This window comes from Silene latifolia, chromosome 1 (genome assembly GCF_048544455.1).
Source record: "Silene latifolia isolate original U9 population chromosome 1, ASM4854445v1, whole genome shotgun sequence".
NCBI lineage: Eukaryota > Viridiplantae > Streptophyta > Magnoliopsida > Caryophyllales > Caryophyllaceae > Silene > Silene latifolia.
The window spans coordinates 94,204,894-94,276,982 of NC_133526.1; the positions used below are offsets into that span (position 1 = coordinate 94,204,894).

Genomic DNA, 72,089 nt, shown 5'->3' on the forward strand with positions numbered 1-72,089 from the left:
AGAAGAGGATCTCAATACTTAGGATTAAGGAGGATCATCCATTACATTTAAGCTCAAGAAAAAATAAGGAAGGTGTCCTTATTTGTGCCCTTATTTTCGAGCCATACAACAATGTAAGGAACATTGTTTTTCTTATTTAATCTCTTAATTAGTTATGCATGCACTAGATTTTAATGAACTAGAGTTAATTTGTTAATTAGTTCACTATTAGAAGAGTCTAATAATAGGTATATGAACCTAACAGCCACAACCCCAGACAGAGAAAGAAGTTAGAGGATTCCTGGGCAAAGTGCAGTACATAAGTCGATTCATATCGAAACTCACTATGATATGCGAACCTATCTTCAAAAAGCTCAAGAAAATGGACCATACCATATGGGACGATGACTGCCAGAAGGCATTTGACAGAATAAAGGAGATATTGGCCAAGCCACCAGTGCTAATGCCTCCCCAACAAGATCAACCTCTTGGTTTATATCTGTGAGTTACCGAAATAGCCATGGGGGCTATGCTCGCACAGACTGTTGGAAAAGAAGAAAGAGTTATCTACTACCTTATTAAGAAGTTCTTAGATTACGAGAGTATGTATACACCTATCGAGAAGACATGCCTCGCTCTTGTGTGGGCAACAAAAAAGCTACGCCATTACATGCTTAGCTACTCGGTCAAAGTGTATTCTAAATTGGATCCTGTCAAATACCTCTTCGAGAAACCCGTCCTCAATGGACGCATGGCAAGATGGACCTTAATGCTCTCAGAGTTCGATCTAATATATGTACCTTTGAAAGTCATAAAGGGACGTGCCGTGGCTGAATTCTTCGCAGATAATCCTATCAACGATACGCAAGCAATAGACATGTGGTCATTCCCAGATGAGGACATTTTACAAACCAGTATGGATTCTTGGGATCTTTACTTTGATGGGGCATCCAATTTGAGAGGATTTGGAATAGGAGTGTTGCTCATTTCTCCTGAAGGCGAGCATACACCACTTTCTGTCAAACTCGATTTCGAGGTGACAAATAATGCCGCAGAATATGAAGCTTGTCTCATTGGTTTACAAGCAACAGTGAGTTTAGGCATCAAGAAGCTCCGAGTCCACGGGGACTCGTCCTTGATCATTAACCAAATCACTGGATCCTGGAAAATCCGAAGTGAAAGTCTAGGACCCTATCAGGCCAGGATAGATCATATTGCTCAATTCTTCAATCAGGTTACTTATTTATACCTGCCCCGCAAAGAAAATCAGTTTGCGGACGCTCTTGCAAAACTCGCATCCTTGATTAATATGAAAGACAACATGGCTGAAATGCCTTTGTGCATCGAACGGCGATCAGAGCCAGCCTATGTACACTTCCTTATAGATGAAGAGGAAAACCCAAGAGAACCTTGGTTCCAGGCCATTTTAAATTTCAAGCTTAATGGTACATAGCCACCAGATATGGATAAGAGGGGACAACGCGCCATGCACCTACTTGCCTCTCAATACCTCCTCGTGCAGGGAGAGTTATACAAAAGAACACCACTTGGTGTCACCTTGCGTTGCCTTGATCATTCACCAGGCACAGAAAGTGATGGAAGAAGTTCACGATGGAGTATGCGGTCCTCACATGAGTGGACCTATGATGGCAAAGAAAATCACGCGTCTAGGGTATTAATGGACGACAATGGAGTCAGATTGCATCAAATACGTCAGGCATTGTCACAATTGCCAGATATTCAGGAATGTGCAACATGTTCCTTCCCCAATGCTATATACCATGACATCTCCTTGGCCATTTTTTGCTTGGGGAATAGACATCATCGGGGAAATCACTCCAGCTGGGACAGGAGGCCATTGTTGCATTCTATTAGCGATCGACTATTTTACTAAATGGGTCGAGGCAGCATCTTACACTAGCCTTACAACCAAACATGTGGCAAAGTTCATACAAACCAATATCATCTGTCGATACGGTTGCCCCACTACTACAGATACAGGCTATAACAACGGTAAAAAACCGTTGTTATATAAAAAAGCAGACGTTGTTAAAGCGTCCGTTGTAGAAGGTTTTAACAACGGGTTGGTTTACTTAACGAAACCGTTGTTAAAACTATTAACAACGGTTTTATGTATAAAAACCCGTTGTGGAAAGTGTGACTCAATTTTGGGGGGAAAGTTATAACAACGGGTTGTAATATACAAAACCGTTGTTATAACTAAAGACAACGGGTTGTTTCGCAATAACCGTTGTTGTTTGTTCTTAAAAAATAAAAAAAAAATTAAATTAAATATTACTAGATGCATGCATAATTACGGCCTGTTAGAATTCCGATGCATGCTGTAATACCCGCCCTTTTAGGGATCCCTTTGACCAGCGTTGACTGTCCTTTGGGGGCGGGAGTAGCCTTAGGGAAGTATGCCAAAACCTGTTTGGGCTGCGTGTAAGAGTGGTACTCGATAGAGTAGAGGCTACTCGATCGAGTAGCTAGGGTACTCGATCGAGTAGGGGGTTACTCGATCGAGTAGGTTGGGTACTCGATCGAGTGCCCAGTTTCCAGCGAGGGTTATATATCGCGTTTTGTTAAATCCGCAAATCACTTTCGCCACTTTCCTCCTATCCTTCAGCCGCCTCTTTCCCTTCCCTTCACCTCAAAACCTCCACGGAAGCCTATGTGGAGATCCTTGTGCCTTAGAAGAGCGCCCTTTGAGTCGGGTAGCGGTCTTTTGCCTTGTCTCTCCCTAGTAGGTATGTCATAATCATCATCCGTGCCTTTGTCTCTATAGTTAGGATTGCTTGTTAGTAATAGATGTTTGTGTGATGGTAATAGGCTTTGCTTGTGCGCTGGATACTTTGTTTGTCAGCGTGGATTGGTTGCGGTCGCTTAAAGGTAGGTTCGCCTACTCAGTTGCTGTAGATTGTCTAGTGTGTCGGTCGTGGTGATATGATAGTATTGTGATTACTTGACATAGTGATTGTATGGTGCCATGGTTGTGGTTGTGATCGTGTTGATGGTTCTCGAGATGCGTTCTCGGCTGAGTGGGGTCACTTGCGGGAGTGATCTCACGCCCTAGTTTCGCCCTTCGTGGAACCCGCCACGGAAGGGGATGTGCACATTAATGAGCAGGGTTATCGCTCGTACGATGAGCGGGGCTTAGGTGGGAACGGCTGCGGTCCCCCACTGGCAGGACTGGTCCAGTGGACAGTCGATGATAGATTTGGTTGGATTGTTATAACGGTGGTTGAGTCTGATGTCGTTGTTTGTGTTGTTGTTGTAGTTGCCGTTGCCTTATCTTGTCTCAGTACTGACCTTGTGTGGTTGTTTGTTTGTTATGTGTCTGCCGTGATCCCTTATGGTGAGCAGTCGGTCTTAGCAGGTGTTGGTGTTGATGATAGCTGGAGTCCGGGCAGGGATGAGTCTTCACGATATACGATGGTCATAGCGAGTAGTCTTGAGTTGTAACATTGTATTGTATTGTATTTTGGGTTTAATTCACTTGTAACACAATTTAATAGTTCTTTTATTGACGTTTGATAATTACTTACCTCGGGCAACCGAGATGGTAACGCCCTTATATGCTAAGGAAGGCCTAGTTAAGGCTCCTCTGAATATCGGGGTGTTACAAAGTGGTATCAGAGCGACGATTTTGGAACCTGTAACAAATGAACATAATGAATGTAGAGAGTCTAATAAAATGAACCTGGTGTATGTGTAATGGGAGCCCCGGCTGATGCTAGATTTTGGGTGAGTAGGCGCCCTCACTTCAAAATCTTGGCCCCATGGCACTTAAGCCAGTCACACGGGATGGGAATGTGGAGTCCGTGTCTCAATGTGTACTAGGAATGTTAATTGTGCCGGAGCTACCTCCGGTTAAGTTTTGTTAGAATTAGTGGCGGTATGATAGTAATGTTGGATTGAATAGGGTAATTGTTAATAGAGTTATGAGCTCTTTGAATGATTTGTGAGCCTACATAATAGCTATGTGATGCGTGACGAGATTCCTCGTCATGGAAATGCGTGAAGGTGTGCATTTGCGTGTGTAATATGAGTAGCAAACATGTAAGGGTTTGTCGTAAAACTAATGACAATTATAGTATGGATGAGTAATAATTCGAATCACGGCATATGGTAATGTGTATATGCTTTATTAGCTAGTTAGAATTTTTCCGCTGCGAAATATTTGAATTATGCAAAATAGATTGCTTAGATTAACATGTAAGGCATAATTGATTAAGTGATTGGCAAAGTATATAATTATGTGATAAGTAAATATGGGGAATTAATGTGAACTATACGTTTCAAGTTGATGTAAACACGAGTTTGGTAATGGCATGAAAAGTGAGTTCAAATGTAATAAAATGACACGGCTAAATTTGTACATAACTCGGTGACAGGTAGACCGAGTTGGGTAATTTGTATAACGTAACGTGATGTGTCTCTTAGTTGCTGGAGAGTTGTATTTTGTGTGACGATGGTCATAAAACGTGATTGAATGTGATGATTTGTGTCGAATTCCGAACTTAGTTGGAATCGACACGCGATGTTGTTTTTGCAGGAATCTTCAAGTTACTTCGTTCTTTCGATCGAGCACGTAGCTATACTTGACCGAGTGCGGGTGCGTACTAGACCGAGTAGACCTCACTCGATCTAGTTAGGAAGCTATAACGTCGAATGTGGGAAAATTCCGCAGCCACTCGACGATTTAGCTCCTACTCGATCGAGTAGGGTGGTACTCGATCGAGTACCCCAGGCACTCGATCGAGTAGGTTACTGTGCAGCATTCCTGCGGGTTTTCTTAAAACCCTTTACCTTTCTATTTCCCCTTCTATTTTCCCCTATATCTCGACACTTTTACACATAAACCACTCTCAATCTCCTTTTTCCTCTCAAATCCTCTCTTTCTCTTGGGTTGGTAGTGATTGTTAGGGGTGATTTTCTTGTTTAATTCGTTTCTTTATCTTACTAATCAATCAAGGTATGTAGTTCTTCTCAATTTAGGTGATTTGTTATTTTGAATATGTCAAAATAGTGTAGTAATCTGAAGTTTTCGATTATAATGATCAAATTGGTGCTTTTAATTGTTGAACTATGATTCATATGTCTTCTTTTCATGGTTGTTGGTGATTATATGCTGTAAATTAGATTGGAAATTGCAATAGTGGAACCCGAAATTTCTAGGGTTACAAATTTGAAATTGATTTTTGATTGTTTTACTTTGATTAGATGATGAAATTAAGTACTATACATTGTGTACATCATGTGGAAGTATGAATTTTGATGGTTATCACCTTAGAAAGTTGCCTTAAAACTCCGTCTTAAAAAGTGTCTCATGAGAAATTCGTGACTGAGAATGAGAAAATTGATGTTGTAATTGGCAATGTAAGCATAAATAGGATTCCAATATGATAAAAGAAACAATGATTGATGAATACATGCCACAATTTTCACAGCTGTAAAGACCGTCTGAAAATTTTGATTGAGTTGTTTTACATAATAGTGAAGGTGATATTGGTTTGTCATATATTATTCTTTCTTTTGCATTAGTGACATGTAGTTTGCAATGTAAATGGAACAACCTTTAGAAGCATGCTAGGATAGTCAAATTGCTGAGTATATGTGTCCACAGGCCAAACTTTCGCAATTATGGTTTATAAGAGGCTACAAAATGAGATCATAGGATAAAAATTGAGGCAACTATAGATGATATATATGAATACCTAGCGAAACATCTAAGTTTAATGATATGAACTATGTGCCTCGAATATGGAATTGGTTAATGAGTTAGTGAAGTTGCCAATTATATGAAACTCGAATTGTATGAAGTGTATGCCTACATGTTTTATACAAATTGCTTGAACTTGTATGTCAAATTGGAAACTGTTGATAAACATGTGCACTTACCTTAATGTTCAAGTTTAATAACATGAATTATGTGCTTCACATGTCAAAATTGTCGAGAAATCGTGTGCTTAGCTGGGCATGTGCATTCAAATTACATGAAGTAGGTGCTTGTATGTTTATATAAATTGTTTGAACTTATGCCTAAAGCAGATGCCGAGACTAAACCTTGGAACCCGTCAGAGTAAACGGGGAAGGGTTGATCCACTTGAGAGGGGGGAGGCTAGTGGACCGGTAGTACCCGCAGTCGCTGAGTACCCTTCTGTGGTCTTTGTTGACTTTAAGCAAAGAGAGCGTTTTGTAGCTTTACAAAAACGCAAGATGAGACCTACAAAGTGTATTGACACCGGTGTGCTAGAGGAGTTGGAAATAGAGACGGATGTCCGTCATATTTTCGAGACCTTGGGGTTTACGGGTTTGTACAGGCTAAGGAAGCACACTTACCCTTTTCTTACCCTAGAATTCATGAGTTCCTTTAACTATGACCCAGCGGGTCAGACGGTCGAGTTTAGATTGATGAATACTAGCTTCTTGTTGACCATGGATTTGTTTGCCTCTCACCTTGGGTTGGCTAAGCCTCCCAAGGATTCCATCACCGACATTCCAGCTGAGTGCGGCGTCTGCCGCCTAATGCCTTGCTTGACCGGGAAGCAAGCTCCCACCGCGAGCAATATGCTGATTAATGACGTTCAGCACATCACCTTGAGAATCTTTCTCCGTTCTCTTTCAAACCTCCTCTATGACCGGAAGGATATTAGTAAGTTGAACAACCATGAGGTTTTACTTTTGATGTCGTACCTCAATCCGGAGCGGGCCAAGAAAGTGGTCTTCAATGCTCCTTCCATAGTTTGTGCTGCTCTCGCCTTGATGGCTTCTTCTAATTCCCGATACCTGAGCTGTGGTGCCATTGCCACTCGGTTAGCTGAAAAGCTAACCTCCTTTGAGGCTTCTTCAGCGTACGTACCTCTAGTTACCCCTGTGCCTACCATGGATCGTGAGTACTACCTCGACCTGAAATGGTTGAGAACCTTGACAGATGGTAGCCTAGCATGGAGGGTGCATGGGATGAGTTGGATGAAGATTCCAGCTCCCGAGCACCTCCCACCCACGGAGCCCTTGGAGCCGATTGTAGTAGCAGTGGACTCCGACGATGAGGAGGAGGAGGACGAGGACACACCCCGCCAGCTTCAGACCTATCTCATCGACGGCACCATCCTCACGGAGATGCCAGAGCCGACGAAGGGTGAGAACGCGGGAGTTCAGGTGGCGGAGAGGCCTAGGGTGGTGAGGGGACCCCGTCGAGTGAGAGAGAGGGCCCCGGAGGCTAGGACGCAGCCGGAGGCACAGCAGCAGCAGCAGCCTTTCCCGTTCTACCCCTATCTTGATACACCGGAGACACGGTCCAGCTACTTGTCAGAGAGAGTGTCATCTACTTTGACACTCCGGAACATGCATGAGATGGCGTACACTCAGGGGATAGGGACAGAGGGACCGCATCCAGTTTGGTGGAGTGGAGTTGGGAGCTACTCGGGGGTTTTCCATGCCTACGGGGTGGATCGGTCGACGTGGGGACACCCCAGTCCTTCCCTTACGGCGGCTTGACTCCATGGTACGCAGCCCGGGAGCGGAGGAGCGGGAGCGGGGAGTAGATGCGGGGATTGGGACATCAGGAGCTGGTACTTCGGGTGGTGGTGATGATGAGGTGATGTTGGAGCAGCAGCAGCAGGAGGAGTGATACTCCTTGTTCTTACCCTTGTTGATAGTAGTTGATGTTAGATGATGGTACTGTTGTTAGACGTTGGTAGATGTTTCCTTTTGTTATTAAGACTTAGTTGGATTTGTATGGTTGACCATAAGGCCAGATTTCATATTCTAACTTTTGCAGGATATTGGAGTCGGGGAGTAGTCCCGACTCAATCTTATATGATAAATATGCTCATGGGGGTTAACTCATAATAGGTGGTCTGAGGAATTGGCCTGTAGGTACTCGACAGAGTACCCCGTACTCTATCGAGTAACTGCAGGATGGAATGAGGAAAAGTTTCTGATCGGTAGGCCACTCGATCGAGTAACCAACACACTCGATCGAGTAGCATGGCACTCGATCGAGTACCGATACTTACTCGATCGAGTGTCACTGTTACAGGGGGTTTTTGAAAATTCAATATGTCCGATTGTTTTATAATCACGATTTTAATGTTTAAAGTAGTTGTGAGTGCGTAGTAACACATTTGAACCGTTAATTTCATATGTTACAAGTTATGATTGAAGTTTTATAAGCGTATTTGTCACAAGTAGTGAAGCGGTGATAGTTTCTTGTTGCTTTTAGTTTGTATGCGCCTTTTTACGATCTATTTATCGGAGTGGTAGCTTCTCGTACTTTTGTGCTTACCATATTAATATATGTTATCAATCGGTGGCTTGTTATTCCGGTGGCATGTGTATGATTTTAACTTCACGAGTGTATAATTAGCGAGTAATGTCCATAATAAATAATATGGTTATCTTTAATGATTCGGATACAAGTAGTAAATTATATACGTGATAATTTGGGGTGGTGAACTTCGGGGACGAAGTTCCTTTTTAGAGGGGAAGAGTAATGTCGCGGAGTAAAAAGGTTGTTTTGAATAAATGTTTTGCGTTTATAACGTTGTCGGTAGTTGTTTAAAATGTTTAGTTGTTTAAAATGTGGTTGTAGGTTTCATTAACGAGTTATCTTAGTCCTTTAATATGAAAGTGAGTATGGTTGTATGTTTCATTATGATGGAATCACGTTGCCAAATAACAAGGCGGTAGTAGTTACACCACATGAAACGTTGATATGAGACATGTTCTAGATCGACAATTTGATAATTGTTATGGTATGTTGGGAGATCACGAGTGACGTTTCGCATTGCAAGTTGGACGTTTTATATATATATGTAAAATAACGGTTGACTGCGATAAAGCTTGCGTGGTAGTGTCAAGAGTCGATAGGTATAATTGTGGTCGGTGATGATGATGACATGGGGGGGGATGGTATTTTCAGGAGGTATTGGTTTGGCCGGGAAGGTTGGTAAGGTCGTGTTGTTTCCATGTCGTGCGGGAGATAGGTGAGGTGAACTTCGGGGACGAAGTTCTTTTTAAGGGGGGAAGACTGTAATACCCGCCCTTTTAGGGATCCCTTTGACCAGCGTTGACTGTCCTTTGGGGGCGGGAGTAGCCTTAGGGAAGTATGCCAAAACCTGTTTGGGCTGCGTGTAAGAGTGGTACTCGATAGAGTAGAGGCTACTCGATCGAGTAGCTAGGGTACTCGATCGAGTAGGGGGTTACTCGATCGAGTAGGTTGGGTACTCGATCGAGTGCCCAGTTTCCAGCGAGGGTTATATATCGCGTTTTGTTAAATCCGCAAATCACTTTCGCCACTTTCCTCCTATCCTTCAGCCGCCTCTTTCCCTTCCCTTCACCTCAAAACCTCCACGGAAGCCTATGTGGAGATCCTTGTGCCTTAGAAGAGCGCCCTTTGAGTCGGGTAGCGGTCTTTTGCCTTGTCTCTCCCTAGTAGGTATGTCATAATCATCATCCGTGCCTTTGTCTCTATAGTTAGGATTGCTTGTTAGTAATAGATGTTTGTGTGATGGTAATAGGCTTTGCTTGTGCGCTGGATACTTTGTTTGTCAGCGTGGATTGGTTGCGGTCGCTTAAAGGTAGGTTCGCCTACTCAGTTGGCTGTAGATTGTCTAGTGTGTCGGTCGTGGTGATATGATAGTATTGTGATTACTTGACATAGTGATTGTATGGTGCCATGGTTGTGGTTGTGATCGTGTTGATGGTTCTCGAGATGCGTTCTCGGCTGAGTGGGGTCACTTGCGGGAGTGATCTCACGCCCTAGTTTCGCCCTTCGTGGAACCCGCCACGGAAGGGGATGTGCACATTAATGAGCAGGGTTATCGCTCGTACGATGAGCGGGGCTTAGGTGGGAACGGCTGCGGTCCCCCACTGGCAGGACTGGTCCAGTGGACAGTCGATGATAGATTTGGTTGGATTGTTATAACGGTGGTTGAGTCTGATGTCGTTGTTTGTGTTGTTGTTGTAGTTGCCGTTGCCTTATCTTGTCTCAGTACTGACCTTGTGTGGTTGTTTGTTTGTTATGTGTCTGCCGTGATCCCTTATGGTGAGCAGTCGGTTTTAGCAGGTGTTGGTGTTGATGATAGCTGGAGTCCGGGCAGGGATGAGTCTTCACGATATACGATGGTCATAGCGAGTAGTCTTGAGTTGTAACATTGTATTGTATTGTATTTTGGGTTTAATTCACTTGTAACACAATTTAATAGTTCTTTTATTGACGTTTGATAATTACTTACCTCGGGCAACCGAGATGGTAACGCCCTTATATGCTAAGGAAGGCCTAGTTAAGGCTCCTCTGAATATCGGGGTGTTACACATGCATTATTACTGACATCACTGTACATATGAACGGATAATATGGAATGAGAAGGGTTAGTAATAGGATTTGAAGCAGCATTATTGAGAGATATGATGATGATTATTATGGCACAACTTCCTAACATATATATTAATTAAAAAGCAATTAACTCAACCCACACATTGCTTAGTATAAATACATTGCATATCTCAACTAACATTTCCATTATCTCATATATTCATCTCCAAACTCTAACTGTTAAAACAAACTCTACTTAATCTTTCAAATCAAACTCAAAAAACTCTAACAAAATGAATGATTTCATCCTAAAGACTCTTACCATGATCGAGAACAACAACAACTTCATCCGCCGGTTCCTCCATATTGAGGAAAGTTTCAGAGCTACCTTGCGGAAGCTCGATCCGCACCAAGCACGCCAAAGAAAATGGCTTGACGGAGCGAGCAGCGATTGCGGCTATATGACGATATAGCAACTGCTGAACGGAACCTCCAAATAGCCAAGGAGGAGAGGACGGATACGATAGAGCACAATAAGATCCTCCATGAAAATATAAGAATTGCATTTTTACATATGTAATTTTTTTTTTAATTTATGTATTTATAAATATATATATATATATTAATTATGTTTATCTTCTTCATCTTGCTTCTTCATTGTTTTAGTAACTAATTATGCGAACAATACTTAAACAAATAACATAATGGTCGATAAAAACACATACATGCAAAAGAAATAAATAGAAAAAGAAAATAATGACGATGAAACTAACAGTGACGGCGAGATTTACCTGATAAATACAGAACGTAATAGACGATGAAATCACGGTGACGGAGAAAGATAAAGCGGCGATGAGAAAGAGAGAAATAGAGAAAGAGAGTGTGTATGTGTTTTGTGTTTGTTTGTCTGCTGTGTTTGTGTTTGTGTTTGTGTATTAAGGGTTGTGTTTTGTGGCTGCAGCAGACTTCTGTTTGTGTGGTTTATAGTATGGAAGGTATTGACAACGGTTATTAAACAACAACCGTTGTGAAAAAAGTTTTAACAACGGTTGTAAAAAACACCCGTTGTTAAATAAGTTTTAACAACGGGTTTCAAAAATAACCGTTGTGATTACTTTTCACTAACTTTGCGCCAATTTTGCGCCAAATTATTAACAACGGTTGTGCATGTGTGACCCGTTGTTAAAACTAATAACAACGGTTTTTATAACCATACCCGTTGTAATTGATTTTAGTAAAATTCGCGCCATACATTCTACAACGTCTATTGTGATTTTCGTGAATAATCGTTGTTAAAGGGGCGTTGTATTTGCCTGGATTTGTAGTAGTGCCCACATGAAATCATCAGTGAAACGGGTCACATTTTCAGGCCAAAGCTGCACAATTTCTTCCAACGTCCTGCTGACCTTCATGTGTTCCACTTTTAGACAGCTTTCAGGATGATCTTTCAGACAGCTTTTAGGATAACCCTTCATATAATCCTTTCAGGAATCCCTGTAACCTCTATTGGCTTCAGACACCAAGTTATCTTCAGACCAAAGAGTTTTGCCGAAGTGCCTTCAGTCTCGTTTCACGCAGGGGTGTCTCAGGTATGGTTTCTTCTTATGGCTGGCGAGCGTCCTTATGTAGTCTAATGGACTTTAAACGACCCTCCCAGATAGTTGACAGACTCTAAAATATTCCCGACGACAGGTCCTTGGTTCAGACCCCTTGAGCCGCCTCGCGTCGCCATAGTCGTCAGGTTATAATCTTCGATTGATCTGATCGCTATACTTTGACTTTTGCCTTGTCCAAGCCTCAGTCAAAGTGGGGGCTTTGTAGATACCTCATTTCTACACCTTCCGCCACCCAGTGATGATTGGGCCGCATGTTTAATACGCGGAACGATTTTAGGACAATCCATAAATTCATCGACAAGTGATAGCTCAAACACTAGAGTCAGCCCCTTGGTCGTCATCTACGCACAGATACGGTCATTTTGACAGTAATTAGAGTTCATTTGGAGTTCGGGTCAAAAACCGCTTCATTTTCTAAAACCGTTTAAATACCGAGTCGGAATATTCCGGAATGTTCTAGAATTCTCTGGATATTTAGTCCTAATTTTAAATTAATATTTTTAAGTAAATATCTTCCGTATTTTGTGTTTTATGGAATAAGGAAGTATAGATCTACCGAAATTCCATAATAAAACGCGGAAATATTTCTTACTGAGGAGGAAACCTCTACGGAAAGGACGCAGCAGGTGCTGCGCCTCTTCGAAGGATCGCAGTAACTGCTGCGCCTCTTCTCCAGCCCTCTTTTCACGCTTTTCAGAATATTTCAGTGATTTGTTTCCATATTCGTGTCATTCCTAAACTCTTTCATGTATTTAGTATAAATAGAGACCTTCGGCCTCCATATTTGGCACGCGAGTGTTCCGCCCCTTCTTTCTCTCTCTTTGCATTCTAGACTACGCTATTGCTTTCAACGCCTACGTGCTTGATCAATCGATCACGTAAGCTCAGATCATTCTGAGTCTCAGTCACGTTGCATAGACCGACCAATTTGACCAACTGCACTTTCAATCAACTTAATCAATCTTTTAAATCCTCTAACGAGGGCACTTTCCACGCAAATTCGAGTCGAGCAATCACTAACGTTAACTTTAGTCAATCTCGTTTCGTCAAACATGTAAGTCTGAGGGTGTAAATCCCATTTTATTATTGTATTTTTATTTTGTATCAATTAATGTAGATTTATATCAAAAGCACGTTCAAAAACCAATTTAAAATCCATCTTTTAAAACCGTATTTACAAAACAGTGGAAATCAGACGTTGAGAAGAAACGCAGCAGCTGCTGCGCCTCTTCCTGAGGTTGCCGCTGCTCTTGCTCTTCTTCTTCTTCCTCGATTTCCTCGATTTCCCTTTTCTCTTATTTTCTTTCGTCTTTCGTTCCTTTTGTAATTTTCAATATATAAATTATATTTTAACTAATCTTTTAATTATAATTCTTAAATCATCTTTAATCTCGAGTAATTCAATACTTGCGGGTTTTCGTCGTTTTAATTCAAATCGATTCTTCGGGGTTTTGACTTGTTCATGTCGAGGTTCTGGAATCCTAATTTGATACATGAGTTTTCTTATTTGTCCAGCTTCGTTAATCTAACCTCAAGTTTCGTTCTTTTTGTATTTTCGACACGAGTTCATCAATAATTATGTAAACCGCTGTAAATTCTCGTTTTTAATTCGTTTTATGACGGTCTCAGATGCATGTAATCAATTAAAGCACTTCAATTCGAGTCTAACTGATAATCCGTCCTAAATCTAACAATGAACGATAACAATCCACGATTCTGACTTCACAGGCAGAACCAAACTCAAGAATAGACACAAGAAGTGTTTTGCCTCTTCCAAAGGACGCAGCAGATGCTACGCCTGTTCTGTGTTGGCTTCTGTCCCTGGACTCCTTCTCGTTTTGACGTAGCTTCTAATTACGGTTTAAATCAACTATTATCCGTATTATCACCTCTAATCTGACGTATTTCCATATTTTATTTCTAATTTTACTTTCTTTTATTTTCTTCTTCGAAATCCGTCTTTGAGCGTGCTTCTGACGTAGATCAAATAATTCTTGTAATTTTAATTCATTTATCATTATTATTATGTATGATTTATTTATTTGGCATTCACATGTAATTAATCTAATTTCAAACTTCGACCAAATTGTTTGCTAAAACACGTGTTAACCGACATAGTTTAATTCACATGCTAGGAATAATCTGTGTTTCTTGCATTGCATGCATTACATTGACGACATATCAAATATGAACAATTTCCCTAATCATTAATAGAGGCCGCTATCGAGGCGGGCGGAATTTGGTGTTCGAATTAAAGAGCTTCTTAATACGTACCCTCACCCCTTACTCCAGCTATCTCTGGACATCCGTGTCCATTGGCATCTCAAGAATCATTCTAGACGTAGAATGCTAAGGGTAACGAGTTCTTAGCGTTCATGTCATTACTTTGTGTCTTGACATGACACGAGGTATTCAAACGTTTCAAATTTTTCCACAATAAATTGGTGGCGACTCCACAAATGCAGGCTTATTCAACCTTTCACTGGTTTCAATGCCTCACAAATCGGTAACGGCCCATGACATGCTTTGGCAAACCAAGGTTCCGTGGGAGAAGTGTCGCCACCTTGAAACCAACGCGCGGGTGGCCCATGTCCACAAAAGGGTTATAACGTCACTAGGTTAGCTCGTAAGGTTTCCGAAGATCTAGATAGGTAGGTGTCTAAGGCAGTCAATGACGGTCAACGGGTCTCTAATAGGACGGGTATTACACTTATGTTCTTCTCATTTCAATAAAATACTACTCATATATGTTAGAGATATGAAAAGAACACTTTTGTGTAAAGGGAGTACATGATTTTTTTAGTAAGAAATCACCCCTAGTAAACAAAAAGTCTTTAATTAGGATATACTCCCTCCGTCCCGGTCAATTGTTGTCCTTTCGTTTTGGCACAAAGACTAAGAAATGAGGAAAAGACCAATAACTAAATGACAAGTGGAACAAATTGAATGAGAATGATCAAATTACTCATCAAGTTCATTCTTAAAATAGAAAGGACAATAAATGACTGAGACACCCAAAAATGGAAAAGGACAACAAATGACCGGGACAGATGGAGTATAAGATTAAATAACAACTAAAAATAAGTAGATTTTGTAATTATTAGTTTTACTAAAAGGTGATCCTCTTTCTCCTTTATTATTCTTCTTCATTATAATCTCCTTTATTAATTTTATGTTCTAATTTGGCTATTGTTCCTTCCTCTAGACCAAAACTAATCTCCTTTATTAGTTTTGTAATCCTTCTTGATATTGGCTTGATCATTTGTGTTATATTTTTTTTTATAATTTATTTGGTAAATTTCATTATATGTAAAATAAAAGTTTTGTTGAGAGACAATGTGACTAAGATTGTCGAACTTTTCACGAATTTGTTTTTTTTTAAAAAATTCCCTACATCATACTCAAATAGTTAATTTTGTCAATGATATTTTTATGATCAATTAAAATTTCATGACTAATCGTTTTTTTTTCCCATGTAGATGGCACAAAGACAGTGCATACTTTATTACATTATTGTCGTCCTCGACATCCTAGTTCTTTTTGGTGTTATTGGCGACAGTAGACTATTTACTAAAGATGAAGAATTACCCCCTCATAAAGATGCTATTAAGACAATCAAGGTACGAGTATAGTTTAAATCGTGTTTCCACCACTGTCGTCCATCAAAATACTAAAATTATTATGACTTATGAGTAATTCGTAATACTTATTTATATGTTTAAGCATATCATATGATGTTTAATTGCAGACAGAATATGGCGACATGTATGATTGCGTGGATTTCTACAAACAACCTTCACTCGATCACCCTTTATTGAAAAATCACAACTTTCATCCAGAGGTATATAAATCATATCTCGATATAAAATTTAATTCCCCGATTCCATTTTTGTTTCGTTTATAAACCTTATAAATGTTTTGTCATGAATGATGGAATAGATGAGGCCAACAACCGTTCCGAAAGCACAAAGAGGAAAAGAGGTGTCACAAAAAGAGAGGGAATTGATTTTAGATGGCATGCGATTGAAGGATGGTGGATGTCCTAAAGGAAGTGTTCCTATAAGAAGAATGCCCAAACATGGTGCTGTTCGTCCGCCAATAACGTCTCTTCATCACTTGCATCATACAAACTCCTCCAACTATATTAGGCCTGGAACTTTCGTATGTTCAACTCCTATACCTATAGTTATTTAATGTTGCTTTACAAATGATTATCGTCCGATTTAGACCAAATTTTGCAAGCCGGCTAGAAATGGAAGTGGCACGCGAGCTGTTGGACCGGCACGCCTAAACACGGCCCATGGCCCATTTTAGCACGACACGAGATTGGCATGGTCTAGCATGACACAGCACCCCATGGGCTGTGAGCCGTGGACCATGCCTTGGTCGAAGTTTGAGAAAAAAGATCGTGCCTTAGCCCACGCGCGGCACGCTTGCGCACGCCCAAAATACAAAGAAATAAGGTTTAAGTGGAGGAATTGCTTGGGTACTTTCAAGCACAACACGTCATGCTGTGGGCTGTGCCTAGGCCGCCATTTCATTTCACCGGCACGACACGTCCCCACACGAAGCTCACATTAGTCGGTTGTGCCATTTTTTCTTTCAGGCACGGCCCATAACTAACCGTTGCTTACCAGACACACCCGACCAAGATTCGTCGGGTGTCCAAATGTTTCAAAAAAATATTTCAATAATACATCCAATCTAATCGTACCATTCAAACGAGTTCCGATTAATAAATAATTACTTTGTTCCAATCATCTGTTTATACTTTTAATTTCTTACTACAAGATATATTTTAAATATTTGTAAATCTTAAGGTATAGGGTCGTTTGTTTTCCATGACGGAATTAAATTCCCATCAATTTCAAGTCTAATTCATGTGAATGGCTTAAAAGTAATTGACGCGGGAGTTTTCAATTACCTAGGGGCGGCTAGGTAATCAAATTTCTCAATGACGGTGGGTTTGACTAGGGGTGTTAATGAGACGAGAAAGCTCGCGGGCAACTCGAGATGGGCTCGGTCAAAGATCGGCCAAAGCTCGGATCGTGTGAGATCGACTCGAGCTCGGGCTCGACTCGAGCTCGGGCTCGGCTCGAGAGCTTAACTAGTCAAGCCGAGCAAACGCTGGCTCGGCTCGAAAAGCTCGTGAGCGGCTCAAACTTGTGTGATTATATAAGATATTGCTCATATTTTATGAAAATATTTTATCATGATTATATCTTTGTATCACATATATCAAATGTCTCACCGATTTGCCAAATATTTTACATTTAACCTTCGAGCCTTGTTATTCAGAATATCGGAAGGAAAAAAAATAAAAAAAAACTAACCATTATGTAGGCTCGATTTGAGTTCGAGTTTGGTTCGAGCTCGCGTTAAAGCTCGCAAGCTTGATAGCGAGCACATTTTTTACAAGCTCGGGTAAGCTCGAGATCGAGTTTTGGTTCTTGAGCACAAGCCGAGCAAGGCCAAGCTCGGGCTCGGCTTGGCTCGTTAGCACCCCTAGGTTTGACAATGCTTAGGAAAAAAACAAATTATGGGATTTTGGACAGTCAAACAAATTCATGGAATTTTTTAATTTCACCCGTTTATAATGGCAATCAAACGACCTCAGTCCTCATTAATAAATAAATAAGAAGCTAAAATACTAATAAAATGGAAGGGAGTATGTATGACGTATATATTGTATGTGGAAGTCAGCCTCTCCCTAAAAGCTCCCAATTAAAAACCCCCAAATTTAACCTAATCTGCTCCACCACTTCCAGCCGCCTCCTCCTGACGCCTGAGCTCCTCTTTTGATCGGCCGTCCGCCGGAGATGAGGTGGGTCCTTAGCTCATCTCCGACGGAATGATTCCCCCGCAACCGTTTTTTCCCTCACCGTGGATTAATTTTCCCGAGTTTTCATCTATGGCGGATGTGGAATGCGATCGTCTCGCCATTTTTGTCTTTGGCCGTGTTTACATTTATCACACACACTCTTGTATGGGGTTTTTAGTTGCAGCCTTGTTTGAAGCACATCCTGTGTCGGATTCCGTCGGGTACCCGTCCCTCCGTTCCTCGTCTTGTCACCGAAAACCTTGCGCGCAATCCAGGGGTGATTCCCCCACTCCCCCCACCTCTGGTATGGCCTCTTAGTTGTGTTTTTCTGGTCGGTTCGGTTGAGGTGAGCTTCTCCGTTGGCTATGAAGTTGCGTTTTAACAATAGTTTCTTTGGAGTTAGTTTTTGTGACTTTGGTATGGGACGGTTGGTGTTTCCCCCTTTCCCCCCACCTTTCTGACCCATTTCCTTGGTCTATAGTGTATGTGTCGTCTTTTAGTTGGCCTTGTTGCATATATGGCGGTGGTCCTGGGAGGTATTGTTTGGCGAAATTGGGTTTCCTGTTCTTTCCTTTACTCTTGGTTTTTGCCTTAAAAATGGTAAGGGGCTGGTTGATCCATGTTGATGGTTGCTGTCACACTATACATGCAATGGACAGTAGCTTTTTTTGGATTTAAAGTATTTGGGTTTAAGTTTAGTTCGTTTTGGTTTGTTATAAAATGGATATATGGTCAGGAGTGCGTGGCTGTTTGTGTCTTTTGGGTCGTTTTTGGTGATCCCCCTTTCTCCCCACCATTTGGACCTGGTTTGTTTGTGTCGGTTGTGTGTGATGTATGAGCGGTTTTTGTTGTTTCCTCCGGTTCTTGGTGAGTGTTTGTCTATGGTGAGTCTTTGATAACTTGGGTTCTTGCTTGGGGTGAATCATTGGGTCGTGTCGAAATGAGCCTAGTGTGGAGTTGGTGGTCTTACAATGGTGGTTTTCTTCCTCGTGAAAGGACTTTGTTGGAATGTAAGGGGTTTAAATAACCCTCTTGCTCCTACGATTGCGAAGACTAGAGCGATTCTTTCTAGTTCTTATTTTGATTTTTTGTTCTTAGCTGAAACAAAGTGTAATGTAGAATTAGTTGATCCTATCTTTCGTTCTTTTGGGTTCTCTCAGAGTTTTGGTGTAGATGCTCACGAAACCAAAGGAGGCCTCTGGTTTGGTTTTAGATCTGATGCTCAGTTTGAGTGTATTTTTGCTTGTCAAAATTTCATTATCATCAAAGTCAAGCAATGCAATGATAACTTTTGGTACTTGTGCCTTATTTATGGTGAACCAGTCACTCATAAGCGAGAAGCTGTGTGGAATAATCTGAGTCAATGGATCCGCTCTTTTGAAAATCTTTTCCTTCTTATAGGGGACTTTAACCAAGTTGACTATCAAGAAGATAAATGGGGAGGTAGTAAAGGTAGGATCCCTGGAGCCTCATGTTTTAATAAATGGAAGGCTGGGCATTTTTTTATGGATATTCCGTATAAGGGGCCAAGATTTACATGGTGTAACAAGAGGGAAGATCACAGTATAGTGTTGGAACGGCTTGATAAGGGCTATGGATCGTGGGATTGGAATGATATTTTTCCGAATTCTGGTATTACTCATCTCCCTATTCAAGTTTCAGATCATGCGCCTATTATCATTGAAACAGATTTAATTACTTGTAATGGTAGAAGACCTTATCGTATGGAGGCTTGGAACCTGGATTATGAGGAATGCATTCGCTTGGTACATAACGAATGGACTGAGCCTGTCTTAGGCTTTGCCACCGTCAGAATGATACGTAAGTTATCAAGAGCTAGAAATTGTATGCGTCTTTGGTCTATTTCCAAGAGGAAAGAATGGAATAAGAAATGGAGTGATTTTGATGACAATTTGGTTGAAGGGCTCCATGAAATTGAGACGAAGGGAGTTACTCGAACTTTCACCACTGCATTTTCTAGTCAAGCGGAGTATGCTAAAGTCTCGGCTAAATATTGGAAACAGAGGGCCAAGATGAAATGGAACACCGAGGGAGATACATGCTCCAAGTACTTCTTTAATTGGGTTAGGGGTAGGGCAGGCAGGAACTACGTTGCTGGGATTAAAATGGATAATGGGGAGTGGAATTTTGACAGTGAGGGAATTAAGGGATTATTTGTCCAATTCTACTCTAGACTCTTTCAGGAAGGAGCGAATCAGATCACTTTTGATGAGTACCGCCCTACTGTGAAAAATTTGTTCAGTATTAATAAAGAGTTCCTTTCTCCTGATGACAGAGATGCACTTTGCATTCGTTTTTACCCCTAAGGAGGTTAAATGCGGTTTACTGTGTTTCAACTTGGTCCATTAAAATCTCCGGGACCTGATGGTATTCCTGCTATCTTCTTCCATAAGTGTTGGCATTTTATTAAGCATGATGTTGTTGGGACTGTCTTGGCTATCCTCAATGGTAATAGCTCACCGGAATTTCTAAATAAGACTTTATTAGTTCTTATCCCGAAATCTAGTGCCCCTGAAACAGTTGATAACTTCCGACCGATTAGCTTATGCAATGTTATAATGAAAGTCATTACTAGATGTATCACTAACCAATTGAAAAAGTACATGGGAAAGCTAGTGGGTGACTTTCAAAATGTTTTTGTTCCTGGGAGGAATATTGGTGATAATATTTTAATTACAAATGAAATATTACACAAAATTTCTTCATCTAGAAGTGGTAAGATGGGTAGGATGGCCTTTAAAGCTGACATGAGTAAAGCCTATGATCGGTTGGACTGGAACTTTATCAGAGGCACCCTTCTCTTGATGGGATTCCCTCCTAATTTCATTCAGCTGATTATGAAGTGTATCACGACGGTGTCTTATGAAATTCTGGTAAATGGAGTTTCTTCAAGACGTATCCACCCGAGTTGCGGCCTTCGTCAGGGCAATCCTCTTTCCCTTTATATTTTTGTTATGTGCACGGAAATTCTCTCGTTAAACATTCTACGTATGGAGAAGGAGGGGATTTTACGAGGAATAAAGATCAGCAGAAATAGTATCCCTATCTCACATATGCTTTTTGCGGATGATTTTATGTTTTTTATTGAAGGTAATTCTAAGAGTTGCGAAAGCCTTGACAAAGTTATTAAGGATTATTGTCATGCCTCCGGCCAGGTTATTAATGATAATAAGTCCTCTATGATGTTAAGTTCAAGCTCTATAGTCTGTCCTTTGCTCGAAAATGCTTGAAAACCTTCAACATTCCGTGTGGCACTAATTTGGATCTTACTTGGGTATTCCTACTGACGTGGGACTCTCATGTGGGAATAAAAGTAAAAGGGAAATTTTTGATTTTATCATTGATAAGGTTAGGAAGCGTTTATCTTCATGGAATTGCATTCTTCTATTGCCGACGGGTAGATTAGCTTTGATTTCTTCTGTCTTGTCCTCCCTCTCAGTTTACTTTCTATCGGTATTCAAAATACCGGTAAGTGTGACAAAAAGATTAGATGCTATTTTGTCACATTTTTTGTGGGTATTAGATGTATGAAGGAGTTCAATCAAGCACTTCTAGCAAAGATAGGATGGAGAATGATCACTCACCCAGATTCTATTCTCTGTAAGTCTATTGGTGCTAAGTATGGCCTAAAGTGGCGGGATGGTGATCTGCTTTTTAACGATGGCAAGAGTAATTCTTCGTGGGGATGGAAAGGTATTGTTTGGGACCTTCAACTCATCAAACCTCATTTAGCGTGGAGCTTCTCCCCATTTTCTGACCTTGGTGTTTGGAATACTAAATGGGTTCATGGAACGGTGCCGAGACCTTCTTACTAATTCACCCAACTTGTGTAATTTGAGAATCAAAGATCTTATTTGTAACAGCAACAGTTGGGACTATAGACTTGTGTCTATGTCTTTTGATGAAACTTCGACTAAGGACATTCTTGCTATAACAATTCGATGCTCTGATGGCAGCGACAACTTCTATTGGTCTGCCTCGTCATCTGGGAATTACTCAGTTAAGATTGACTATCACATTGCTTTTCAAAATTTCTGGAACACTTCAGCTTCCCCGAAGGACCGATCAAGAGTTCCTGCTGCATGTATGGGTGTTTTTCAAAAAATCCTTTGGAACCTGCCAGGGCCGAAAAGTTGGATCATTCTCTTATGGAACTTCTCACGGAATCGTTGCCCACTGGGGAAGGATTCCTAAGGAGGGGCTTTGATGGTCATTTTACTTGTGTGCTTTGTGATTCACAAGAAACAGAATCACCGGACCACCTGTTCCGGGACTGTTCTTTTGCTAACAGAGTTTGGGCTGGAAGTCTCCTGGGGATTAGGGCACAATCAGGGGACAATTTGAGTCTCCGGTCTTGGGTTTGTAATTGGCTCTCTGTTCTTTTTAAGACTGATAATAAGCATGAGGCTTGTCTCTCCTTTTTGTGTACCTTTTGGACTATTTGGGTGGTAAGGTGCAGAAAGATTTTTGATAGTACCGAGTGCTCCCCTATTGGTGCTATCTTACTTTATCAAGACTCACTTAACTTAGCTCTTTCTGCTGAAGATGGGAAATCGGGGTTCATAGCTTTCCAAACACCGATCGATGAGGACTTGACTAATCTTAGGAATGGAGTACCCTTTCCTCTGATTCAGAGTTTTGTGAGTTGCTCTCGGTCTCATATTTATGTGGATGCGGCGTGGTCTAAGGATTTTGCTGTTGGGTTTGGCGAATGCATCCTTTTTGATAAATGATATTGTTTCTGAATTGTGTATCAAAGGAATGGCTGAGAATGCTGAACAAGCGGAAGCTTTGGCAATTAGGGAAGCCCTAAAATGGGCGCTCTCGCGCAACATCCTCCATATTAACATTTTCTCTGATTGTCTACAGGTTCTTGCCCAAGTCCTACGATTCTCTCAACTCAAACATTGGACAAGGAACACTATTGACGATATAACCGATCTAGCGGCAAACTTTCATTGTATTTCTTTTGCTTATGTTCCTAGAATTTGTAATAAAGCCGCTCATAGGATAGCTAAGCGTGCTATTAATATGTAGGTCTCGTTAACCCGATTGTCAAAATAAATAAATAAATAAATAAATATTGTATGTGCACAGTTTGCCATAGCTCAAACAAAAAATGACATAATGAAGGGTCATTATGGAGTTGGAGCATCTATTTCGAGTTACCACCCTCAGCTCCTTTCACCCGTTCAATACAGCTCTGCTGAAGTTATTATCAAAGCGGCTCGCGACAGTATTACAGTTGGTACCACGGTAACCCGGCCCCTTTTTCATCTTCTTGCTTGTTTTATTTCATTTGAATTTTACTTGTATTACTAACATGCAATGCACACTTGTGTATATATTATTGTAGGTCAATCCCTCTGTGTACAAAGACAATTTAACTCGATTCTTCGTATACACAGTTGTAAGTCAAACAATTATGTTAATAGTACATACATAGTGTCGATAATAAACATATAGAAATCATAACATGTCTCAACCTAGTTGTTAATTAATTAAGATCACAGTTTGAATCCCCTTCCCGTTATTGTAATGTCAGTTATGCCCCTAGGATTCATAATGACTTGAGTATTTGTGTTATTATTGATGGTGCATAACGATGATGAATATTGAATTTATAAGGTGAATGGCAAACCTTGTTTCGATGGTGAATGTGGATTTATAAGCGTACGAACAGATATTCCACCCAGCTTCCCTATCAAGGATTTGACAACCAGAGGAGGTCCAATTTTCTCCCAAAACATGCTAGTTTCCCATGTGTGTGCTTCCGCTTGATTACTATCTCCGTTCTTTTATATTAACACGATCAAATGAACCTTGATATTGTTAACTCAGCAGTTGTAAAAATGTAGGATCCCCGCAACAAGAACTGGTGGCTGGAGGTGAACGGGGAGGTGATCGGGTTTTGGTCATCACAACTATTCTACGGGTTAGCAAATTCAGGGACATACATTGCATGTGGAGGAGAAGTGTATTACCCAGGACAGAAGAATGCACCTGAAATGGGGTGTGGTTTCAAACCACAGAGGAGAAGAAGATTGAAATACGTTTCGTATTGTAACCAGTTTGTGAGGTGAATGTTGAGGGAACCCAATTAGTAAATGTTGAAAATACTGAAGAATATGCTAATAATCCAGATAATTATGGGGTTTGGGACAAGGGTTATACTGGTAAAGAGTATGGTCATGTTGTTCTATATGGGGGCCAAACTCCGAATAAATAATAATCATACTGAACTATATTGCTGTAGACCTTGACATTGTTTCTTCACTAGGAAAACAGAGGAGAATATCAGATCAAAACTTGTACAATCTTCCACTTTGCATTGCTTAATTCGTCATTACGCATAAAACACAAGGAAATTGATAGTTCGTTTTGCTACAATACTTTGATGAACCAACCACAGGAAGTAGCATTACAAGTCGGAATCATTCGACTCATCATTTTTACCTATGTTGAGAAAATCATATTTTAGGGGACAGAACGATGGGATGTGCTATTCCTTTTGCATACACTGATACAAGCATGAAATTTCGGGTGACATTGATGAAAGAATAAATACAACACTGGAACTGTGTATATCATGTACAAAGCCAGTGCAAAGATTTGTAATGTTGACAGACAAAATTGAATTGAAAGGAATCAACCAACAACAGCAAGTAGACTTTGGCGGACAATAGGAATTGAGCATAGAACAGAACCAAAGATACCAGTGAGGGCATACGCAATTGCACAGAAAGGTAGAGCTTCTGGTTCCTTTGCTGACAATGCCGCTGTTCCTAGCCCGTGAGCACTGCCATAAATATATCATAGTTAGCAACAATTATAGTCGAAAATAGGGATGTCAATCGATCAGGTTAAATACTACGCAGTACTCCTTTATGGCTTTATGAGATCCTGTCATGGATGGTGGGTCGAAGTTGCTTTTTGTATTTACCCGTCTATAGCCCACCCATTGTTCAATGGTATATATTTCTTAATAATATCAGTGGCTATCTTAAAAACTTCTTGCATTTTCTTTTTAAAATTAACTATAATAACATAGTTTATGAAGGTCATTTATTTATTACAAATATTATACTGTATTCATTTTTCTTAAGACCGTAAGTGTTACCTGGATGCTGTTGCTATTCCCCGGGCAATAGGATCACGAAACTGCAGCTTATCCAGCACAACTTGCACAAAGTTCGCACCAACAAGACCCGTCAACACCACTGCAGCAGCTGTTAGTGACGAATTTGTACCTGGGAGACCAAATATTAAACCACTTGTCAATTTTCAGATTCCAAATGTCGGAACTGTAAGGACAGGAAAGCAGAATTATAAGCTAGTGCAGCTGGGTAAAGTCATTTAGTTGTGGTACTTGTGACCTAGGTTCCAAACACGGTCTGTATCAAAATTTAAAATATTTTAAATTATTGCTCTCTTTACACCATCAAACAACTACAAAACAGTAATAACATGCTTTTAATAGCATGATATAAATTGGCAGGAATATTAGGTGTTAAATCAGTTATTGTGGTCTTAAAAGTCAAGATGTGTGAAGCAAAGAAAATTTACCTTCAAACAAGGAGACGATGCTGAGGGCAAGAGCAACAGTGATGCAGCGAGGTAAAATTGAGATAGTCAGTGATTTCTCAAGCCCCACTAGACGTCCTATAAGAGCAGTCGAATAAAGCGAGAACAGTGTTGAAATTATAATAGATGTGAAGATCTCTGCTGCATGCCTCTTCACAAGCTGAAAAATCATTAAGCACCAGAGACATGGTCACAAAATGGTTTCTATGTCATCTTTAGTAGTCCCCGCGACCCCGCCCCATTTATGTAGTCCCTATCTGGACTTTTGTGATTAAAAACATTTCGACTTCTGACTGATTTTCTCACAGTATTTACACTAGTTACGAACTTCTACATAAGAGAGAATATGAAAATAGTTATTTTTGATAACTCAAAAACATGGGAAATTTTACATTGTATCTCTACATATATTTGGAGAAAACAATACCGACATTGGCTGGCCGCCAAATTTTGCCAGAAGACTCTGGAACTGTAAATGACTCAACAAACATACACATCCTTGTTCAGCTCTTACCTTTCTCTGTTTGAACATAGAAAAGGCAAAGGAGATGATGACTGATCCTAAAAATCCCATCAAAATGTCACCGGCTCCGGGGTTTGTAGAAACCTTGGTAAGATAATATCCTTCACAAAGTTAAAAGTGTTAGTCTTAATCACACCAGTTTCTGCGTTATGCATCTATGAAATAGACATAATTACGCCTTTTCAGTCACATTTTTAAAAATCTTCTAGCTACCATCAAGACTGAGAAGTGTAAAAAGTGTAATTAGTCAGGGACGAAATTCAAGAAATGCGAACAGCTGAAGTGCTGAACTATACAGTTAAGACAAATAGTCTAGTTTGTACAAAGTTCTAGTCCAGACCGTTGGAAGTTTACTTTATTGGAGACTTCAAGCAAAGTCGGTTTCAAACCTAAAACAGGATCGATCCCAGATTTTGATATGTACCCAAATGCAAAGGCCGCTAGATCTGCAGATAGCGCACAGCATATAATCGGATGAAAAACCATCTTCAATCCAGATGGCAACCTGAATGCAATTGAAGAGAAAAGCTTTAACTTTCCAAATACTTTAGTTCCTTCTGATGAGTATTTAGCCACCACAGTATATCAGCTATATCATCTACTCCATCCATTCAATTGGATTCACTACCTTTCCATATAGCACAACTTTTAAGAAACGGGCAAGTAGAAGGGTATACATATAAGTCAAGTGGGTGGAAGTAAATGATAGATGAACCAACTCAACCAAAACCTTAAGGTGATGGTTGAGGCCCAACTATTATATTTATTCCTATAGTAAAAGCAAAAGGACGCATAGTAGAACCCACAACTTTCGAGACTTGAGAGGCTATATTTTTTTTTCCGTCAAATTTGTCCAAACGTGAAATGTAGTGAGTTGATTTTAATAGAGGCAAAATGGAGTTGTACTGAATCAAAAGAAATAGAGAGAGTATTAACCAGAGAACAAAAGTCATAGAACTATAAACTTACGCAGTACCAATAATGTAGCCAAGAACTGTTGCTGCGAGTAAGAAAGGAAGGCAGGTGCGAGCACTAGTTCCCAGGATAGTTGGATAAAGAAATGCACCAACAAATGAAACAATGAAAATACCACTCCATGCCCATAATTCAGAAGAAGAAAAGGGAGGTGGTTTTGACATAGGCTCGGCGGGTATCATTTCCGTCTTAACAATGTTCCTTACAGCTATAGCTGTGTATCCTGCTACGCATAGTGAAGCCAGCCACCCTCCAACTACAAGGAGCTCATAATAGAAAACGGTGAGAGAGAGTGATGCTTTTAACACAAAATATTATACACATACATCACCAAAAATAATAATGTCATGTAGAAAACATGTAATGAGATGAAGGTAGGTTAAACCACCTCAGTTGCTAGTTCACATGGACAACTAAGCTCAATTAATGATTACAAACACAAAAGTGAAGCCTTGATGAAGGTAAACACCATGTAAATGTGGCTTATTTACTGACCAATACTCAAAGAAACAGACTATCAAGTTTTTAATCTACCTCACAGTTTTGGTAACTGCAGATATCAACTAAGTAAACGGGTAAAGTCACTCAAGAGTGGTATGTTGGAATTGTTGGAATTATTGCTTCAAAAGAAGCTCTTATTATCCCACATTGGTATAATCGTTGGGATTGTTGGAAGTGTTGAAATTTTATGTGGTTTTTGCACAATTTGCAAGTCTGATAGTTCAGTCTTCTATGCTGACTATTGCAGTTTTCCCATACGGATTACTCAGTCTTCTAAACTGAGTGTTGCCTTCTCCATGCTAATTGTACGGTCTTCCAAAAAAACAATTTACAAGACATATTTAATACGCCTCTAAAATCCTTTCTTATGTACCTATAAATACTACCTATTTTGTCATTCCAAAACACACAACACATTCTCACATCTACTCCTTCCCTAATACTTTATCATTCATAGCTGATTTTGGCAACGTTCTGTTAGTAATTCTCAATCCGAGCCTTTGTCGTACACCTTAGACTCGGAAGTCGTGTAACCCTGGGAAGTTGGTTGCTAAGAGGCCGTGTGTATCGAGCGGGGCAAATTCAACTTTAGGGCAGTGATTCTATCACGCCACGACATCTTTCTCTTCAAGTTCTGTAAGTTTATCTGTTCATTATTAGTCTTATAGTCATACCGCCTACATGGTATTGTTAACGTGGTAAACCTATGAGCATCAAAATTGTTACTATTGGCACCCTTTGTAACGGAAAATAGTAGGTAGCTTGACATAGTAAATTTTAACAATAAATCACAACCATATTTACGTTTCTCCACTTAATTTAAGCATCCCTTTATACAAGAAATTAACCTTAATGAGCTTAGACTCAACCCAAAGGAACTTGAACTACACAGGATGATCTCAATGACAGAACTGACACAGTCGTACCAAAAATTAGCAAGCTCAACAAATGATACTAAAACAGTTGCTAGAAGACAACAACGGAACACATGAACGGAAAGAGGGCCAAGAACACGACTCTTTAGAAAGGCACTTAACTATGAGATTGAGTTAAAAGGCAGATAAGCAATACCTAAAATGCCTAAAATCTTTGCTCCAGAAGCTGCTGGGATATCTTTGATAGCAAGAGGCAGAATAACCAGTGAAGGAACATAGAACAAAGGAAGCCACCTTTGAATAAACAAAATGGCAGGCTCAAAAAAGTTGATTAAACCGGAAGCAGCAGACGGAAGTATTAAATCAAGGATAACCAGAATGGAGAATGTACAAAACATCCCAAACAATGCACTTGGAAATTGAATAGATGCTTCAACAAAAGCCTTTTTCAAAAGCTTATCCATTGCCAAAATGATCCCTAGTGATACAACCAAATGAGCTACACCAACCACCTGATTACACCAAGAGCCGCCATACAATCGTCATTAACAAGCTCCAACACTAATCTACCAACATTTATCAAAATAGCAAATTTAAAGACACCAATAGTGAAGTACAATTCGACGATTGACATCATCACAAGTTAAAGTGCACTGTATATGTTAGAAAAATGTAACTTTGAGATTATGTAATTATGGTCATCTTGTGTTCAGGTTGAAGGAAAATAGAGATCCCTAATAAGGAGGAATAGACATTGATGATGATCAAAATTTTAACACTAAAATAAAACCAACCATAACCCCTCAAAATCACCCAAGATATTTTAGCCTACTGCTTAAGCTCTAGGGAGACCCCATACATTTCTGTAGTCTTACTTTATAGAATGCAAGCATGGGTACATTTGTACCAAATTTTACTAGACCCTTCTATTTTTATTTTTTACGGGGTGGTGCTTGAATTTACATTATGATGACCTCATTGCTCAAATTTACTAGCTACGCCACTCGCTCTTGGTACTGTGGATAATATGTCCAAGGTATTAACTTGTTTGACATGTTAATAAAATTCCGCTTATATTCCAAAAAGTCGACCAATTACATGAACAATACACAATTTAAAACATAAAATCCAATTATCAAAAAATTACAATTAAACTAAGAAATAGAAACACTAACATTTTGGGTGATTGTGGATATCACACTTTTATTAGAGCTAGAACCAGCTGATCTAGCCAAAATTAATCGATTAGAGCGAGATTTATGAGGACCCACTTGCAAAAATCGATAATTATTACCAACAACTTTAATGGGTACCCCTGAATTTTCAAAGTTGGACTGGCATTTTATGGGTTTAATGGGTAGGGGTATGGTTGAAATTATGGAATTTGGGCGGTAATGGCGGTTAATTGAAGTGTAAAATGGTAATTTTGTTGCAAGTGCCATGGCGCTGGCAATGGCCATGGTAGTGTAGTAGCAATTGTTGGTGGAGGAATTGTGAGTTGGATGTTGGAAGGGTAACGAACTTCTGGTGTTTTGGTAGGGGCATTTTTGGCATATTTATTATTGGTTGTGATTCTTGTCATTTGTGATTACAAAAGACTGATCAAATGCGGGTTTGGATTCAACACGAGTCAAATCCCTATGAAATTTTGACCCGTGTGCAAGCGGAGTAACAAATTGTAGACAAGTTAACATGTTAAAACTTTTGTATTTTCTTTAAAATGAATTGTTCGTATCTCTTTGTCTACGATGTACAAACTTGGCAAAATTGACCCGACTCGAATAACCCGACCCAACACCCGAACTCAAGACCCGAACTTACTCGAACCCGAATTGACCTAGTCCTAATGTTTATTGTTGCAAACTAATTATCATTCACAAATAATTTGATAATGACCCGAACTCGAAGCCTACAGACCTGAAATGACCCGACTCGAAATTGGCGTCCCGACCCGATAGATAGGTTTGCCAGGTCTACGATGGACGGATGACCTCTAAATTAGAGAAGTGGTGTAATAGTAAATACGATGTTGTTTTGTAGGGGTGGGGACAATGGCATTTGTATGGACCAAAAGGGGTGTTTTTGTGATCAGAGATAGGGAGATGGTGATCTAAACTAGGAGTTCTAAAATTGTGGTAATGAATGAAAGAAGAATGTTTTTGTGGAAATATCCTAGCTCAGTACAGTTGTACTAAAATAACTGCACTCCTCATTCTCCACTGCTACTAAAAATCCCGTCATCAACAATTTCGTCTTTACAACAAAAAGGCTAAAAACAAGGTAATTGTCAAATTTATTGTTCAAATTTCGTTTGTAACTCCCCATTTTTTAACTGTTGACGGTATACAGCCAAATGAGAAATGTTAATCGAGTATAGCAAACATCTTCCTTTCAGTTTTTCGTTTTCGGAATTTTCCGGTTAGCCTCTTTGGGTTTTTGGAAATTGCTTGATATTATTAAGCAGAAGCTAATCTGTAGGTAGCTGCAACTTACAAGGGAATTATGACATATAGCCATATGAGTATATATGAAGGTATAAAAAACCAAAGGTACATAATGCTTATTTATCATAATCTATACTATAAGAAACTGTAATAGCTTATCGCGTAACAATGTGGGGTCTTCATAATGAATTTGCCAACGAACAGCCTTGATCTAGTCTTAGACCAAGTCTATATGCTTCATCTCTGGAGGACTACGGAGAGCCATGAAGACTTGAAAGAATATTAAAACATTTTCGTTCTTTTGGTAAAAATACTAGTACTAAATGTATAAGGAACCTAAAACTAGAGTTTAGAAGGCAGTAAGTTCCTCAGTTGTCTCCTGAGCACCTTCCCAGCCGCTGATTTCGGTATGGACTTGACAAATATCACTTGTCTAACTTTCTTGTACGGAGCAACCTACAGGAAAACCGAATTAGCACAACTCTTTCGGTAATTCAAAGCCAACTCTTTTAGCAAATAGCGTCTTAAGAAATGTTAAAACCCAACCTCCTTTGCAACGTAGTTGATGACATCATCCCGAGACAGGATGCTATTGGGATTCTTGATGACAAAAGCTACAGGAATTTCACCAGCTTCTTCATCTGCAGCTCTGTTCAAGTAAAAGCGATCCATTTCAAACAGAGATCTATGGAAACAAGTCTTTCCATAATGCCAAAATCAAGTAAATACGTCAAATGAACACTCACTGTCTTCTACTCCCTTCATTCCAATCATTTGTTTACCTTTCATCAAAATACCCCTCACAAAGAATAAAAAGGTAAAACAAATGATGAAGCGCGGAGGGAGTACAATATACTCCGTACTTATTATTACTTCATCTAAACCACCAGATGTATCTTGTCAACAAGCATTTACAACGGACCAACAGTTATAGAGTTAAAGTTAGACATCTGACAACTACTACTATGTGCAGTGATCTATTTGCAGAAATGTTTGATCAACATAAATTTGTAACAGAACTCAACCAATTTCCACATAGATAACAACAGCTCATTTATTGCTTAGCTACAAATTGTCTGACCAGATCAAGACAAAGATTGACTGCTAACGTCCTAAACACCTTTGTTTTTTCACTCACATTTATCAGATGGGCTCATATGCAGTGTCATAAATTTTGTGAGTTGCTATCTTGTGACTTTCTATTGTCATTAACACTTCGACTCCTTCCTCGTGAGTTTGTAATCATGTTCAGACTTCAGCACGATATTCGAGGATATGGGTATGGAATACATATTTGACCCTTACCACAATAACACTTTAGAAGAGCCAAGAAAAGGGAGGAATAGCCACCATATATATGAAGCGTTTATTATAATATACTCCCTCCTATTTTATATATTCTTCCCTATTTCCTAAAACGGATTATTCAGGTTTTCTTCCCCTTTCTTATTTTGGAAACTTTTACTCTTATTTTATTCATTTCTCTCTCCTATCACCAAACCCCACCCAACTCTTTTACTCATATTTTATTACTTTCCTTAATATTTTGGCCCCACCATTTCTTATTTAACTCATAATTATTCATTCCTCTCTCCTACTACCAAACCCCACCCAACTTTTTACTCTTATTTTATTTTTCTCCTTAATTCTCGTGCCCACAAACAAAGGGAAGAATACATAGAATTGGAGGGAGTATAATTTTCAAGCCTTGCAGCAGTTGCAAGTTGCATCTCAAACATACTTCAAAATGTTAGAATGTTTCAAATTTATAACAATAGGTTTTTAAAAGATTTGTCTGTGCACAACCGCAGCCATAAACTCATTTCAATACAGAGTTCCCATGTCTAAAAGGTTGAGTAATATCAAGTCCGGCAGTTGGATATGCACTCATATCCCAAACCCGTGTACCCGAATTTAAGTAAAATGGATAGCATGTATAATGCGTTTACGACTTACCCTGTTACCGCAGCATCAAGTATTTCAGGATGTGACATCAAAACAGATTCCAAATCAGCTGGGGCTATCTGCATACAACATCCAAAGATTGTATCACAGCAAGATAGTAAAAGATCACCAAATGTTGCGATAATTCGAGTAAAACTGTCTCGATTGGAGTAAGAACGGCACCTGGAAACCCTTGTATTTGATAATCTCTTTCAACCTATCAAGTATGTACAAGTAACCATCATTATCAAAGTATGCTATATCCCCTGTATGAAGCCACCCGTCATCTTCAATTGTAAAACGAGTAGCCTCACTGTTGTTCAGATATCCTGTCAAGGAGGCAATCAAATGAATTTTCTTCAGCTTCAATTGACCAAGGAGGTTGTCATGTATAATTAATCAAAATTACTAATTTGATAATCAGTAGCATTATTCAAAAGCTGTAACTGGTGCATATTATGAGAAAATTGCCGTAAAAGTCGACACCTTTTGGGAAGTCAAGTGGGGACATGATTGCGTATATTAGGGGGAATAATTTGACACCCAAGTACCCAAATGTCATAATTAAGTGGACATCAAACCAATGTATAGCTTTAAACAGCATGCTGATTAGGAAAAATCATACTTCTAAATTTAGCAAAACAGAATAATCTTATAAACTTTTGTCTAAAGAGATCTTTTATGATTATAATGCCAAGAGTTCCACAAAAAAGTGGTAAAGAAAGTTACCTTTCATAACTCCGGGTCCACGCAGTAAAAGCTCTCCAGCCTTTCCGGGAGGCAGACATGAACCCGTGGTCCAATTTACCACTTTAGCCTCCATATTTGGAGCCAAGAGGCCTACTGAGGTATGCTTTTGGCTATTCTCAATATTGAACCCTCGAGTTCCTACTGCTGTTGACTCCGTCATGCCATAGCCCTGCAGTTTATTCGGTTAAACACGTGAGAAGGACAATTCAGAAGGTTGTAAGCATGCCGGAAAGAAATAATAATACAAGATTTCATTCTTGAAATGACATCAGCAAAACAAATTACTCTCTTAATTCTGAACATTGAAACATTTTTACAGTCTGTCAAAGTAAGTTCCAAGATTATTAAGCCACATGAAAATCAAAGCCAAACATTAATAATACAAGATTTCATTCTCAAAACGAGATTAGCAAAACAGGATACTTTCTCTTAATTCTAAACATTGAAACATTTACAGTCTGTCAAAGTAAGATTAAGATTATTAAGCCACATGGAAATCAAAGCCACACTATTAATTTGCCTCCCCAAATTAATGGAGTATATACAAAGTCAAGGGTAAGAAGGTCTTCGAGTAGGAGAAAGTTGAGATTTACAGTTTCCAGTAAAACAAAACTTGTATGAGAAAGATCATCTATGTGAGACCAACTCATCAATCCCGTTATTAAATGAGAATACAAAAGGTTTTGGGTTACTCTCACATTCGTAAGACCGTCCCATATAAAACTCACTACAAACTGAAAAATGAAAATTCCATAAATCAACTCAACCTGCCTTTCCATCAGACCGTCTTACCGAACAAGGCTCACTTTACAGAACAAGTGCATCAATAATATCACGTTCTCTAAAGAAGATTTAAGAATTACGGTAAGCTATCAATGTTATTTCAAGATTATAAAACCATATAGAAATCAAAGCAGTAAATCAATCTAACCAGCAGTATATAATTAACAAGGGAAAAACGTTCACCTGAATGAAATCAATATTAGGAAAAGTGTGCAAAAAGTCTCCAATAACTTTAGTAGTTATGGAAGCAGCACCACAGGAAACCTGTTTCAAACTACTCAACCCATTTCCATCAGTAAGGCTTCTAGCTTTCATAGACAATGCAGCCATAATAGGCGGCACGACAGGGAAATGTGTAACCTTATGCTTCTCAATGGCTTGAAACACCTCATTTATGTCGAATTTTCTCATGACCACAACACTAGTTCCTAAGGAAAGCAATCCCAACCCGAAAAGAGCAAGGCCATAAATGTGAAACATAGGTAAAACATCCAAATACACATTTTGACAACTCATTTCTGGGTATTGAGAAGCCTCAAATCGAACAAACAGCTCCACCATGGAGATCAAATTTCGATGCGTAAGAATAACACCTTTACTAGCACCAGTAGTGCCAGAAGAATACATAATTGTCGCGGTATTATCTTGGTTTATCACAGGCCTTGCTACTGACTTGCCAACATTACCATACACTAGCCTATAAAAATCACAACTCTGATTAGTTTTATCATCAGGGTTCAAATTTGCAGGCACTTCAATGACTTTAAGTCCTAAAGATCTCAACTTTGCAACATTTTCGCCAAACGAAAACGCGAAACGAGCATGACAACCAAGTATTTGATGTTTTACCTCAGAGAAAGAGGACAGGGGATTCATGGGTGTTACAATACCACCCAAATAAAGAACACCCATTAATACAATTGGAAAATAAACAGAATTAGGCAAAAGAATCAATGCAACATCACCCTGAGAAAAACCCATTTCATTAAGACTAAAAGACATTGATTTAACAAGAGAAAACAGCTTAGAATAAGGAATTGAATACCCAGATGAATAATCAATAATACAAGAAGCATCATAATTGTTATTATAAGAAAAAATGTGAGTAACAACATCAAGAAATGGGTTTTGAGGGAGTTGAATGTTAGGATGTTTACTGGTGTAAATTCCTGTTTCAGGTGAATACCAGGGAAATTTAGCATCAGGGTTTTTCTGGGTTTCTACACTGTTAGTTATTGTTATTTGTGTTTCTGACATTTTGTTGTTAAATTATTATAATTATTTTGTATTGAGATTGAACAAAAGAAAGTCTGTTTTATTGGATTTTATTTAAAACATCATGTATGATCAATCAAAGATTTTGTTAGTCTTGTAGTAGTCGGGATAATATAGTACTATTGTTGTTATTTGACTGTTATTTTTTTTCAGAGATTTATTGTATTTTGCTGTTTGTCTGTTGGGGGATTTATAGTTGTAAATCGATGAAATTTAAGTGGCACAGAGGAGTAATGCCGTACTCTTTGTATGGGAATCAATGTTTACTATCCAACGCCAAGAACCAAATTTGACCGGTGATAAGGGCTCTCATCTCTTAAATAAGTGGTCAGGGGTTCGACTTCTGACTCTTGCGAATGAAAAAGACAAACTTGGGATGGGTCAACCCATTAAATTGTTTTCAGTACCCCAAAGGAGATTGGCCCAGTTGTCGGTAGGGGATACTCCTGGTCAACACCAAAAAAAAAAAAAACTATCCAACGCCCAATATCGGATTAGTGGTATTTAGATCCTAAAACTATAATCGGTAATTTGGTATGATTCTACCAACTAAAGCCATGTTCTTTTGAACTTATTTTTCTTAACTTAACTTATTTTTTTTTGAATTTTTCTGAACTTAACTTATAATTGTTAAACTTAACTTATTTTTGCTTAATTTTTTTGAACTTATTTTTGCTGAACTTAACTTATTTTTACTTAACTTTTCTGAACTTAACTTATTTTTGCTGAACTTAACTTAAATTAAGTAAAGAAAAGTCCAAAAGAATAGGGCATTGTATTTCAAAATTTACTGTTAATATATCTTATATTTGATAATCATATCACTAAAAGAATTCAAATAAATCGATTTACAACATGCTCTGTTACCGTAGACCTTTGATCTCTACGTAGGGGTGTTAACGAGCCGAGCCGAGCCCGAGCTTGGCCTTGCTCGACTTGTGCTCAAGAACCAAAACTCGAGCTCGAGTCGATCTCGAGCTTACCCGAGCTTGAAAAAAATGTGCTCGTTATAAAGCTTGCGAGCTTTAACACGAGCTCGAGCTAAACTCGAACCCAAATCGAGCCTATAAAAAAATGTTTATTTTTTTGTTTTTTTCCTCCAATATTTTCAATAACAAGGCTCGAAGGTTATATGTAAAAACATTTGGTAAATCATCGAAAAATTTGATATGTGTGATACAAAGATATAATCATGATAAAATATTTTTATAAAATATGAACATGTTTTTAAAAAATATGAGCAATATCTTATGTAATCACACAAGTTCGAGCCGCTCGCAAGCTTTTCGAGTCGAGCTATCCTTTGCTCGGTTTGACTCGTTAAGCTCTCGAGCCGATCCCGAGCCCGAGTCGAGCTCGCACGAGCCGATCTTTGACCGAGCTTTGACCGAGCCGATCTCGAGTTGCTCGAGAGCTATCTCGTCTCTTTAATAGCCTTATCTCTACGCCATATTTTATTTTACAAGGGTGGGTAATGTTATGGCATTTGTTATGATCTCAACCACGGAAGCGTGGACACTTCAGCCATTTAGCGTGTTCGTGTTCTCGACACCGTGTCAGATACCGACAATTGTATTTAGGGGGCAGACCCAGTAAGTTGCAAGGCAGCCGCTACCCCAAAAAAGCAGTTAAAACGACACAGTTCTGTTACCTCAAATGTAAACATAAATACAATTATAATAAAACACATAATCATAAGTAAAACTAGTTTTGAATCCCGTGAAAAATCACGGACTGTTGAGGATTTGATGAATATATATTCTTTTTTAATAGATTCCTATAATGTATTATCAAGTACCTCGTGTATACATACATAGTAGTTTCTTCCGGTGATAAAAAAGAAGAAACTAAAAAAAACATGATTTTATTTCCAGCACTCCGGATACACCTTTAGTTTCCCTTCATCTAGTAAATCCTCCCTCATATTCACTCATTTCCTCCCTCTTTTTCTTTTTCATGCTAGTCGGATTTTCCTCCCTCTTTCCTTTTTTTGGTAAGTTTTGTGTGGTCTAAATTTGATTGTTTGTGGGGCATAGTGTTTGTGTGGTCCAAAATCATGTCCTTATTTTTTTGTGCAAAATGAAAGGGGGGAAAATGAGTGAATAGGAGGGAGTATTAATTTGTTTTTTTGTACTCCGTATCTTTTATTTTTGAATTTCATTTCATGTAACACCCCATGTTAATTGAAGAGGTCTAGTGATAGGCTTAAATGACTAGTGATTAAAGAGATTGAAAGTACTACTCATATCAATAAAGTGCACTTTCTTTTACGGTCATCCATGCGAAAGAACTTCAAAGTTAAGCGTGCTTGGCTGGGAGTAGTCTTAGGATGGGTGGCCTCCTGGGAAGGTTCCCGGGATGCGCATGAGTGAGGACAAAATGCGTTATAAAAGACCCGTGTTGATCTGTGGGCCATGTACACAGCCTGGTGAGCTATCATAAGTAACCGCTCCCGACCCGGTTGGGTCGGGGTGTTACAAGTGGTATCAGAGCAACCCTACGACCGTGTGGTGATGGGAGGCAGTTGTTATACGCTCCTGGAGGCAGTTGTTATACGCTCTATTGTGATCACCCACCTAGCGGGGGAGGATTCTGGGTTAGCAGTTATGCTCCCAGGCGCAACGAGGACGTTGCGTTCTTCAAGTGGGGGTGATTGTAACACCCCATGTTAATTGAAAAGGTCCAGTGATAGGCTTAAATGACTAGTACTTAAAGAGATTGGAAGTACTACTCATATCAACAAAGTGCACTTTCTTTTATGGTCATCCATGCGAAAGAACTCCAAAATTAAGCGTGCTTGGCTGGGAGTAGTCTTAGGATGGGTGACCTCCTGGGAAGGTTCCCGGGATGCGCATGAGTGAGGACAAAATGTGTTATAAAGGACCCGTGTTGATCTGTGGGCCATGTACACAGCCTGGTGAGCTATCTTATGATAAAACTAAGTGAAGGTTGTTAAATTTGTAATAGTAATCACTTTCTCGCTTGTAATGTCTTTTTCGTTACCTTTTTCGTGAAACAATTAAGCTTACGTCATCGGTTATATTTATTTCTAAAAATTGCGTAATTATTTTAATATGCATGATGGACATTCTTCTTCAACTCCTTGGCATGTGGATTTCTCCTTATAAACTTTACTTGGACATTGTTTCTTCAACTCTTGGACTTTACTCCGGTTAACATATATACTAAAGTCATTGTTAGCGACATTCTAAGAGTAGGTTGTTATTTCCATTGTCTTTCATTTTGTTATGTCCCTAGAAGTTGTAATAAAATGGCTCATAGACTAGCTAAGAGAGCCATTAGCATGTAATTTCGTTTCTTTGTCCACCTGTCAAAAAAAAAAAAAAAAAAAAACTCCTTGGCATGTGGTTTTCTCCTTATAAACTTTACTTGTAGTGGTCCTTGTTAATAATAATATATGCTCAACTCTATACTGCCTTCATCTAAATTGATAATAACATTTCGGTGCTTTTAATATTATACTTTGTAATTAACAATTTATTTTAGTTTTGACTTTGTTGGTGACATAATTTTTACGTTGGTGTAACCTTGTCGATAAGTGACAAGGATTCAATTATGAAATGTTAAGACCTTTATAAATAACCTACTTCTTAAAAGATAACCTTCTTTATTATGACACTTGAAATTGATATTGTTTCTTTTTTTATTTTAGCTAACATTGTATACCATAACCCTGAATATAGAGAGAACTCTTCATAATCTATGTATGCATAAACCAAACACATCAAATGTGTTGTCTACTTGTTTTCCTAGGAAAAAAATATAAATTGCGTCTAACAATTCTATCCAAATGAAAAATTCATACAACGATAGTGGAAGAACATATTCCAAGAATCTTGATGATCTCCTAGTGATACACTCTTCGTTAATGACACCCAATGTGAACTCCTAAATAATCATAAAAATTTCCATCAAAGACTAATTCTTTGCTCTACCATGATCAATTACCCAATGAATATGTGGATTTACACTTCTTTAATGTTTAAACTCATAAATATCACCCTCTGTTAAATAGATTCCAATAATTTTCTAGCCTAACCCATTGAAGGAAAATGCAGAGTCACAACCGCATACCTGATATAAATAAGAACATGGTTATAAGTTAGTAAAACAAAAGACAAAAATATAGAGATCTAATCGCTCTAGGTATATCACGGAAGTAATAATTAATTGCTCTACAGAAAATTGGACACTAACCCGTTACTTTCTAAGAAATACACAACATATATAAAAGTATCACCAAGACGATAAGAACACATTGACAACTTATGAAAGGTAATTTATCAAAATTATAATCCATCTTGAGCATATACTATATCCATATTAACTCACACGGAATATATGTTCTCATATTAGAATGAAAAAATAAAGACGTAAGAAAAGGAGAGAGCGCAACAAATATATTATTATTGTAGAAACAATCATAGATCAGAAGACGTGAATTTAGCAAATGTTAACACATTATAACCTCAAACTAACCATTTGGTATTATGTGTAAGAGAGATCCGGTTCACACTATAAAAATTGTAACATTATCAAATAAATTTACAATATTAGTTAATAGAAAATTAGTAGCAATAGAGTTAAAATGCTAATATCTGATGTCAAATAACAAAATCAAAGGAAACGGCTTGTAGAATAACCTGCCAAAATAATTATTTAAAAAAAATTAGATGAAAACAGCGAGGATAACAAATACTATAAGGCCCTGTTCTTTTGGACTGAAATGAATCTGATCTAAACTGAACTGAACTTATAGGATCTCGAATCAATCGAATCAACTTATAGGATCTCGAATCGAATCGAACTTATAGGATCTGAATCGAATCAACTTATTGGATCTCGAATCAACTTATAGGATCTCGAACTCGAATCCCAACTTATAGGATCTGAACTGAACTTATAGGATCTGAACAGAACTTACACGATCCGAATTTCAATTAACTTAAATTAATTTAAATATTATTATTATTGTTATTATTGTTGTTGTTGTTGTTGTTGTTGTTGTTGTTGTTGTTGTTGTTGTTGTTGTTGTTGTTGTTGTTGTTGTTGTTGTTGTTGTTATTTGTTGTTGTTGTTAGACATGGCAAACAGACCAGGTCGTGTCATGTTCGTGTTCATTTCAATATTAAACGGGTCACCACTACCCCAACCCTAACCCGGCTCAATTACATAAACGGGTCATTTGTCTCAACCCTAACCCGACCCATTTAATTTTTCTATAACCCAACCCGACCTGTTTAAACCATTTATCTTTAAGTAGGTCATTTTTAACTGACTTAACCCGTTTAACCCAATAAATTAAAGCAATAAACTACGCTTATAAGCCTATTATCCCAAAAATGATGAATTAAAATGCTAATTTTTAAATTGTTTTGTTGAATTATTGACTCAAGCCAAATTTATTATGACAATTTTAAATAAATGGGTTATTCGTGTCGGGTTCGTGTCAAAAGACATCAACCCTAACACGACCCATTTAAGTTTCGTGTCGTGTCGTGTCAACCCGATTACTTAAATGGGTCACAACGTCTTGACCGTAACCCGTTAATTTCGTGTCGGGTTCATATCGTGTTTTCGGGTCATGTCAATGATTGTCGCCTTGTTATTGTTATTATTATCATTGTTCTTGTTCTTGTTCTTGTTCTTGTTGTTATATTTATTATTATTATTATTATTTTTTTTATAAAACCACAACTTTTTTTTTTTTTTTTTATTATTATTATTATTATTATTATTATTATTATAAAAATAAACGCAAACTTTTATTGAGATTAAACAAAAATTTTACAAGAAACTAGTGGGCAACCCAAGAGAGAACACTAATAAGAAAATATAGTCTAAAACACAAGGTAAGATAATAACATTTTTCCGCTTTATATACATTGGTTTGTTCATAGATTATACTACGGTTACATTACGATAAAAAATAATGAGAAGAGTGATAATTTTGTTTTAAAAATAATAATGTATATATGTGTCGAATAATTAATAATGTCAAATATTTTTGCGTCGATTTTTCAAAATAATACTCTGTAAGAATTTATAGGATCTGAACTTATAGGTTCTGAACTGAACTTATAGGATCTCAACTGAACTGAACTTATAGAATCTGAACTGAACTGAACTTATAGGATCTGAACTGAACTTATAGGATCTGAACTGAACTGAACTTGTAGGATCTGAACTGAACTTATACGATCTGATCTGAACTAAACTGAACTTATAGGATCTGAAGTGAACTTAAATTAAGTGACTTTAAGTCCAAAAGAACAGAGCCTAAGCCTTCTAATAGATACCTTAAACACAACTAAACATGCAACACAAACATTTAGAAGAATTTTGAAAAATGGTCGGAGGAAAAATGGCTTGGGACAATAAGAAGAGATCGAATGTTATGAGAAATTGTGAAACTTTTTATATAAAGAAGATTGATATATCATGAGTGTAGGTTAAGGGAAGATGAAAGATGAAAGGGTGTAGTAAGATGAATAACTTTACTTTTTTTTTTTTTATTAATAGTTGCGTAATAAATAAAAAGGAGTGTTGGAGTATGAATAGTTTTACTTTTTTTATTAATAGTTATATAGTAAATAAAAATTTATTCCAAGAGTAAATTAAGGGAAGATGAAAGGGGAAAGGGTAGGGTGTAGTTATGAACAACTTTTTACCATATATTTTTTTATTAAATAGGTGGCTAATTAATGGGTTTTGATATATACAACCCAATGGGCTGTATTTAAGGAACTAAATATGGAAAGAAGTTCTTAAGATATGCATTAATTGCATTGGGTTGTGTATAATTTAGTCTTGAATTCCTAAGTTAATAACAAATATGGAAAATATTAAATGTTTAAGTACAACCCAATGAATTGTATATATCAAAACCCATTATATAGATTTGGGGGTTGCGGTGGTAAATGATGCAATACTCCAAGAAGCGGTCAAAGGTTCGAAACTACTCTGAATCCAGCTATTGCCATTAATAGCCTTTTTCTTGTTTTTTAACATGTTCTCATTAAATGTTTCATAAATGGGAGCGGGAGTATAAGTTTTCATCGTGAAAATAACCCATTCAAATGTTACTTTTCCATTTGATTAATTTGGTTAAGTTTTTATAACATGTGTCCTAGGGACACACGGTAGTAAACTAATTAAGGAAAGATTATTGAGAATATATCATGAATAATTGATGTACAAAATCATTTTTATCATAATTACTGAAATAATTTTGAAAATCTTTCTCTAATTAGCTTATTTATGTGTGGTAATTAGTTTATTAACATGTGCCATGAAGGCACGCGCTATAAAACTCGTTTATAAAATTAAACTAGTTTTATACCCGTGCAACAATTGCACGGGTCTATTTAAAAAAAAATCTACCCCTGTAAATTGTACGACCCTGTTGTTAAATATTTCATTAAATAATAGCAGTGGTTTTAACGTGTGTGTAAACTATAAAAATTCGTACCTGCAATAATAAACAAAGAGGACAAAATAATATGGAAAACAAAAGTTTTATTATTGAAAGATTGGGGGTTATAACTTTCGGGACTCTCTTGATTACATCCTAAGGGTAGGGTTTTGATAGTACTACAAGGGTCTTATCGACTTAATCCCATAGGGAGATGATGGGGTCATTTTGTAACTTATTTCATCATACCTATAATTTAGTAGTAGGAGGACAGGGTCCTTTGACTTAATCCATCTGCTCTCCTCTAACCCTAAACACAAGGTCTATATTTATACTTTAGTAGCTTGGAGGTTAAGACAATAATAATATATATTCTATAATATCTTAAGATATTATCACAATCCTTTTTTATAATTATCTTTAATACTAAAAATACCATATATTAAATAGATACCAAAATATAAAATTTCGGTGTCTACAAATGCCCCGTCGAGACTGGTTGTAAAGATTTTGATGTAGGACTGCAACCTTGTCTCAACCTTGTCTCGAAACGTGCTTTTAAACTTGACCCTTAGAGAGTGGAGATGAAGATCGAAAATCGTCCAACCGGGCGTGCTAATTTGTAAACCATAAAATTTACGAACCTGCAATAATAAATAAAGAGGACAAAATAATATGGAAACGATTTCTATTTTATTAGCGAAAAATTAAGGGTTACAATTTCCGCAGATCTCTTGATTCCATCTCTAAGGGATTTAGGGTTTTGATAGTGCTACGGGGATCTTATCGACTTAATCTCGTAGGGAGTGATGGGGTCATTTTGTGTCTTATTCCATCCTACCTACAATTTGGTAGTAGGAAGACGGGGTCGTTTATTTGAGACTTACTCCATCTGCTCTCCTCAAAACCTAAAGGCAAGGTCTATATTTATAGTGAAATGGCTTGGAGGGCAAGGTAAAATATTATAGAATATCCTAATTTTTTAAGATATTATCACAATATTTATTGATAATTATCTCTAAATAATTAAGATACAATAAAGTAAATAGATATCAAAATATAAAATTTTGGTGTCTACAAATGCCCCCTCGAGATTAGTTGTAGAGATTTGATGTCGGTTGCAACTTGGTCTCGAACCTGATCTTCTACTGAATTTGATCCTTGAGAATGGAGATGGAGAGCGAAAATTGTCCCACCGAGCGTGCCAATTTGTAAACCATAAAACTTTCAAACCTGCGATAATAAATAAAGAGGCACAAAAATAATACAGAAAACAAGAGTTTATTATTGAAAGATTGAAGGTTACAATTTCCGTAACTCTCTTGATTCTATCTATAAGGGATTTAGGGTTTTAATAGTGATACGAGGGTCTTATTGACTTAATCTCGTAGAGAGATGATGAGGTCGTTTTGTGACTTATTCCATCCTACCTACAATTTGGTAGTAGGAAGACGGGGTCGTTTAAGACTTAATCCATCTATGCTCCCCTATAACCTCAAAAACGAGGTCTATATTTATAGTTCAGTAGCTTGGGAGTAAGACAATAATAAAATATATGATGTAGTATCTTTAAGATATTATCACAATCTTTTTTTGATAATTATCTCTACTACTAAAAATATATACCATAAATTAAATAGATACTAAAATATAAATTTTCGGTGTCTACAAATGTGCCCTCGAGACTGGTTGTAGAGACTTTGATGTCGGCTGCAACTTTGTCTCGAAACTTGCTACTAAACTTGACCCTTGGAGATGGAGATGAAGAGCGAAAATTCCCACCGAGCGTGCCAATTTGTAAACCATAAAACTTTATATCTGCAATAATAAATAAAGAGGCACAAAAATATACGGAAAACAAGAGTTTATTATTGAAAGATTGAAGGCTACAATTTCCGTACCTCTCTTGATTCCATCTCTAAGGGATTTAGGGTTTTGATAGTGCTACGAGAGTCTTATCGACTTAATCTCGTAGAGAGATGATGGGGTCGTTTTGTGACTTATTCCATCCTACCTACAATTTGGTAGTAGGAAGACGGGGTCGTTTGAGACTTAATCCATCCGTGCTCCCCTCTAACCCTAAACACAAGGTCTATATTTATAGTTCAGTAGCTTGGGAGTAAGTGATACGAATTGGGCAGCAGAATCGATTTGGCAGCGGAGTTTATTAAACCGGACAGTCGCTGAAACTGTCTGATTGTTGAAACTGATAAAAGGTTATTTTTATGTGTTTTTTTATATGTAAATGAAACAAAAAATAAAGATATTTGTTTCGAATTATGTGAATAAATCGAACCAATGGGATATTTGCTTGAGCTAGACCTATAACTCAAACAATGGTTATCCAAGACCTATTGAATAGCAATCATGTTAATGCTCAAACGCGTCAAGCAAGAACGATTTTGGATCAAACGTGTCGATCCGATTCAGCAATTGCACAAGGCAAAATACCAAACAAGCAACATCTTTGTTTTTCTTAATTTTTCTGGTTTTTCTTATTATTGAAGTTCAAGGCTTTATATAGTAGCCAAGGAACCGAAACAACCAGCCATGCGAAGAGTTGTAATAACTCTTTCACTTAATACAACTATTAAAAGAAGTGAAATGAAAAGCCTACACTTATTACATGTCTTATTACAACTTTTATTAGCAATAAGTAAAATAAGAACATAATATTAACTTGTAGTATTTTGGACCGTCACTTGCAGCTCCTTTGGAATGTGTGTCAAACATATTTGGACCGTGTGTGATGAGCTTAGGCCAGTCTCTCCTTGGACCGTATCCGTACTCGTATCAGTAAGACAATAATAATATATATTCTATAATATCTTAAGATATTATCACAATTCGTTTTTATAATTATCTTTAATACTAAAAATACCATATATATACATATATATTAAAAGTAACAAATCTTAATTTTACTCTCGTTTAGAGAGAACATTCTCTCTCTGGGAAAAACGCCATTGATACGGATTCCTTGCTTCTATGGCGCGAGGACGCGACCGTCTCCCCAAGGGCCGACCACCACTGGCTTCTTCTTACACCTCTGATCCTCCTGGTACTACTCTTGCAAGCGATTCTCTTGATTCTGATCAAATAAACGAAACCCAGGTATCTTCGATTGGACATCCCATTTCTCTTAACGATCTGATTGTTGAAGCAGTGCATTCCTCGGTTACAAAGCGTAATAAATCTGCAATTCTTGTACCTAATTTGAGTAGTACTGTTCCTGTTAATACGGATTGTAATTCTCCCCCCATTTTGCCGAAATCGATTATTGTGCAAAACCCTAGCTCTATGGATAGTTTACAAATTGATGATAATGTAGTTGAAGAAGCTATTCCTGCTGTAGATGGTAGTTTACTCACTGTTGAAGATGTTATTACTCGACCTGTGAAATGATAATAGCCACTTGGAATATCAGAGGGTTTAACAAGCCTGTTAAACATAGTGAGGTTGTCAATTTTCTTAGGGACAATAAAGTGGATGTTTTGGGTCTTCTGAAAACTAGAGTGAAGCAAAATAAAGCTAAAAGGATCATGAGAACTAGTTTTAGAAGATATAATGTTTTCCGCAACTACAATAAGTATAATAATGGTAGAATATGGATCTTATGGAATCCTATAACTACCAAAGTTGACATTATAGAGGAGCATTCTCAGGTGGTTCACTGCAAAGTGATGCACCTGGCTACTAGTAGGACTTACTACCTCTTTGTGGTATATGGAAGCAACAATGCTGGCAAAAGAAGAGAACTTTGGGATTCCATATCTCATTTTGCAAACACAGTTGATAGATGGACAACTATGGGGAATTTTAATGTCATCAGGCACCCTTCTGAAAAGATAAGTAACATTCCCCGTGTCCTTTCAGAATTACTTGATTTTAATTCCTGTCTTCTAAATTGTGGGTTGGATGACTTGACTAGCTCTGGGTGTGACCTCACTTGGTTTAACAAACATGAGCCTTCTACCAGAATCTATTCCAAGTTAGATAGAATTTTAGTTAACAAAAACTGGTTGCATGAGTTCCCACAAACTACTTCAAGTTTCCTTTCACCTGGCATTTCTGACCATAGTCCAGCTATACTGACCTTTTGTGATGATGACACACCAAGGAAATACTTTAAATTTCTCAACTGTTGCGCTGAACACCCTGCTTTCAAGAAGATAGTCATTGAAAGCTGGCAGGGTAATCATTCTGGCAATTCCATGTTTAGATTAATGAGTAAGCTTAAGCAGGTTAAGCAGGGGTTTAAAACCCTTCATATTGAGCATTATTCAAACATTAGTAGCAGGGTCAAGGCCAAAAGGGAGGAACTGTGTCAATGTTTTCTGAATCTGCAAAGCAGACCAACTTCTGAAACTTTAATAGCTCAGGAGCAAACTCTTACTAAAGAATTCTGGAAGCTCAGGGAGCTTGAGCTTAAAATTCCGACTCAAAGGGCAAAGACTCAAAACATAAAGCATAATCATACCTGCTCAAAATTTTTCTTTGACAAGATAAAGAAAAGACAACAAAGTCAAATGATTGGTGCCATTCAAGGGATTGATGGTACAAACCACAAGGGACTGCTGGATGTGGGAGAAGCTTTTGTAGAATACTATAAAAAGCTATTTGGTGAGGATATTGATGTCAATCCCATTGACCCTAACATAATCTCTAAAGGGAATTGTGTAAAGGAGGAGGATTGCCATGACCTCATCAAACCTGTTAGGAAAGAGGAAATAAAACAGGCTCTTTTTGCTATAGTTTCTAATAAAAGCCCTGGTATAGATGGGTTCTCCTCTGGTTTTTTCAAAGCTTCTTGGGAAATTGTAGAGCATGACTTCTGCACAGCTGTGGAAGATTTCTTTAAGACTGGTTTCATGCCTAAACAGGCACATATTACCCTAGTCACTCTTATACTTAAAAAGCAGACTCCCCAAACTGTCAAGGACTTTAGAACAATCTCTTGCTACTCTACAATATACAAAACAATAAGTAAGATCCTAACAAACAGGCTAAAGAGCATCATGCCACACATTGTAGGGCCAGAGCAAGCAGCTTTTGTAAATGATAGAAGCTTGTTTGAGAATGTTATGCTCACACAAGGTCTTCTCAAGGGCTATGACATGAAGCACACCTCAGGCAGATGTATGTTAAAAATAGACATTAGCAAGGCTTTTGACACCCTATAATGGAGTTTTATTCACAATCTGCTCAAATGACTAAACTTTCTACCAATGTTTATAAAGTGGATAATGGGTTGTGTTACAGGGTCCTGATTTACTCTAAAAATTAATGGCTCTCACCATGGTTTTTTCAAGGGGAAAAGTGGAGTGAGGCAGGGAGACCCTTTGTCACCATTCATGTTTGTTCTCAGCATGGAAATACTCTCTAGGGGACTGAGGGGAATGTGCAAAGAGCCAAATGTCTCTTACCACCCCAAATGTTCTAGACTAGGCTTAGCTCACTTAGTATTTGCCGATGATCTAATGGTATTTACTAGAGGCGATTTGCCTTCAATACAATAAGCAGTAAACATCCTGAGCATATTCTACAACTGGTCAGGTCTCAAAGCAAGTCTAGAAAAAACGAAAGCTTATTTAGGGGGGGTTGCAGCTGGTGTAAAGCACCTAATCCTTACTACAGTGGGCATCAAGGAGGGAAAATTTCCATTTAAATACCTTGGCATCCCTGTCCGTTCCTCTAAGCTTCATGTTGACATGTATGACAGTCTCATTCTCAAAAATTCAGAAATTATCAAGCAACTACTCAAATAAGCATCTCTCATATGATGGCCGGGTTCAGGTTCTGAATTCAGTAGTTTTTGGGCTCAACAATTTCTGGTGCACAAGTTTGTTGCCCCCTAAGCAAGTTTGCAAGTACATTGCAAAGCTCAGCAAGGGCATATTCTGGGGTCAAACAGAAACTGAACGGAAGCATGTCTTTAAGCTGGAAAAGCATATGTGCTCCATGGGAGGAGGGTGGATTTCAGGTCAAAGATGTGGAGGAATGGAATAAGGCTGCTTTACTGAAGTGGCTTTGGCATTTAGATAGGAATACAGGGGCAATCTAGACTCAATGGATCAACAAGTATCTTACACAGCATTGTTCCATCTGGGATCTGGAAAAAAAGGAATAACATCCAGAATGTGTTAGGGGGATTCTCCAAGTTTGAGATGACTGTATACAGCAGTTGGGGAGTATTCAAGGTGTGAGACTTCTCTTGGCCAGCTGCTGTAACACCCGCGCTTTTCATCATGTTTTAAATATTTTAAAATAATTTTTATTTAAATAATTATAATTTAAAAATTATTTTTTATAAAATATCGTCGTAGTCGTATAACGGTAGTAATAATATAGATAACGATAATAATATTTTCCGTCTTGGGTTATAGTAGGCTTCAGACGTAATTTCTAGCAGAAATCGACCCATTTAGAGTTGTTGGGCCTAATATGCCTTATAGGTCTTTTTCCTTCTCTTTTCTCTTCACAAAACCCTCACATAAACCTCACAACTTCATCTCCTTCACTCATAATTTCTAAAATTTTGCAACAAACACACCACCATTGTTACTCCATCTCCACTCAACCCTAAAATCATCATATCTCTCTCAATTCTTCGCCAATTTCGTCCATTCTCGCGCCATTCTCTTCCTCATCTCGTTCTCCTTCTTTCTAAGTAAGAAATATGTCAACTTTCCTTATATTTCGAAATTCTCATTTTATGAGGATGTGAATTCTTGACTTAACCCTTTCATTTTTGTGTTTAGGGGAAGGCTTAGATAACCCGGAAGAGGATAGCTACATTGTTGACGACTCATTGGAAGATTGAAGTGCAAAAAGGTAACGGTGATGGGTTACTCGACATTTATGTTAAAATTGTGTGAATTATATGTTAGTAGACTCATACGAATGTTAAAATTGGTATCTTTCATGACTTGTGGAAATTTGGTGTTGAGTAAAGTGCTAGTATGACAATTCTCACATGTTAAATAAGTAATTTCATGTTTTGTTATACTATAGTGGTGCATAAGGTTGTGTTAATGAAATTCCCATAAAATTGCATGAATGAATCTTGCTTTAAAGTTTATAATCAACACCATATGTTAATTACATCTTGAATGTGGCAATTTTTCCAAGTATTTATCATATTCGGAGAGTATAAGATGGTTGTAGTTAAGATTGATAAGCCTTGAAATCTTTGGATGAGTGTTTGTTGAGTTCTTGTGTACAGTGTCCCTCTGCCGGTGGGCCGGCAGCCGGTCACCCAACCGGCAGCGAGACTTTGTGCTTTTATTGTTGGAAAAATCTTAAAAATTAGTCACAGTGCGTTTCTGCCGGTGAGCCGGCAGCCGGTCTCCCAACCGGCAGAGAGCCCACGCATATTTTGTGCATTTTATAAGGTAAGAAGGTCCCCCTGCCGGTGGGCCGGAAACCGGTCTCCCAACCGGCAGAGAGCCCATATATGTTTTCTTGCACTTTTTGTAAAGTAGGAGGGATGCCCTGGTGGTGGGCCGACAGCCGGCATCCTAACCGGCAGCGAGCCCTTGAAATTCTTTATGCATCTTTAAAACAAGGAGGATCCCCTGCCGGTGAGCCGGCAGCCGGTCACCCAACCAGCAGGGAAGCCCTGAAGGCTTTTTTTGTTGACTTTTGACTTGGAGCTTGAGTACCCAGCCGGTGGGCCGGCAGCCGGTGCCCACGCCGGCTGGGGGCCCCTGATGTTTGTTATACACATGTGCTTATACATACTTCATATGAATTGTTTACGTTGTGTTTGTGCAATCATTGTGGCTCTTATTTGTGACCCAAGTGTGACGTTTTACATTGTATGACGACTTGACTTTCCTTATTTATGCTTTCGGACCTTTGGTTACGGTATGTGTGCCATGTTTCCGGATTTGGATACCCTTCCGCCTCTTTCGGACCTTTGGTTACGGTATGTGTGCCATGTTTCCGATTTGGGGTTACTCGATCTTTGGTTACGGTATGTGTGCCATGTTTCGAGTCTTGGATGCGGATTGGTTACCGCATGTCGAATCGGGTGACGTCCATCTCGAGAGTCTGGATCCAGGTTTAGACTAGGACCGTATTATTACCGTCGTCCTACCAGGAGGTTGGAGTCTAGGTTGTTTGTCTTGTCCGTCTATATTTTGTATATGTCTTACACTTTTGTGTCGAGTCAATATGTGAACAGATGTCTTAATTTATTCTCTTCTCATGGGTGCTACTGATTCTTATTTCACTATGCCTACTAATATGATCTCTTGTTACCTTAAGTATTTACCTTCGTACTTGTTTACTTAATTTAGTTCTTAATTACTTGCATTTTGACATATTGTGGCTGGGAGAACCCTGAGTTACTCCCCACTGACTGTGATTCATGTTTACATGTATGACAGGTTCGTGATGCAGATTATATGGGGAAGACGTGTGGGCTAACGAGATCTTTGACCTTTGGACCCTATCTATCGTTTTGCTAGACTCACCTATCTTTAGACTTGTGTTCATTTGTGGGATATCTTTTCCTCAATAAATAGACTTATTTTTGTAACTCTAAATTTATCTAACTATGCTTAATTATCGTTGTTAGTGATACCTCGCGTTGGACTTCAATAGAAGTCTAAAAAAGTTTTAAAAATCCCGTGTTTTCCACTGCATTTTACTATTTACTTCCGATGCCTTTACGAGGGGTGTTACAGTTGGTATTAGAGCCTATGTTGCTCCCGACGCACACACGTGTACCCCAAACTTAAATGTGAACTTGACCTTGAATAATGAATGAGAGATGGATAGAACTAAGGACCTAAGTTGGTAGTCTCTTTGTATATGCTATTTGTTAGGTTCTAACTTGTTTTATTTATTTGGTGTCTTGAGAAGATGGTGCGACCAAGCAATGTGGAGAATACTATCATGCAAGCCCTTACTCAAATTCTCCAAAATCAACAAGATGCCAATGTTCATGTGAATGTCAATCCCGCTCTACCAGTATAAGACCGACAAGGAAGTTTTGCTTGGATTGCAAGCCAACTAGAAAGAAACAAGGCTAGGACCTATGGTGGTGAAGTGGATCCTATTGAGCTTTCCGAGTGGTTCCGTGACATGGAAAAGAATTTCTCTCTTTATGATGTCCAAGATCGAGACAAAGTGAAGCTTGCCTCACATTTCCTTGTGAAGGAGGCCGATAGGTGGTGGACTATTACCGGACCTTCCGTCACTCAAGACCCCACCTTTGATTGGAACCGTTTCAAGACTCTTGTGGAAACTCATTTCTACCCTAAGGAACTCAAGCAATAAAGATTGAAGGAATTCATGGACTTCAAGCAAGGGAAGCTATCAATTCAAGAGTATACCTACAAGTTTAATGAACTTGCTCATTATGCTTCCAAGTTTGTAAAAGGTGAAGATGAACGTGTCTACTTCTACCGAAGCAAGTTGAATCCTAAGTTGGAATGTATGGTGAGAAGAGACTCCACAACCTTTGTGGCGCTCTATGATGATGCTCTTTGGGTCGAGAATTCTTTGAAGGCTATTGATAATGATGCTAAGCACTACAAGAAAAATCATTTTGGGCGACAAAAGAGTTTAGTATGGGCAACAAATTATTTATTCGTCGCACAATATTGTTATTATGGGCGTCGACCTCATTTTTGTCGCCTAAAAATGTTTTTTGTGCAACAAAACAAACTTTTGTTGCCCAAATATTCTATTGGGCAATGAATGGTGTTATTTGTCGCCTATATTTTACAGTTTGGGCAACGACACCAAAAATTCGTTGCCTTTAGCGATGTCATGTGCTACAAATTTCTTATTTTGTCGCCCTTGCTCGAAAAAAAAAGGCGCAAAATTTTCCCACCAAATATTTCCCCTAAAATTCTAAAAACAAATTGAAAAATACCAAGTCTAAATCTCAGCCACTAGACCTAAAATTTTCCTCAACAAAGCATCTGAGGTTTGTTCAGAAATTGGGAAAATCTACCACCGTCCTCTCTATATTTGCGTAGGTATGCTTCCCACCGTGTTTCTCTCTATTTTCCTACATCTGCTTCCCACGGCCTACCTAATCTCCGTTCACTACTAAAACTAGAGTTTTCGAGGTATTAATTTTAATTTTCCCTAAAAATATTAACCCTAATTTCTGAATCTGATTGATTTTGAATTAATCATTTGATTTCTTTGGGCTAAAAATCCCTTATTGTATGATTAATCATTTATTTGTAGTCTTCTCATTTGTTGTGGTTGTCTTAAATAATGATTCTGCCTTCGTTTATTAATTAGGTCGATCGTTGCGTCAAACATAAGGGTTTAATTTACTAGTAGCTTTTTATTGATTGTGATGTGTTTTTTAGTTTATAAAGTTACTAGTATTTGACTACTGAGATTTACAATTACTTTTAGCAAAGAACGAACCCCTAATTTCTTTCATGTGTCTTACTTTTTGTCCAGTTTCTGACCATTGATACCTTGGTGATTTAACTTGTGTATGTGGAGCTCAATTACTGTAGTCAAATTTCTAACCATAGCCTTCATTCTACAACAGTGGCTATGAAAATTGGAACTTGCAAGTTCTAACTAATTAACATCCTTGAATACATGGACTTTTTGACAAGTTGTTAATTCGGTCTGGACTTTAGTGAGGTGAACTGATTTATGCTAATGTTACAGCTACCTTTGCGATTTAACTGTCTATAAGAATCAACTAGCAGGTTAGTTCTTCTTATTTGTTAGTTTTACTTCCAAATTTATTTGGTTTACTTTTAGTGGAAATTTTATGTTTGTTAGTTACTTAAGAAGGAACGATGAGGATAAAAGATGTTGGAATTAAGAGTAGTTGCTTCCTTTATAAATTACTTGTGTGTATGCTACTTTGGCTTATATTGACATCATTATTGTTGTTCCTTAATATAAGTAGCTACAAATTGTCTCCCTTTATCTATGATCCACTAATGAGTTGTATAATGTATTGTAGTATGAATTATGGTTTTATGTGGGTGTCTTTAATTTTTAAATGAAATGCAGGTTCTTTTGCATTAGTTTGGGAAATTTAGTCTGTAATGTTATGTATGTGGGTCAATTTTAATATGTGAATAAACATTATCTGGTGACTTGTTTTGATTTGCCATTTTCCATTTTTGATAATTGTAAAGAGAGAGTTAGGGGAAGACTTGATTTAGTTGTCCAGTGGCTTCGTTTGAATTTTTCCTTTTCAAACTTTATCGTCTGGCAATTGATAAGATCCTTACTGAAACTAGATTTCTTGGTAAAGTTTATGCCTTTTTTTTCAGTAAGTTATTTTTCTCTAGATCTGATTCAACTCTTCAAAGACTACTAAGTTTACTGATTTAGTGTTTTCTTTTATATAAGCTATTATGGGTAAATTTTCAGTACTAGTATTAAGCCGTCTTACACAAGTATTTGTCATAAAAAATAATCAACTCTTCCCATCTTTTCTATACTTAGGAAATTCTCATTTATCGTTAGTGCATGAAATTATTTGATGAAATATGAAATGTTGTCGAATTGTTTTCCTAATGTTAATATTACCATGAGCTTAATTTATACAGTGAGTAGTTTTCCTTTATGTTCTTCTGATACACTTCCTCTTGCATTCAAGAATATGACAATTGATGCGTGTGTCAACCATTGTGTACTTTTTCGGAAAGAGTTTGCAAATGAGCATAAGTGCCCTATATGCTTAGCTCCTAGATGGAAGCAAAAAATTGTGCAAGGTGTTGATGAATGTTCAGATAATGATAATGTTCTTAGCAGAATCCGTGTACCTCAGTTGGTTCTACGTCATTTCCCGCTTATTCCAAGGTTGGTTCTACTCTATTTTCCGCCTATTCCAAGGTATCCACACAACCCAGCAAGATCCCTTGTATGTCAGGCAACCCAGCCATCTAACATGCCAACTCAAGATCTTGAAGAAATATTCGAGTCCCTTGATACCCAAGAGAATCCCTTGTATGTCAAGGTTGTTTAAGAAGACTAAAAGGTATTTTTTACCACCCCTTTCTTATATTTATAGAAACATTTCCTTCCGTTGCTCCCTTAATTCTATGTCCTCTTTTAATATTGTAGCAAGTTATGACTGATGAACGACTATTATATGTGGCTGGCGCTGACTTCAGATAGAGAAAAAACATCACTATAACATTACAAATGATCTCTCTCATATATCCATAGAGGGAGTGTGTTTACCGGATTATAATTTGACCGTTAGCCATCCATTTTTGTGTTGCATTCTGACTGTATAATTAGGCATTTTCCAAGTGCTCCTGTATAGTACTAGCTCGTTTTATATTTTTTTTTGCGATTTCAATGCTCAAGGTAATCAATAAGATCTTAGTGTATACAAAAAGCTTCATTCTTCGACGTCTTAACTTGAAATTATGTCAATCAAACTTTTCTTTAATATCTTATGTCTTAATATACAGGAGGTAGCGGTAAATAGGGTTACACAAGCGCTTCATGGATTTTTGGGCAAATGGAAAGTTGAAAGTTGTATCAACGTTTGAAGCTCCTTTTTTGGTTTACCACCGAAGCATCAGATTCTTTTTGCCGAAGCCTTAGATGTAAAATGTTTTAGCTCCTTAAGGTTTTATTTTTGGGACATATTAAACTTCTTTAAGGTGGATGAAATATGTATTAAGAAATATATTGTATGTATTAACCTTACTCTTTGAGGTGGATGAAATATGTATTAAGAAGCATATTGTATGTATTCTATTTTTAAGAAAATTATTTATTTGCAAAATGAATTGACTCGAGTTGCGTAGGATATTGTTATAACTAGACAAATGCATGAACGGAGGCAGGTGATATTATGACAACAAAACCATTATTATGTTGCACAAAACAAGTATTGTGCAACGAAATGTTTTGTTGCACAAAGCTGTTCAGGAAGGACAACCAAACCTGTTGTCATTGCACATATAGGAATGGGCAACAAAAACATGTCGACGTCAAAAGGTACTTTATGGGCGACAAACACATTTTTTCGTTGCACATCCGCTTAATTGGGCAACAACATACATTTGTTGCAGAAAATAAATCATGGGCGACGAACAGTAATGTCGTTGCACATGCTACAATGGGCGTCGAGCCTAGGGCGTCGAACCCACGACGACTTTATTTTCGTCGCACAAATGATTGGGCAACGAAATACACACCTTGTGCGACGAAATGTTTTGTCGCCCAAAGCAGTTTTTCTTGTAGTGAAGTCTCGTTCCTACTCTACTTCTTACCGTTCTAACTTTCATGGCAAGAGGCCCTTCGTACCTTCTTCTACACCAAACTATGCCAACAAGAAGAGGTTTGTGCCAAAAGGACAAGAGCAAAGAGTTCAAGAGCCGAGAGGACAAGCCCCCATGTCAACTAATAGGCTTGAGAAAGACCGTAAGTGCTTCCATTGTAGACAAGCTCTACACCCCGGAATTGGATGTTATGGCAAGCCCTTGATTTGTTTCCATTGTAAGAAGCCCGGACATCGTGCTATTGAATACCCCGAGAAGAAGGATGCTCGTACTCCAAATGCTATGCCAAGAGGAACCATCTTTGTCATGAGCTGAGCCAAAGCCGTCGCTCATCCCGATATCATTACGGGTATGTTCTCAATTTTGATCAACCTTGCCTTATTTTATTTGATACTGGTGCATCTTTATCTTTTATATCCTACAAGTTTTCGGAAAAACTAGCCCTTGAGCCCATTCCTAGTGAGGAAACTCCTATATCCTTACCTTCCGGAGAAATGTTCTCTTGTTCTCTCTCTTTTTCCGATGTTCCTATTTCTATTTCGGGAACCTTGTTCCCCGCTAACCTACTTCGCTTTCCCCTTGAGGAATTCGATGTAATTTTGGGTATGGATTGGTTGTCAAAGTACGATGCAAGATTCGAGTGTAGAGATAAAAATATTTGCCTCAACAGCCCGCTAGGCACCCGTGTTACCTATAAGGGAACCCGATCCCAAGTAGGTGTGAAGTTAATTTCCGCTTTGAAGTTGATGAGTATGGAGAGGAAAGATTACCAAATCTTTCTATGTGTGGTGACTTCTACCTCCCCTTCTTTACCAAAGATCGAAGAAGTGCCCGTTGTTTGTGAGTTCGCCGATGTCTTTCCCGAAGAATTGCCCGGAATTCCTCCCGAGCGTGACGTTGAGTTCTCTATCGACCTTGTACCCGGAACCGGTCCGATTGCTAAAGCCCCATACCGTATGGCGCCAACCGAGTTGAAGGAGTTGAGAAAGCAACTTGACGAGATGATCGAGAAAGGATTCATTAGACCTAGTGCCTCACCTTCGGGGGGATCCCGTTCTCTTTGTGAAGAAGAAATATGGATCCATGAGACTTTGTACCGACTACCATGAGCTTAACCATGCTACCATCAAGAACAAGTATCCTCTACCAAGGATTGAAAATTTATTTGATCAACTCAAAGGTGCTTCTACTTTTTCCAAGATCGATTTGAGATCCGATTATCATCAAATTCCCGTTCATGAGTCCGATATCCCTAAGACCGCCTTTAGCACGAGATATGGACATTTCGAGTTTAAGGCGATGCCCTTTGGATTGACCAATGCTCCCGCTATCTTCATGGACCAAATGAACCGAACTTTTAGTGAGTTCTTGGACAAGTGTGTTGTGGTCTTCATTGATGACATTCTCATCATTTCTAAGTCCGAAGAGGAGCATGCCGGTCATCTTCGCATAGTTTTGGAGGTTGTTGGTCGTCAAAAGTGGTTTGCCAAATTCTCCAAGTGTGAATTTTGGTTGTCTAAGGTTTCTTTCCTTGGTCATGTGATATCCAAGGATGGTGTTATGGTATATCCTTCGAAGATTGAAGCCGTGGTTGAGTGGAAGAGTCCGACTGATGTTGGTGAGATCCGTAGTTTCTTGGGTTTGGCGGGTTATTACCGTCGCTTTGTGAAAGATTTTTCCAAGCTTGCTAGACCAATGACCCAACTTTTGAAGAAGGAAACCAAGTTCCTTTGGACCAAGTCTTGTGAGGAAGCATTCCAAGAGTTGAAGAGAAGGTTGACTACCACTCCCGTGTTGACCTTGCCGGAGGATGGAGTTGATTTTGATGTGTTTTGTGATGCTTCTAAGATGGGTCTGGGTTGTGTTCTCATGCAAAATAGGAGAGTTGTTGCCTATGCTTCGCGACAATTGAGAGTTCATGAGATGAACTATCCTACTCATGATCTTGAGTTAGCCGCCGTTGTTCATGTATTGAAGATGTGGAGACACTATCTCATTGGAGTTCATTGTCGTGTCTACACCGATCATAAGAGTTTGAAGTATATCTTCACTCAAAAGGAGTTGAATATGAGACAACGACGATGGTTGGAGTTGGTGAATGACTATGATGTAGAGTTGCTATACCATGATTAAAAGGCAAACGTGGTTGCCGATGCTCTTAGTAGGAAGCCGACTCATTCCTTGAGTGCTATTTGTGTACTTCCCGACGACCTTTGTCACGAGTTTCGTAAGTTGAGTTTGAAACATGTGGAGAGTGGATTTGATTATCTTGGTGCTATGGTTGCTAAGCCCGTTCTTCACCAAGAGATTCTAGATAACCTGGTGGATGATGCTACCTTTAAGAGTTTCCAAGCCAAGCTTCTTGAAGGGAAAGCTAAGGATTGTGAGGTGGATGCTAGTGGATACCTTCGCTACCAAGGCCGCATGTATGTCCCCGATGCCGTTGACTTAAGGAAGAGAGTGCTTGATGAGGCTCATTTGTCCCCTTACTCGATTCACCCCGGAGGTGACAAGATGTATAAAGATTTGAAACTTCAATTTTGGTGGCCCAACATGAAGAATGGCATCGTAGCTTATGTTGGAAGATGCCTCACTTGTCACCAAGTGAAGATTGAGCATAAGAGACCCGGAGGTTTACTACAACCCTTGGATGTTCCATTGTGGAAATGGGAATCCATCTCCATGGATTTTGTCATGGCATTGCTTAAGACCGTTGGTGGAAAGGATGCCGTTTGGGTAATTGTGGATAGATTGACCAAATGTGCTAGGTTCATCCCTATTAAAGAGACATGGAATTTGGATCGTCTTGCTAGTGCTTATGTGGAATAGATCGTTCGTTATCATGGTGTACCTACGGAGATCGTGTCGGATTGTTATCCTAGGTTTTGTTCAAGATTTTGTAAAGCCTTGCAAGTTGCTATGGGTAGTAAGTTGTTGATGAGTACCGCTTTTCATGCCGCAACCGATGGACAAACCGAAAGGACCATTGAAACTCTTGAAGATTTGTTGCGTGCTTGCGCTCTTGACTTTCATACTAGTTGGGAGAAGAGCTTACCTTTGGTGGAATTTTCCTACAACAATAGTTATCATGCTTCTATCAAGATGGCTCCTTATGAAGCATTGTACGGAAGTAAGTGCCGTAGTTCGATTTGTTGGGATCAAGTAAGTGATGTTTGCGATTTAGGACCTGAAAAGCTTACTGAAACTATCGACCATGTGAAGCTCATCCGTGAGAGAATGAAAGCCGCCCAAGATCGACAAAAGTCTTATGCCGATGTTCACCGTCGACCCTTGGAGTTTGAAGTTGAAGATAAGGTGTTCTTGAAAGTGTCCCCGATGAAAGGAGTAAAGAGATTTAAAGTTAAAGGGAAATTGAGTCCGAAGTATATTGGACCTTATGAAGTGGTAAAAAGAATTGGTGTCGTGGCTTACAAATTGGCTTTGCCCCCAAATTTGGGCAAGGTTCATGATGTTTTTCACGTTTCTCAACTTAGCAAATACATTAGCGACCCAAGTCATGTGTTGCAAAGTGAAGTTCACGAGCTTGAGCCTAGTCTTTCTTTTGAAGAAAGGCCAATTCGCATTTTGGACAAGAATGATAAGAAATTGAGAAGTAAGGTTGTACCTATAATATTACGGTTTTATGAGTTTCTGGGTACTCTATCGAGTAGGCCTTACTATGTCGAGTAAGGGTGTTTTGCATTTTAAAATAGTTTCTGACCTGTAGGGTACTCTATCGAGTAGCCTTAGGTACTCGATAGAGTAGCCGGCACTCGATCGAGTAGGTTAGTTACTCGATCGAGTAGCCCGGTTTACGGGTGATGTTTTGTCGGGTTTTGTTAATAACCACGGATTAATATATATAAATCTTTCCGTCATCTTTACAATACACTTTTACAAACCTAATCACATTGAAAAGAGATTCAAGTTACGTTCTTCGCATTCATCCGTGTTACTTACAAATCCCGGAGCTTGAGAGGTCGGATTTCATCGTTCTTTGTATCATTGTGATCCTTGCGTCAAGGGTAAGTCCTACGTACCATTTTTATAGCATTTGGTTAAGGTTGTTTAAACCCTAATTTTGGGATTTGGGGTTTTCTATGTTTATGTTGATGTGGTAGTGATTGTATGATTATGTGTATAGGAGAAGGGTTCGTAGATGAAAGGTTTTAAGACAGCCGCTAGATCGTCTGATGTTTGTGTTGCATTTCAGGTAGGGTTTCCCTACTCAGTATTGGCTACATAATGTGTGGTGATTGTTGTTGTGATTATTGTTTAATTATATTGTTGGTTGATTTTGACGGTTGTTGGCTGTATATTATTGATTGATTGTGTAACTGTCTGTGTTCTTCGGGGCGCGTCCCTGGCTGAGTGGAGTCACTTGCGGGAGTGGCTTCACGCCCATTATTCGCCTTCTGTGGAACCCGCCACAGAAGGGATGTGCACATTAAGGAATTTGAGTTTATCGCTCGATGGAGATGAGCGGGGATTTGGTGGGTACGGCTGCGGTTCCCCACTGGCGGCGTGGAGTACTTGTTGCGATGGGTACTCTGGCAGGGCTACACACTTTAGTGTGTAGTCAGTTGTGTGGAGTTTGGAGATGGAGACTGGGATTTGTGTGAACTGCTTGAGCTGTTTGTGACGTTGTTTCTTCGTGGCATTTGTTTTTATGTAATCAGTACTGACCCCGTTTAATGTTTTAAAAACTGTGGTGATCCATTCGGGGTGGTGAGCGATTATTGAGCGGTATTATATGACGCGCATGGGATAGCCGGGATGAGTCATCACGTGGCGATTAGAAGTGTTCCGCCGTGTCGACGATGTTTTAAAGCTTTGATAGTTTTAGTAGTAGACCGTCTGAGGATGTTGCATTTCAGTTTATCAGTTTTGGTTTTGATCATGTAATCATTTAAACTATATTTACTTTTAAAGTACGTTTCTTTATTGTCTTATGATTATCATTGCCTCGGGTAACCGAGATGGTAGCACTTCCATGCCTTAAGTTGTCCTGGTAAGGCACTTGGAGTATGGGGGTGTTACAAAATGGTATCAAAGCGACGATCCTGAAACCTGTAACCAATGAATCTAATGAACCTAGGGAGTCTAATTAAAATGAACCCGGGGTAGAAGTTGTAGGAGCTAATGCAAAGACTTGGGAGACGTCCTAAAGTAGCGAACTCGCCCTACAATTTTGAACCGGTCACCATGGGATATGAGTCGGGATCGCTATGTGTTTATCTTGTGAATTGTGTATCTATATAGTGACGTGTGACATGAATCAGTGGATGTACGTATGTGGATAATGGGGAATGTGTAGAAAAGATAGTGATGATGTGTTTTCGTATGTTGTTGGTTGAAAGCATGTCGCATGATAGTTGGTTTACAATGTTGGTTGGAATTGTTAGAGAAGTGTATGAGAATGATGAGTAATGTGGTGGAAAAAGGAAGTAGTTCATATGTGATATGATTATACATAATTTTGTTTGTGTAATTTTATATAATGATTTCTTATACATGTCTACTATTGTTCATATGTATATGTTGTATGAAGAATGTGGTGGAAATGGATGAATTGATTGGAAAAGATGGAGTGGCAATTGCATGAGAATATGAATTTTGTGATTATGAATATGTTTAGGTGACGAAGTGTATTTGTAATATTGTTGTATTAGTAACATGGAAATAGGATTTGTAATGTATGAGTATGTTTTGTTTACGAAAAGTGATAGAATAAAAGCATGTGGGTAAGTCATGATTGGCAAGTTAATAAATTAATTGCATGATGAATGTTGTTGCTTTGCTTTCTAAAATAGTAACATGTGATTGGGACGACTGGTTTTATGAGTATTGGGTTGTTTTTGTTTACCTTGTTGTCGTTTAAGTTGTTTGGAAGTAAAATCAAGTAGTTGTGTTTTTCGATTATAAAGAGGTTATCTTTAAACTGTTATAACTTGATATCTATAAATGATTTTAATGTGATTCTAATTGGAGGTGATAGCTTGTTCTTTTACGATTCTAACGATAGGTCACACGCCCAAAACGACCAAGAAACGAGTGAGTTATGACCGTTTTACGAAAACTGGACAATGCTGAGAAATGCAGGTACTCGATCGAGTGGCCCACACTCGATCGAGTGCACCTTGGTACTCGATCGAGTACCCCTTACTCAATCAAGTAGCCCCGGATAATTTGTTATATGTGTCTCTGACTTTCACCTACTCGATCGAGTGGCCTGTACTCGATCTAGTGACCCCTATTTTGGGTCATATGCTTATCTTTTGACTTCGTTGCATATTATGTTTAATTCAAAGGCGTTATTTTGCTTCTTTATGCATTGTTTTACATGTATGTTGGTCTTGACGCGTAAGTTACCCAATCTTGTGGTGTAGTGAGTGGCACCTGTGGTGAGTATGAATTCGGTGGGAGGACATGAGTTATATGTGGTTGCGATAGATAATGGAAAAAGAAAAGGAAGATCGTTATGGCTTAATTGAGACATAGAGCATGTTTTATGAGATGAGATGAGATGAGTGATATGATTGTGTGTTGATTAACGTAAAAGTAAGTGAATATGGGCAAGGGATGATGTGAGTCTAAGGAACGTGAGAATGAAAGGATTGAGAGTAAGGATGTGGATAGTGGCAACTTGAGATGTGTAAAGAATTATGGAGGGAGATGGTTAGGAGTCGTGTGGGTTAAGAATATACATAGTGAAAGTTCGTTTTAAAGGGGTTGAGAAGCGTGGTATATAGTGAACTTTGTGGAGACCTGTCGCGAGGTGGATTTGTAGACAGTGAGTGAGTTTGGGAGATTTGGTCTATTAAGAGGTGAAACTATTGTGGGATTTCCTTGGGCAATTAGCGGTATGAAAGGAATTTTGATTTCTAGAGATGTAAAAAAAAGGAGATGCAATTGTTTGAACATTAAACGTTGATTCTGTGGACAGATTAGTGGCAAGGGTGAGTGATAGCAAGATAAGAAAAGATCGATGGTAAGAAAGAGGGAGATGATATCGATATAAAATAATGAGATGTGAGTCTTGGAGCAGTGAGAAGGTAACCGGGGCACTAGGGAGTTAGATATAAATAATGAAGAGTAGAATTACTAAGGGATTTTGTCGAGGGTAAACGAAAAGAATGAGGGGAGTAAAACTAGGAACATGTTCACCGAGGTTATGTGATATAAAAGTAAGGAATTGTCGAGATGTATGATACTATCACGAGGATTTGAGTTTACAGTATATAGAAGTTCCAGGACAACATGATAATCATGAGTTTCGAGGAATTAAAGAAAGTAAAAGTTGGGTAAAGAATTTGCACGATACGAGATTTTGGTGGTGAGTCGGGTGACTATACAATTAAGGATAGTATTGGGAAGAATGTTGAGGTAATGTTGTTGATGGATTTGATGTTCGTTATTTAGGATGTTAACCACAGATAGGAAAGAAATCGTGATGTTTAGAGATGTGTGTAAGAGGTTTGATGCCCGAACAGTGGTAGTGTTATGGTTTGTGACTAGTGGTTAAGGGTGATGGTATATTAGAAAGGTAGCAATTCTAATGAGGTTGATTTTGTAGAGGCCGGATTGATATGTATGGTTGTACGGAAGTATAAGATGTGGTTAGATGAGGCGGGTGCTAATAGTTGAATAGTAATGGTATGGTTATACTTGGCATGAGGTGATGGTTATGCGAATGGGGGAATATGTTATGAGGGGCATATGAGTTAAGCTCGGGCGACAGGTAACCTTTATCGAGTGGTAACTTACGTGATCAGGACTGACTAGTTGGATGTGATTACGGGTCTATGATGTGTATAAATGTTTGTGCGATGTTCTGACCTCACGGGAAGTGGTATGGTGTGATAGTTATAAAGTCATTATCCAATGTTCTCAAATATATGTTGGACACGGTAATTTAATTGAATGATATTCAAAAAGGTAATAATTTGATTGATCTGGCATGACTGGTTATACTTGTATGTATTCATGATATATGTTATTCCGTGATATGGTAAGGAGGTGATATTCATGACGTTATTATCTGTTTAATTCATATAATATGTTGCATTGTGATTTAGTAAAGTGGATTTGAGTAAGTTTTTTTTTGTCCGAGAAGTTATGTTGAGTCAGTGTTTATGGGATTGCGTCTGTTGTGATGTCTATCGGTGTGGTTGTGGTGCCTCGGGTGGTGATCCGGGCACGGTACTTAGTGTTGTGATGCGGGTATTTTCGCACTGCGGTGTGGCTGTTGGTGGCGGTGTTGCGATGCCGTCACCGGTTGTGGTGGAGTAGGCGAGATTATTATGATGCGAGTTTTCGAAAGTACATACCAGTTAAACATAGATTGTTGTTTTGTTTGCTGCTATTCCTTGTGAGTTTTGGTTGAACGTGTAGACTGTTGTTTTGTTCAATGTTGTTAAAATCGCGATCCAGATCGTACGATCCTACGATCCAAAAACAGGCAAACGATCCAAGTCGTTCATAGGATCGTCATGGAGTAGAATCGTCATAGAATCGTGTAGAATCGTTCAAAATCGGTGGGATCGCGATTCCACATGGGATTGTACGATCCTATTTAAATGGCTTATAAAAGCCATATAACATGTTTTGGGCTAAAACTTATTACATTGGCTAAGGCCCGTTACTAATACTTACTCATTTAGCTAAAAAAAATAAAAAAATAAAGAAAAAAATAACCAAACTAGTGAACAACACTATCAAATTGCCAGTGCTTCTTCCTTACGATGAAAACCTAATTCCCAATTTGATTAATCATCAATCATCACTCAGCAACTCATCATTTATCATCAAGGATATTCATGGTATGATTAATCTTACATTCTTACTCATATTTAAGGTTTTAATTTTCGTTTTTCAATTATTCGAGTAGCTCTTTTAATTTTTATAATTTCTATTTTTCAATCTTACATTCTTACTCATCTTTATGCTTAATTTCTTTTTTTCAATCGTTGTGTACTTGACATCTATACTGAACTAGACGTCTATACTTGTATGAAACGATGAACTATGAATTAATTATTTCAGCTTAATTCTGAAATTAGTTCATTCGTCATGGTAGGCTGGTAGGCTTAGTTTCTGTTATACACTTGTACTTTTGTTATCAGTTTATCACTGTATAACTTGATCACTTCAAATGGGGCTTACCTGTGTTCAATCTTATACTTTGTATTGAAAGATGTCAAGTTCCGCTTCAAGTAAACCTAAAAGAAAAAACGCTCCTGGTAATAGAAGTGACCCGGGTTGGGAGCATGGCACTGAGATAGATGGGGCACAGAAAAAAGTTAAATGTAAATATTGTGGCGTTACTCGTGGTGGTGGTGTTTATAGGATGAAACATCATCTTGCTGGCACCCGTAACAATGTTGAACCATGCTTACAAGTCCCTGATAAAATTAAAGAAGAGTTTAGAGCATTGTTAGAAAAACAAGTCGAGGAAGCAAATAACAAGAAAAGGAAAATGAATGACATTGGTGATGAGGATGATTATTCTGGAATATCACGTCATGGGTATAATAAAAAGACAAGGGGAGCTATGGATTCCTTTGTAACCAGGAAAGGAGGGTCTGTACAAACTACTCTAAATCAAAAATATAAAAGAGGTGAAAGGGAGGAAGTTTGCCAACAAATTGCTCGTTTTTTCTACACTAGTGGTATTCCGTTTAATGTAGTCAATAATTCTGAATTTCCAATAATGATTGACATGGTTGGAAAGTTTGGTATTGGACTAAAACCCCCGTCTTATCATGAGATTAGAGTCAAATTTTTGAACAAGGAAGTCGAAAATGTGATGAAGATGCTTGATGAGTACAAAGAAGAATGGAAAAAAGCAAGGGTTGTACGATTATGTCGATGGATGGACCGATAGGAAAAGACGTTCCATTTGTAATTTCTTAGTTAATAGTCCTAAAGGGACTGTTTTTTCATCATCTATTGACACTTCTGAGATATCTAAGACAGCCGATAAGGTACTTGAGATGTTAGATGCTATTGTAGAGAAAGTTGGCGAAGAAAATGTAGTGCAAATTGTTACTGACAATGCAGCAAACTATAAAGCGGCCGGGCTGAGGTTGATGGAGAAAAGGCCAAAACTGTTCTGGACACCATGTGCAGCTCACTGTATTGATTTGATGCTAGAGGATCTTGATAAAAAGATTAGCATTCATGGTGTGACAATAACAAAAGCTAGAAAGATAACAACGTATATCTACTCTAGGACGTTACTCCATTGTTGGATGAAAGAATTTACGAAAGATAGGGAGCTTATACGACCTGCTGTGACCAGATTTGCTACATCCTACCTAACATTAAGATGTTTAAATGAGCAAAAAGGTCCTCTCTTAGCATTATTTGCTTCTGATAAGTGGAAAGGTAGTAAATTTGGCAAATCCGTTGAAGGTAAAAATGTGCAAAGAATAGTTTTGAACACTAGAGGGTTCTGGCCAAGGATTATTACATGTTTGAGAGCTGCATTGCCATTAGTAAAGGTTCTTCGTATGGTAGATTCTGATGAAAACCCGGCAATGGGTTTCATCTATGAGGCAATGACAAGAGCTAAGGATCAAATCAAGGAAAACTTTAATCATGTTGAAAAAAAGTATGTAACACTTTCTTAACAGTTAACACTGAATTACTACTTCTTTTAGATTTTTGTTTGCCTTAGTTGTTATGCGTTTGCTTATTTATGTCTCTCTTTCATTCATATATAGTTATAAGCCAGTGTGGGACATTATTGATGAAAGATGGGAAGCTCAAATGCAGAGACCGTTGCATGCTGCAGCCTACTATTTGAACCCACAATTTCAATACAGCCCCGATTTTAAATCTAGTGCAGATGTGAAAATGGGTTTGTATACTTGCTTGGAAAGAATGGTGTCCGATCCTGAAGAAAGAACGCGTATAGATCTTCAAATGGACGCCTTTAAAAATGCAAGGGGCCTGTTTGGATTACCTACTGCTATAAATACCAGAACAAAGAAAACACCAGGTGCGTCATGTTCATATTTTTTTTTAATCATCAATATCTCTTATCTTGAGTGCATATATAAGTCATTTGCTAATGTCATTTTTAAAATGTGTGTGTTGTGTAGCGGACTGGTGGGATTCTTACGGAGACGATTGTCCAGAATTAAAAAAATTTGCAATACGTATCCTAAGCTTAACATGTAGTTCGTCGGGTTGTGAGAGAAATTGGAGTGCTTTTGAGATGGTAATTGTGTTTATATTAAGTAATATATAGTTATTTACAATCTTATGATCTTATCTTTATGGTTTGATGCTAATACATTGTATTTACAGGTTCATACTAAGAAGAGGAATCGCCTTCATCAACAAAAAATGAACGATTTGGTGTTTATAATGTACAATCTGAGACTACAACGTAAAAAACAGAAGCGAGCTATAATACAAGAATCCATTATATTGGAGGACCTACCTTCCGATGATGAGTGGATAACGGAGAGGGAGGAACCTCTTCTTCCTTTTGATGGGGCATGGTTAAATGCGCTAGACAGAGCAGCAAAGAGGTCTGCACGAGAGAGAGCATCACGAATTGAGGAGCAGAACAATTATGAAGACTTGACTGCAACTAGGTGTCCAGATGAAAATTTAGAGTATGAGGAGATAAGTGACGATGACATTGAAGAAGTCGCAGCAACTCTTGTTGGTTCCAATGAATTTGATCATGTCAATGATTTTGATATGCTGTCCAGTGGTCACGACTTCGATGCCATTTATAAAAATGAGAATCGCCAAATAGGCATGGGTACTACTGGTGCTGACTTGGGAAGTGATGAAGTGGATGACAGGAACTTCGGTTATGAAGACTAATTAACTAATGCTTTTGTGTGTGGCAGTAATTGAACCATAGGTGATGCATCATTTTGATGAAATTTCAACATTGTAAACCATGACTTAACATGTATTCTTGGTTTCAGTATGTTGTCAAGACTCCAAGTTGTTCTTGTCACCTCTTTTTTCATCGTTTTACTTCTTAATTGTAGTAGTGGTAACATTAGCGGTTGAAATATCGCTTCTTTTGTTCCAAAACGCTATTGTCGCTTTTATAATTATAAGATTAGTACTTTATTTATGTTTTTTTATAGTTGCTTTACATATTTGTTAGATCCCTTCCATCATTTATAGCTAAATTAGGGAAAATCGTAGGATCTTACGATCCTACGATCCGATCCCACGATCCGATCCTATGAGATCTCCACGATCCAAAGTAGAATCCCGATCCTGACAACATTGGTTTTGTTTGTTGATGTTTCTTACCAGTTTCAGCTTGGGTGTGAGGGTAGAGTATGATATGAAAGAGAGTTGTATATGTTTTCGTTGTTGTCATGATATAGTGATATTCTGTTGATGGGACATAGTTGTGAGAAGTTGTTATAGTAATTTTGATCTTGTTTTAAGATGAGGCATCGGTAGTCATAGTCATGGCAAGTTATTCGTGGAACATGTGTTGTAATGATCTGAAAGCGGCAGGTGGTTCATAATCTTTTGTTGAGATAGTGAGTGCAGGGTATTGGGAATTAGTGTCATGTTAAGTTATGTATGAGTTTTGCGGTAATGAAAGAAAAGAACTTGAGGATCTAGTGTGAGTGTACGTAACAAGTGTGGATCGTGAGTTATGCTTTTGACGATGGGAGTTTTATATAGTTTATATAGAGAGGTATGTCCTGTTGCGGTAATGTGGAAGAGTTGAAGTTTTGGGTTAAGCTAAAGATTTTGAGGTATAGGTTAGGTGGTGTGACGAGTGAATTGAAGTATGAGAATTGTTTAAGTAAGAGAGCCTTGGATATATGCATGGCGAGTGTTTAGAGTATAGGTGGTTATTTTTGACATGCGGTGGTGATGAGGATAATGAGAAGATATAGCTAGGATTTAGTATTAGTGAGTTACGAGGACGTAACATTTGTCTTAAGAGGCGTAGGATGCGATAAAAGAGATTTTGATGGTTGTACATATGGTAATATATTTGGAAGTTTGAGTCTTGATGTAGAATAAATGATTGATTCGTGTTGTGGGTGATTTTATTAAAGGTCATGACCGTGCTTGTAGTAGCGTGATGTTTAGGAGTGTGAGAATATTTCACTAGTGTTGACAGTTGGATGATGAGGTTATGAGTGTGAGTAAACTTCGAGGACGAAGTTCCTTTTAAGGGTGGTAGAATGTAACATTCCGTTTGAGTCTATGAGTGTCTTGATATGGGATTTGGTAGTGGATGATATATTATGGAGCTAGCAGCGTTAGAGGATGGTAGTTGGTAGTGTATGGAGTTAGTGTCGGGAGAGTTTATGATGTAGTTGATACGACATCGTGAGCGGTGTGTGGAGGTAGGAATAGTTGGTGGAGTTGGTGTTAAGAGTTCATGGTTTCATGTTTTATAAGTTGGGGTTTTGTTTTGAGTTCTTAGTAGATTTGTTGCGTCTTGACCGAGTTAGTATGTTTTTTTTTTTTATGTATGGGTTGAACTTCGGGGACGAAGTTCTTTTTAAGGAGGGAACACTATAATACTACGGTTTTATGAGTTTCTGGGTACTCTATCGAGTAGGCCTTATGATGTGACCATTATTTGCGCACATTTAGTCCCCTAATTGAGCCTATTTTGCATACCATTATAGCATTTCATGGCCATTTTATCCGTCAAAACCTTCCTATTTGCTTTTCTATCGCATTTCATATGTTTTGTAGAAAAGAAGATAATAAGGCGGAAATTCCCGTCTTTCGTGCATATTTGGAAGCTAATTGATGATATTAGATGGACTAGTATGAAGAGGAGGCAAGAATGATGACCAAGTATGTAGGAATAAAGTGTATATAGAAAGATCAAAGGGTTAGAAGCAAGGAGGAAAAGCAAGGAAGGCATTGCATGAAGAAATTGCTCGGAACCCAAACCAAGAGTTGCTCTTTTGGCTCTGAAAATATGCTAGATGGAACGGCGTCGAAAAAACAAGCGATCTAGGCTTTTGAATCACTCCAATAGGAGTCCGGATGAGAAAATGACGTCCGTTTTACAATCCGAGCTCAAACAAAGAAGCTGTACAGCAATCCGCGCGTCTTACGCTGAAGACGCTCGTCCCCTGCTATAATCCGCTCGGATTGCTCCTAATCCGCTCGGATTCCCTTGGTACAATCCGAGCGTCTTGCTCCAAATCCGCTCGGATTCCCCCTCAACAATCCGCCCGGATTCCTCAGAATCCGCTCGGATTCCACCGCCCAAATCCGTCCGTCCCGACCCTATTCCGCCCGGATTTCTTCACAGCACGGATTGTCTTCTTCAAGCTACGAAAAGAGATGCCCTTCTCTCAGAAAATACCGGAGTCTCCTTGCTCAACTTAAAAAGTGTAATTACTAGTTTAGCCCTTAGTTAACCTAATGCATCCCACCTAATTTCCACTATAAATACCCCATCTTTGTAATTAATCAAGCATGAAGTTTTTAGATTAGAAATTCCTCTTAGATTAGATTAGGAGTAGATTAAAATAAATTACTCTTTAATCTTTCCACAAATTACACATTAATCTCTCCTTAATTATTGTTCAAGTTTATTATTCAAGTTTATTATTGGGTAATTGAAGATTATTGGGTTATTATTGGGAGATTGACAACCTTCCATCAATCATCAAGTTTCTTCTTTTATTCTTGCTTTATTATTTGGAATCATCTCAAGTTTGGTATAATTCCTTTACTCTTTAATCTTTATTGTTCATTTCTTCGTTCTATTATCATGTTTATACTTGTTGTGATGATTGACACCATTAATGACATGTTTCCCATGATAATGAGTGAGTAGTTTCTTTAGCTAGGATTAGTGGGTAATTAGGGGAAACCAACATGGGATTGATTCATGCTTAATCTAATATGTTCACATGATTAAATTGCTTGCTTGTTGTGATGTCAACTTTATGCACATGTTATGTTTGATGAAATGCTAAGCCTATGAATCCTTGCATTTACAACCATCTCTTATCTATTCAACTTGACTTGTAAGATATAAACCAACTCGAGTCTTGTTAGACCATGCATTGAAGTTGATTAGGAGGAAAGTAAGTCGACTTGTAGGTGTTGTACAATCTAATCGATTCGGCTCCGGGACCCAACTCTTCCTAAGAACCGTAAGATATAACCCAACTCGGTTTCTCCACAACATTAATTGCTTGCAACTTTGTAAACATGTTTGTATGATCAACACCATGAATCCCCTATGATCCCATGATATCCTAGCACTTTTAATCATTCGTTTACATCTTTCCTTTTATTGCTTGTTTTACCTTATTGCTTGCATTAGTCTAGATACAAACCCAACCAAATCGTGACACTAGCATAAATTGAGATAGATAGACTTAGAACCCAAAGCACACCGTCCCATGGATCGACCTCGACTTACCGCTAACTAGTTGTTTGTTGAGTATTATAAATGTGTTTGATTGGATGAGTGACGACATCGTCCGGATCAAAATGGCGCCGTCGCCGGGGACGGTGCTATGTGATTAAGTTCTTACTTGTTTGTCTATTTTAATTGTGCTTTCACCTTGAGGAACTTGTTCCTCAAGGATTGTTCTTACCATTTTTGTGTAGTTTCCATGCTTGTAGTTGTCTCCTTGTCTTAGTTATGATGACTCAAGACATGTGTTGTGGAGTATGTGGTGGATCTTTTGAGTATGACTATGGGTATGGGGAGTTTGAGGAGCAAGTCAACACAAACCTACCTTACTATTTGTACAATGAAAATTCTAACCACTACCCCAATGTTTCCCACCAAAATCACCACACCCAATATCAACAACAACCACCCACTCAATACCCATTTCGCAATGAACTTCAATTGCCACAATACAACCATTTTCACACCCACCCACAACAAAGAAATGAACCCATTCAAAACATGATCCTCCAAATGATGGGAGACCAACAAAACTTCTTCAAACAAATGCTAGAAGAGAGCCGAAAAGAAGAAGATGTTCTTA

At 38.4% G+C, this 72,089-nt stretch overlaps 4 protein-coding genes across 4 annotated transcripts; 2 read left to right on the plus strand and 2 right to left on the minus strand.

The window, feature by feature from the left end:
• Positions 1-15,381: 15,381 nt before the first annotated feature.
• Positions 15,382-24,061, plus strand: LOC141607896 (protein neprosin-like). The gene is made up of 7 exons (XM_074427248.1): positions 15,382-15,539; positions 15,668-15,760; positions 15,859-16,080; positions 22,859-23,017; positions 23,118-23,171; positions 23,390-23,524; positions 23,620-24,061. The coding sequence occupies exons 1-7, from the start codon at positions 15,399-15,401 to the stop codon at positions 23,842-23,844; spliced, it is 1,029 nt and encodes a 342-aa protein (XP_074283349.1). The 5' UTR covers positions 15,382-15,398; the 3' UTR covers positions 23,845-24,061.
• A 226-nt stretch (positions 24,062-24,287) lies between these two features.
• On the minus strand, positions 24,288-29,805 carry LOC141607890 (plastidal glycolate/glycerate translocator 1, chloroplastic). The gene is made up of 8 exons (XM_074427242.1): positions 29,395-29,805; positions 28,416-28,731; positions 26,838-27,099; positions 26,258-26,373; positions 25,860-25,969; positions 25,328-25,505; positions 24,882-25,011; positions 24,288-24,560 (listed from the first exon to the last, which is right to left on the minus strand). Exons 1-8 carry the CDS (start codon positions 29,677-29,679, stop codon positions 24,410-24,412), a joined length of 1,548 nt encoding a protein of 515 aa, XP_074283343.1. The 5' UTR covers positions 29,680-29,805; the 3' UTR covers positions 24,288-24,409.
• An 847-nt stretch (positions 29,806-30,652) lies between these two features.
• On the minus strand, positions 30,653-35,598 carry LOC141607883 (4-coumarate--CoA ligase-like 6). Its single transcript, XM_074427236.1, has 6 exons — positions 34,324-35,598; positions 33,337-33,526; positions 32,791-32,936; positions 32,620-32,687; positions 31,210-31,312; positions 30,653-31,119 (listed from the first exon to the last, which is right to left on the minus strand). Exons 1-6 carry the CDS (start codon positions 35,395-35,397, stop codon positions 31,006-31,008), a joined length of 1,695 nt encoding a protein of 564 aa, XP_074283337.1. The 5' UTR covers positions 35,398-35,598; the 3' UTR covers positions 30,653-31,005.
• Positions 35,599-65,290: 29,692 nt separating this feature from the next.
• On the plus strand, positions 65,291-68,206 carry LOC141597770 (uncharacterized). The gene is made up of 4 exons (XM_074418044.1): positions 65,291-66,712; positions 66,825-67,102; positions 67,206-67,324; positions 67,414-68,206. The coding sequence occupies exons 1-4, from the start codon at positions 65,919-65,921 to the stop codon at positions 67,942-67,944; spliced, it is 1,722 nt and encodes a 573-aa protein (XP_074274145.1). The 5' UTR covers positions 65,291-65,918; the 3' UTR covers positions 67,945-68,206.
• Positions 68,207-72,089: the final 3,883 nt, after the last annotated feature.

What these genes read in the sequence shown, in the direction of transcription:
- LOC141607896 (XM_074427248.1), top strand. Translation starts at nt 15,399, where the DNA reads ATGGCACAAAGACAGTGCATACTTTATTACATTATTGTCGTCCTCGAC. An exon ending in ATGCTATTAAGACAATCAAG is followed by an intron (nt 15,540 to 15,667) that starts GTACGAGTATAG and finishes GTTTAATTGCAG; the next exon opens with ACAGAATATGGCGACATGTA. An exon ending in GATTCTTCGTATACACAGTT is followed by an intron (nt 23,172 to 23,389) that starts GTAAGTCAAACA and finishes TGAATTTATAAG; the next exon opens with GTGAATGGCAAACCTTGTTT.
- LOC141597770 (XM_074418044.1), top strand. Translation starts at nt 65,919, where the DNA reads ATGAGTACAAAGAAGAATGGAAAAAAGCAAGGGTTGTACGATTATGTC. An exon ending in TTTAATCATGTTGAAAAAAA is followed by an intron (nt 66,713 to 66,824) that starts GTATGTAACACT and finishes ATTCATATATAG; the next exon opens with TTATAAGCCAGTGTGGGACA. An exon ending in ATTGGAGTGCTTTTGAGATG is followed by an intron (nt 67,325 to 67,413) that starts GTAATTGTGTTT and finishes TTGTATTTACAG; the next exon opens with GTTCATACTAAGAAGAGGAA.
- LOC141607890 (XM_074427242.1), bottom strand. Translation starts at nt 29,679, where the DNA reads ATGGCCATTGCCAGCGCCATGGCACTTGCAACAAAATTACCATTTTAC. An exon ending in AAAGATTTTAGGCATTTTAG is followed by an intron (nt 27,100 to 28,415) that starts GTATTGCTTATC and finishes AGCTCCTTGTAG; the next exon opens with TTGGAGGGTGGCTGGCTTCA. An exon ending in CATCGTCTCCTTGTTTGAAG is followed by an intron (nt 25,012 to 25,327) that starts GTAAATTTTCTT and finishes TTGGTCTCCCAG; the next exon opens with GTACAAATTCGTCACTAACA.
- LOC141607883 (XM_074427236.1), bottom strand. Translation starts at nt 35,397, where the DNA reads ATGTCAGAAACACAAATAACAATAACTAACAGTGTAGAAACCCAGAAA. An exon ending in TGGACCCGGAGTTATGAAAG is followed by an intron (nt 32,937 to 33,336) that starts GTAACTTTCTTT and finishes CCTCCTTGACAG; the next exon opens with GATATCTGAACAACAGTGAG. An exon ending in TCAACTACGTTGCAAAGGAG is followed by an intron (nt 31,120 to 31,209) that starts GTTGGGTTTTAA and finishes GTTTTCCTGTAG; the next exon opens with GTTGCTCCGTACAAGAAAGT.